This window comes from Amblyomma americanum, chromosome 2 (genome assembly GCF_052857255.1).
Source record: "Amblyomma americanum isolate KBUSLIRL-KWMA chromosome 2, ASM5285725v1, whole genome shotgun sequence".
Taxonomy (NCBI): domain Eukaryota; kingdom Metazoa; phylum Arthropoda; class Arachnida; order Ixodida; family Ixodidae; genus Amblyomma; species Amblyomma americanum.
This window is the reverse complement of record NC_135498.1, coordinates 167,607,744-167,679,832: the sequence shown is the minus strand read 5'-3', so window position 1 is coordinate 167,679,832 and position 72,089 is coordinate 167,607,744. Positions and strand designations below refer to the sequence as shown.

Genomic DNA, 72,089 nt, shown 5'->3' with positions numbered 1-72,089 from the left:
TCCTGTGAGCCCACTGCATCTTTTTTGCAGTCCATACAACGTGCAGTTTTGTTTACCTTGAATGCAACATAGCCAGGTAAATAGTACAGTGCTGTCGTTTCTGGTGCTGGCACACTGTAGACATGATCGTTGGGCAGATTTCATAAGTCCTTGAACGGTATGGATGTCAGTCGTTTCCACACCTCTTCTTTAACCATGTTTTTTTGAGTAAGCACCTCACGACGCTTTGCACCAAGGCTTGTAAATGCACTTAGCAAAACGCGATCATCCCTCCTTCACAGTTACCTTTGACAGTCAACTTCACTGGAATGTACACAGAAAACAGGCGGAACAGTTGGCCGAAGTTCGTTACTGTCGGGTGATTCTCATCACCCCCAAAACGACCACACAAGCCCAAAGAACCTCTGAAAAAAAAGATGTCAACACTGCCCAGAGCGAACACCGGAAATAGTTCAATTACCTCAATTGGATCTTGGTTTAAGCTTGCTGTAATGACATAGCTGACACCACGGCTGTGCAAGGTCCCAATCAAGGACAAAACCGACATTAACGCGACACGCAAAGACTCCATGGTCTGGTAGGATGCAAAAAGCTTCAAATTTGGGATCGATTCTGAATCATTCATCAGTTTCAGGTAGTATTTCAAGGCCTGCAAGCATAAAAAGCACCATGGCGAAGCGGTTCATGAGACAACTTGCAATATTACACTTGCAGTGCATAAAAAGAAAATAGAAGCATTTTTCACACCTTACTCCACACACAAAGGTTTAGAAAGCTTGCCTTAATCTTGGGAAAGTCACGTCTGATTGCAGCTGCAGGAATTTCAGCGTTCAAGATGTCAAAAATGTCATTCAGAAATTTCGTAAATGGCTCTGTTCCAGCACTGTCCCTGAAGCCAGGGACTTTTAGTTGCCTGCATACCTTAAGGGCAATAGCGACACTTCGGCTGAAAAGCTGAAAAGAAGGCAAACCATGAAATAATAACTCAATGAAACAACTGAATTTAAAACTCATGAATCAAGCTGAAAACAATGGAACAGCTTTCACTGTTCCATTGTTTTCAGCTTGAACCTACCTTCAGCTACCAACAGCTATGGGCCGTCCACCAGGTCCTCGGGGCGCTCGAAAAGCAGGGACCCAGCGTGCCGGCAACGGCGAGCGGAGACCCGCGCCGAGTAATGGCAACCTCGTAGACGACGTAGGCCCTCGTCGGGGCGCGCGAACGCCCAACTGCAGGCACAAATAAAGTTTGCTCCAATCCAATCCAATCACTGTAAGAGTTGTCGAGCCTGATAACTTCGCAAAAGTAAGCAACTCCAGAAAAATACTTTGGGCAGAGCTTTCGATGGAAAGTCAGTGACATGGAACTAACGTTATATTTGCCACGTTGGTCAAGAGAGATAGACAAGTGATAGGAAAATTTGTAAATGATCTACATGCAGGTGGACTATTTAAAAGTGAAAAAGTTTTCCTTTGCAAGAAATTAGGCTGGATGCAAGGAACATAAAAAACGCTGCTCAAAACTGAGTACCTGAGTGGCTCGACGAACGTTCATCTTCTGAAGTGCCTGTGGGTTCACGTGGTACGCAGTCAGTTTTGGAACTACATTTACATGCACTTTTTTTTCAGCACCAAACAGCCGCACATAGCGCTCATAATTTACTTTGTAGCCTTCTATCTGAAATTAAATAATTGCATAGCACCTTAGAAAACAACGTACAGCAACACAGTACAGTTTTAAGAAAACATCGAGATGCTGAGCGGAAAGCCTTGTTGTGAATGACGTACCTGACCATATACGTGTTTCATCAGATGATTCCTAATGCGCTTCATTATGTGAAGAACATCACATATCAAGTGACGTGATGCATTTGGAAGGAAAGGATGCTCCATATTCCAGTTGGCACCCGTCATTTTGCCACTTACTCCAAGATGTGTCCGCATGTATTTGTTGCTTCCCGCACCATACTGAAATGGCTGTAAAACTGAGTTCAACACTATCTTCGCCAAAATGCATCCTGGCGCGGCGCCTTTCGTTGCATATGTTGCTATTGGTTTAATCCAGGGCTGAAACACAGGGTTAAACATCACCACCAATGCATGCTCTGCTACCACGTTGGAGTCTTCATTGCAAATGTCCCCATAGTTGACGAAGCCATCAAATTTGCAAGAAGCTGTGTTGAGCTCTATCGTTTCCCTTAACTTTATTTCGTCGATGATAGTTGAATCATACGTATGATGCTCCGGCTTTCCGTTCGTGTGCAGCTTAATGCTTTAAAATGCAAATTTATTCATACCATACTTGCATGGCAGACTCCTGAGCAGCTGTACGAGGGCGATTAGTGCTGGGCACGGGTAGAGTACCCCCCCCCCCCCCCCCTTGTATTTACCTTCATATCAGAGAGCGCATCCTATAACATTTCGGGCTTGTTAGCCTCAGGAGCAGGCACACCATGAGCCACTCGGTTGTGTACCTGTGTCCACGAGGCGACTTAGCTGCTTGCTGCATTACAGCGGCACGAATGGCCATCTTCTCTGGCCCAGGCAAATCTTTACAATGTCGTCTATGGCTGTCGTGAAAGCGTTTTTAGCTTAGCACTCAGCCGACTTACTTCTGCTTTTTAGCACTCTCTTGCAGCAGTGGCACGAATCAGACGCTTCCTAAACACACTGGCTGCTAGAGGCACTATCTTTCTGGGCTGTTTTGATGCAGCCTTTCTCAACATTTTTGTCTTGCTAACACGCATGGCACACGTACTCCTCTCTCAGCATGTGTTAGAACTGTACAATCCTTTCGGTACACAGTGCCAGTTTGAACAGTTTTCGGAACCACTCACAGCACTGTGGCTACACCCAAGGCAGAATTTCATGTTGTGCACAATTTGCGCTATCGCTTCCATCTCTTTTAGCGAGCGCATCTGCACATCGACAAGCGATCTTTGTAGTAGTTTTCCATTCCCTGAAATATTGTATGTAAGATCCTTCCTTACCACAACGCTTTTGAGGATGGAGAACACACCTGTTTTCATTCCTGCTTCGTAGAAAACTGCTTGCCGACGATCACCAGGTTCCTCCACCACAACTGAAAATTGCCAGTTTTGAGGCAGTCGCCACACCATTCTTGATGAAGTTTGCAATGTCAGTGCTATCCAAATGACCCGGCAGGTCTTGTGATTCTTCGTGAGTGAACTGACAAGCCAGCTCTGCACTCCTAGCAGTTCCACCTCTCTTCTTCGATGATCGCCGCCATTTGGTTGCAGAAGACAGGTAACTGGGCAAATCCGTCTTTTTCACGTCAATACTGCGCATGCGCCTATCCCCTAGCGGCGGTGTCACGAAACATATTGGAAGTGTAAACAAACCGGCTTCCTGCGCAGAGTCAGCGCTGGCGGGGTGCGTTCCTGCAGCCGTCGGGCGTTCAGCGCGACGCATTTGGCGATGCCTACGACATGTGTTGCATACGGCTGCAATGCCCAATATGTAAAGGGAAGCAAACTCGGATTTTTTCGCTTTCCGAACGCTTCCCGGGACCGCCTTCGACGCGAAGCGTGGATAAAAGCAGTTCGCCGGCTCGACGATCATGGCCGCCCTTGGGCACCGTCAAGCGCTTCAAGACTGTGTGGGAATCACTTTGAGACAGGTACGGACGCGGTACTGTTGTTAAATGCTTGTGCAGTCTATCACGAATGTTTTGTTCATGGACAGGGAGGCCTCGGATGTCACCGCGGCACCCAGACTTCGTTCCGATGCTTTTTTCTTTCTCATGCAAGAAGGCAAAACGGGCAAGCGCTGTGAGCCGCTTTCAACGCGCGATGGAGCGGACAAAGAAGCTACGAGAGCAAGGTGCGTTTCGTGTGTTCGCATCATATTCATGAAGAGCTGTGCGTGGTATCGCCCGCATGGCTTTATGTGCGTCTCTCGCCCTCGTCTTTATGGACGCGCATGCTTGTTTAACCTATGTAGCGGTGTGCTGTAGGAAAATACAGTGAAATGATAGCAGAGCTCCTTTGTTGCGAGTACGCTTGTGCTTTTATAGCTCATATAGCTATTCGGCAGCACTTGAGCACACGGATTGCTTGTGAAAACTGTTGCCACTTGCATGAAAACTTCGCACCGCTAGCTGAGCCGGCCACAGCTCGGGCACACCTGCACATATCGCAAGCATGACAGCCAATGCACCTATTCGTGCAGCCCGTTGTGCTTGCCTGTCCTTTTGTTTTCATGGCTTGCGCACCCATGCCTCGGCAAGCGCGGCGGCCACGCATTGAGCCGTGCAATCGATTAGGCGTTGAGCAGAATCGTTACGTTATAAACCTGTACAGATATGTCACGCATATCCGCGTAATGCAGTCAAGATAGCATTAAAAAAACTGTTAGGATAATGCTGTGGGCATTTTTCGTTTATCGTTACCGTGGTCTCACTCAAAGCTTATTTTTTCAGTTTTTAAGTACTAAGATTGTAACATTAAAGCTGTCGTGGGCAGTTTACTACTGCGTAAAAATGTCCCAAATATTGCATGACGCATTGTGTGCCGACTGTCTACCACGCTCAGTTGATTAGACTTGTGCATGGGCTTTGTGCTGTCGCATTCACTACTTGGTATCACAGCACTAGTGCCGCGGTAGGATGCATCTGCTGCATGGGTTTCTCGGGGGTGCACGCTTCTTCCGTGACATCTTTATTCTTTCGCTGCTGTGTCCCCTCATAGCACCTTTATTATTATCGATCCAGGCCTTCATTTTTTTTAGGTAGCATGCCATTTGGCACTCTTGCTTCTGCAGTACGGGGCGGTGGAGGTAGGTTTAGTTGTATTAGCTTTACAGCTGTGTTAAGCTAAGTATTGTTCATGACTTGTTATTTCTCCTGATGACGACATGGACATCGATGGTGACAGTGAAGGAGACTAGCATAGTTTGTGCTCTGTAACCAAAGTGATATTGCCTGGTTGGAAGCTTTATTAACACGTTGGGCTTTTCTTTTTTTTAGGTACTCAGAGCCAACAGTCTTCTGATTATGCTGCAGCTGACGCTTCTTCAAACAGAGGTTAGTGGTTTCTAATTTGTAAAGGGTACAGTGGTGTGCTTTTTGCAGTTCATACAAGCTGCATTTGGTAAACTATTTCTTGCAGACCAAAATGAGTTTGATGCTGTGCATGGCCTGCTGCTTCTGCAGACGGCAGCAATAGAGACAAGCGACATCAATGACATACAGGCATCAGAAGAAAGGTGCCCTCAAAGTAGTGAAAAACTACTTCAAGAAAACCTAGCTCTTAAAAAGGAAGTACAAAAATGGAAAGTTAAATATAAAAACTGGAAAGGCGGACACTCTCTGTTGACAACATTGACCCAACTTCATTCAAGTTCTATACTGGGCTTGCAAATAGAGGACTGTTTGATGCCTTCTACAATCATGTTCTGAATAATGCAAACATAATGCAGTACTGGGACTGTGCAGAAAAAAAAGTGAAGGAAGTAGAAGTAAACATGGAGACAAACAACTGACAAAAAAGAGGAGCTTTTTATGATGCTATACCGACTGCGCACGGAAACATCTGCAAAAGAGATAGCCAGAAACTTCGGAGTTTCCGAGTCCACAGTGAGCAGGACATTTTGCACATGGGTGAACTTTCTAGACAAGGAACTGACTTCACTGAACAGCTTTCCCACACTGGAGCAGATAAAACAAAACATGCCAGAGGCATTCAGGCTGTTTCCTGAGACCAGGATTGTGCTGGATTGCTCTGAAGTCGGAATTCAGAAGCCGTCTCGCTTCAGTGCTCAAAAGCAGACGTTTTCTTTTTACAAGCACTACAACACATTCAAGGCACTAATAGGAGTTACGCCAGACGGCTATGTATCATTCATCCCTGACCTCTGGGGAGGTCACGTAAGCGACACAGAAATTGTTGTTACAAGCGGTTTGCTTGAACTCTTGCAGCCAGGAGATGGAGTGATGGCTGACAAGGGCTTTCACTTAGAAAGCAGTCTTCCTACAGGTGTAACACTTTACATGCCTCCCTTCAAAAGAGCACCTGTTTTCTGTTGAAGAGGTGAGAACAACAAGAAAGGTTGCGAGTGCCCGCATTCATGTAGAAAGAGTTATAAGGCGAATCTAGGAGTTTCATTTCTTTGGTAAGCCCAATCCGATAAACATGCTGGACATAGCAAGTAGTCTGTTTAGGGTTTGTGCATTGCTGTGTAACTTCCAGCCGCCTATTATGGAAGTGCGCCAATAACTGCTAGTTCCTTTAAGTCACGTTTGGCTCGTGGGCACCTCCACTATATATATAGGGCCCTTAAATCTATGGTAAAATATACTTTGTACCTGAAAATGCCTTTTAGGGAATGCTAGTTTCCCAGTGCGCAAAGCTGAAGACTGCAGAAAATATTTGATATGTTAATATGCTTATTGCAAAGGAAAGTTTTAGTTTGGTAAGTTATAAATCTCTCTTGAACACTTATTGTTTTTGACACAGATTAATTTGAGGATAAACTAAGCCATGGTTTAATGTTTCAAAGCAACACCTCGATGATGAGTGACACTGGTGGGGTCCTTTGAGGGCTGGCATTGCACGCACAGCTTGAGTGTTTTAATACGTAGTGTCCATTGATATAGACCCGCCATTTTTTACAAATTAGCCCGAAAAGTGCTCTGCTTGCTATTCATCCTTTGCAGGTCTTTTGTGGCAAGCGGTTTGTGACATCTTGCCTTGTGCAGTGGCTGCATAACTGAAAGTGTCTTTTTTTTTTCACTTTTGTAGTTCTTGAAATCCATGTAATGTGTCGGGAATCTGATTCTAAGAGGCCAGATTTGAAACAATGTGAGCTATTCAGCAATGTCTCAACCATGACACTGCTTGCTTTCTCTACAGAACTGCCCTGTTACTCTATGTTCCACAGCCATTTCTACCGTTGTATTATACCATTTTTGCTGTGTAATGCTCTACTACAATTTTTGTACCTATTTGTATTGAACAGGCTTTTTATTTTCGCCTTTTGCATGGTAGTAGCCACTCTCAAGAGTTTATCAAGCCTTCCCTTAATAATAGTAGACTCTATGAATTACACTGTGCATTATTTTTTTCCTTGTTAAGTGCTTTCGCTCGTCCCTGGAATAGTAATATCCACAACAGTGCACCTGACAAATGTTCCCTGTTAATATTGCTGGCATATGTAGTGTGAACTGTATTATGTGCTACACCTATAGGTGTTGCGTATTATGCTGTCATTCCTTGCGCATTTTCATTCTAACCTACAACGTAAGAGTATCTGTGGTAATTTCGCACGTAATGAACATTCTCTGTTAATATTGCATATTGTGTGTGCATTGCAGTATGTGCTGTACCTGCATTGTGTTGTATATTACGGGGTGGAATCAAAAAGTTATGCTACTCGCATATAAAGAAAACAACAGGGTTTTGAAAAGACATTTATTTCCCAACAGAATGTGCCCATACACTAATTCACAGTACCCATTTGCCTAAAAAAAGCTTGCAAAAAAAACGTGTTGCTGCTCATCAACCCACCGAGGTTTGAAATGTGTTCAAGTCATCGAACCTTGTTTTCTGGAAGCAATTATTCAGGTTCGAAAATAAAAAAAAATGACTGGTGGCCAGATCGGGGCTGTAAGGTGGGTGGCCGGGCTCTTGGAAAGCACACTTTCACGGGAGGGCCCTTGAAATTCTAATGGCGATTCGCTGCCACCACTGAGTTGATCCCGATCAAGTTGAGCATTCATTTAAAAGTGCCGAGGGACACTGGACGATCTACCATTGGCTCCAAGGGCATTGAAACGGCCCAGGTGATGGGTGTTGTTGCATTATATAAAGGACATTCACTGTCATATGCTCAGTGTTATACTGTTAATTTGTTTTGCAGAAAAGCTTTATCACATTCCAGTATTCAAGTTCAGAATTGTGATTGGGCGCCATGTTTAACTAACTGATGCAGACTAAGAGAGGAGCCAGAAGGCTTGATACTGAAACCATGCTTTGCTAGAGAGATGACCTCAACAAAGGGCATTAAGAGATTACTGTCAGATGTTTCCTCATCTTTCCATGTATGTTGCTATTCCTTGTGCACATTCACACCTGCATCAAGCTGTAGTCATAACAGTGCCTCTGAGAGATGTCAAGTGCTTGTTTAATACAACAAAAGTGTGGAATGGTTCAGTCGCTTTAACCCTTTCACACGCTATGTACACAATTCTGTACAAACACATTTTGCAAGTTTTTCTGGCCGTGTGCTGCACCTAGCATTGATATCCTCGTTTCGGGTGAATTGCGCTTCTTTCATGACTAAAATAAGGTGGTTTATTGTGCGAAAAAGAGAATGGAGTTAACATTTCACTCAACAGTGAGGGGGGTAACACATCGCCCACCATTGTTATGCACACTCATTATGCCCCGAGTAGAAGAATCAGTTTTTTTAGCACATTTTCAAATGTAATGTACATTTTTGAAGTAGAAATTGATTTCACGCTGCTTCAGGTGTTTTCCAGATAGGCCACGAAGTTCGGATGTCAAGATTTCGGTTAATTATGACACTTCACACAAAATAATGCACGTCCCTATAAAAAGTTAACTGCTAATATTTGGCACTGCAAAACCAACCAGCTGTCTTTCTTATCACCTGTAAATGCTATCTATGTGGAAAAATATGTTTTTTAGTGAAACAGAATGGCGTCTGAAAGGGTTATACTCCAATAAAGCAAGCAGTTAATCCATATTTAATTAAGTGCATTCACTTTGCAGTGCATGGTACAGATACTCGATAAAAATTTTTGCGCTGCCTGAAGAACTCATTAAATCCTGCGGCATCATATTTTATGGTTACTGTTGCTACTTCGTCTTTGTTGCAGTAGACAATGAAGTCGCACTCGGGAATATTCAAAATACCCATTGTGACGTTCATCTGAGTTTGATATATCAGCTTTGGCTTCTTTTTATTCAAGTCCTTAAATGAATTTTTCAATTGCAATGGGCAAGTACTCGAACAGTACCCATACAACATTCACAGTTAAATGTGACTACACCATCAGGTGATGCCCCAACTATAGGCACTTCCCTGAATATGGTGAGTCCCACATCTGCAATAGATGCAGTATGGCCACTTTTCTGAAGGTTAGATATATAGAAAGACTTGGCATCCGCTTCTTTGCGAAGACCCTTGTTCATGGCAGAGCTCTTGAATGTTGCTGACTGTAGGACTAGGTTGACAATCCCACGTAGGTTGTGAGGCCGTGGTTCTTTGTCCAAGCTTCGTGTACGCGTTAGGCATGCACGGGCTCTACTCGCAGTGACCATGCCTCGCCTGTAGACCATCCACTGTGATGAGAGGGACTGCAGTTTTGTTTTCTCCTCTATTTGAGCAATGTCCTCTCCTGTGTAGGCTTGCTTAAGGAAAGCCAGAAATTCGGGCCCTGTAAGTTGGCGGTGCTCTTTAATTAGGTCCGTGAGGGCTGGGACACCCTGGTGTGCTGCAGCAAAGAGGAACAAACAAGAGCTGATGCAAAATGTGCACTGTACAGCAACACAAAAATATGGATATTCTATGCATATAAGCAGAGCTCATGTACAGCCATTCTTAAATGTAAAGACCCTCAGGCGTTTTCTTTTAAGTCATGTAATCGGATGGTTAAAGCTTCGCAAGAACTCCAAAGTATTGGAGGTGCAAGGACACAAGTCTTCTCGGCTTCAGGAGATTTGAACCCTTGGCAATACACGACGAGCCATACAGAGTGGCTCACAAGCAATTCCCTTGGACCGCTTCCTTCTGACAAAGGCTTCCCATATGGCATTGCTAGCAAAATGATGCGCTACTACAGATAACGTTGCCTGCTGCTTGCTGACCCAGTAGTTTTTAAAATTTTGCATGAACAAGTAATGAGGCTAACATCTGCAGCAGGCTACACACTTCAGTTGCTTACTCAATGCTATGTGTGATACTGCAACCAGACCTTGCTCTCACTGAAAAGCAAAAGGCAGAAAAGTGCATGTCTGCCATGCTATCGATTCCTGGAATCTAGACAGCTGCATTTACCATGTTCACCTCACTTTTGGGAGGTGGAGATTGAGGTAGTGCTGCATAAAATAATGTACGGAAATCTCTCTCACATGGCTAATATATCGCAAGAAGTTTAATGAGCAGACAAAGGAAGGGAAACAAGGGGCTCTTCATGGTAGCTATATGAAAGAAGCCATCAGTCACTGAAGCGAAGGAACGCATACCAAAATTTTTCTATGTATATTTTAATTTCTGTTGTCACAAGAAGTTATACTGAAGTGGCATGATATCTGTGTATAACTGTGCATAGAATAAAAGTCTCAACTTCTCTGGTTGTCACATTTTTGCTTCCATGGCGTGCACACACGTGCCTGAATTGCTGGGCTACCAGTCACCACATATGAATATAAACGTACAGCCGCGGTCAAAAATACGCGGCCCACGGCTCCGGCGCAAGGAGCGGCTGCGGGGCCGCACCGCGGCGCTGCTACCTACGTCGGGCGCTCAGTGCGAGGGTGTAGAGAGTGACGACAAAGCTTCGCCCTCACTCTTCCCTGAGCACGCCACACGGCTGATGAATGTTAAGTGCAGCGTTCAACTGTTTCGCGGCTGACGGTCCGTACGAAAGAGAGCTCTGCAATGCGTGCTGCGTGTGACTTTCATCGCCAACTCGGATATCTCGTATTCCCTGTGCACAGACTGGCTACGGCAGGCGCGCGTTCTGCAGTTCGACTAAGCGCGTCTGCCTGCGACGCGTCCGAGTTCGGTTCGCATTCCATACTTACGCGCGTCTCGCGTTCGTGTACGCCGCACTCCAGCGCCCGGTGCTTGGTCGGGTTAACTTTAATTAGTAGCTGGAGCTCGCTCCTTTAAAATTTTTAATTCAAAGCTAGAAAAAATCTAAGCACGTTCCTGTTGCAACGAAATTACGAGTAACACACCACCAGAAACAAAACAGGCCTTCACCGAGTTCACAGACCGGGGTCCTGACGCGACAATAACTTGTTCTGCGCTATTTCTTGAGCACCGTAATGCCCTTGCACGAAGGCTCACCACGCATGGTCGCGCGGGACATACGAGAGCGAAGCAGAATCGAGGCGGCAACGGCGAACCGCGCGCACTCCCCTTCAGTAGAACGCCTCACTTGACATTTATCAGCCGTGTTGCGTTCCCAGGAGAGAGTGAGGGTGAAGCTTTGTCGTCACTGTGCACCCTCGCAGCCAGCGACCGACGTAGCCCGACGGAGGTAGCAGCGCCGCGGTGCGGCCCCGCAGCCGCTCCTTGCACCGGAGCCGTGGGCCGCGTATTTTTGACCGCGGCTGTACCTGATGTGACCTCTGCAGTGGGCTGCTCGTTTTCATTTGCTTCGAGGGAAACGGAAGGCTGAAACAAATATCACCATAAATAAGAAACCCTGCTTTCTTAAAAGAAAAAAACAAACTAATAAGTAATGTAAATAATGGATGTTCCACTCTGCCAACCATTAAAATGAATTTCACTGCTGATTCAATCAACTGCAGCAGACTGTTAAAAGCTGGTCATGAAATAATTCACCACATGACACGTTGCAGCTTTAAGTGATGATCTGCACGAATATTTGCAAAACCATAGGAAATAAAACCTGTTCAGTTGCTTCTTTGCCGTATTGGATCCACAGTGCACGAGGAAAAGCATTTTACAGCTTCTTCTGAAGCAGCCAGCATCAGATGGCATTCCATTGGGGCAAGGGTCGTATGACCTCTTGCGCTTGAAGCCTTGCCTTCCATTAGGATCGGTTGTCTTGAAAATGATGTCAGTGAGGGGCTTGGCCACTTCCACCTTTTTGGCTAGAAGAAAATGGCGTGATCAGCACATTTTTGTTGCACTCTAGTGACTTCTATGACTGATTACCTGAAGACAGCACAATCCAAGCACAGGGCAAATCTGTACATGTCGGCTCTGGCTCAGCAGCAGCACCAACTACAGCCAGGAGCAAACCTACTACGTGCTGGCAAGTACCGCTTAAGCTGCAAATATATTAAGGAGCACATTAGTATTGAAAATACTGCTTCAGCACAAATATAATTTATAGCCTACATCAAGCACTGTTTATGGATACCATTCCTGACCGCACAAGTATACTAACGCATGATATAGAAAAAGTTAGCGCAAAACTTAGACGAAGACAGAGAAGAAACACACGAGACGACAACTTATACGTTTGGTTTATAAGGTGCAAGTGTACATGTGAGGGCCTTAATGTGCTGTTTGAGGTATCCACGAAACCGCAGACACTAGCATGAGTGACAGAAAATTTATTTTAAGGTTGAACACTATAGTCGATGAATGTAACAAGATTCTGCAAACGTGTGGCCTTCGAGCATTTTTGCTCTGTAGTGAACTCCAAATGCCTCGCGACATGTTCAGATCTCTACCAGAAACCGTATTTTGCGACATGCATACAAACCACACACTGTGTAAACATAACTAGCCACATAAATTATTTAGCCACAGCTATGAATCAAACGAAAATGCAGTAGATGCAGCTGCCACTTGTGGCGGTCAGCTGGAGTGGCCTGTCAGCTACTGTAATGTCGGGAAGTTCACCTATGAACCCTTGTAGTAACCACAGCGTTTGCTTGGCATCGAGGTCAAAGCTCTTGAAAATGATCAACACGTGGTGAACAGTACAGCTCCAGTGTACTGAACACTGGCATGAACTTGAAACCTTTGATATTTGAGCTGATGACCCAATTTCCCGCATTAACTGCTATAACCTTCTTCCCTTTCCATTTTAGTTCTCCCTCTGTCATCAATGAAGAAGACTTTTTTTTTCATAGTTTACTCTCGCCCCTTCTGGTTCCTCGTTCGGCAATGTGGAAAAAAAAGGTTTTTTCGTGGTTCATGCATCATCCATCGTGCCTATCGGTGTCTCAACTCTGTTTTTTGTTTGTGCGCCCTGCTTTCCTGCTGTGAAGCCATCGCTTACCTACGCTCACTCGCCTTGATGGCTTTGGCGTCCGGTCGCTGATCTTAAGATCGCGGTTTCGATGCAGACCACGACAGCCGCATTTCAGTGGAGGCGAAATACAAAAGCACTAGTGTGCTGTGTATGTCAGTGCACGTGAAGTAATTCCAGGTCACATATATTAATACGGAGCCCTCCACTGCAGCGTACCGCACAGCCCTTGTGTCAGACGTTTAAGTCCACGTACCAATATCGTGGCGTGCGCTCATCGCTGGCAACTGTTTTTACAGAAACAAGCAAAGGTGCACTGAGGCGGTAGCCGAGCTGTATACTGCGCCTCACGTTTCCATTTCGTTACCAAAAATGGGTTTAGGTCTGTATCCCAGTAGGGCAAAAACTGCATGAATCGGGCATATTTAAGTTATCTCCAAAAGTTTTGCAGCGCGCACATCCGTACGGACGGGCGGACTGTTGAACGGAAGAGAAATAGCGGACACTCGAGGTAAAAAAGTGGCCATTTCATCTGTTCCTACATTAAAACACTGCAAACTGGAATCGCACAACAGCAAGCACATACGAGGCTGCACATTCAGTATCGCGACGACTGTATGAAGATCGGCCTCCATGCAACTAGGCTCGGCACGATTTGATAAAGCTAAACAGCACTACCGCCAACAAATGCGAAATGATGCAAATAATGCAGATTGCAAGTTAAGCAGAAGCAAATTCCTAGTCGGCAATGACCACACGATACCAAGAAAATTCACTTACCCGGCCGGACAATGGCAGTGAGCCTCGGTGATGTCCCCAGTCGTTTTCTCTGCTACGGCTTGCACGATGTAGTACCCACCTTTCATGGATGGCAGGCGTATACAGCGGAAAACGCCACCCTCAGTGACCGGGGATATTTCATTGAGCATTAAATTTCGAATGTAGCCTTCATCATTGAAGCAGCGGCCCTTGCTCAGCTGGAGATCGCATCGCATGCCGGATGATTGGAGATATTGAATAATTTGCTCTTCAGTGGGCACAGAAGCCTCGGACTTCGCACCCAGCCATCAGTCAACCCTAGAAATCCTCCAGGTACCAGGTGCTGCTTAGGACACGCCATCATCGACTGATTCCAACAAAACGCGCTCCGGAGCGGCACTCAGTCCGGCCGGGATGGGCGCGCAGTACCCTGCCAGTGAGTTTTCAGCGTTGTACGCGAGGTGGCAGCACAGGAAAATGAAAAAAGGCGGAAACAGCGTGGAAATGGCACCATTTTTCAGTGCCCACGACGAACCCCGTTCTACCTCCACAACCTCACCGTTGATGTTGTGCTTGAATCTTTTGACAATGTCTGACGGCTGGAAATGAACGTCGCACACTTTGCATGTTTTGCTGAGTAGCTTGTCAGCGCGGGGGATCGCTCTAGCCCACCTCACACGAAGCAGTGGCTCCAATGGTGGAGCAAAAAAGTGCCTCTTTTCTGTGTTGTTTCGGTACCCGCTCGTACAACCAGGCACGAAGCAGGTCGGCATGCTCGCTGAATTTCAATGCAGTTGAAGTTAAAAGGCAAAGCAGGTCAGTGAGTGCAGCTCTTGGTGGCGGAAAAACGGCTGGCCTGCAGCAGCAGGCCGTGGAAATCGACTTCTTGCAGCGTCCAAATCACTCGCTTCTCACTCCGTTGCGGTAAACGGCTGACTTTTAACGAAATTCACGAAGCAGTCGCACGTTCACAAACACGAAACCAAATTAAAAGGAAACTAAAGCAACACAAACACGAAAAAAAACTCGTGGCAACGGAAAAAACAGCCACCGACGGACACGAAGCAAGCCAAACGTTGGCGCAACCGGCGACCGCAGCGCCCTCACACTCCGTAGGGGGAAGGCGCGCCCGGCTGCAACGGGGGAGTTTCGAAACTCAAGTATATCTATAAACGTCGACGGCGGCGCCATCTGTTGGAGCGCGGCTGCGGTGGTGCTAGGCAACGGCGGCTCAAGGTCGTTCGTCGGCCACGGAATACGACTGAAGTGCGACCACGCGACGAGCCGAGCTGGCTGGCTGGCTGGCGTAGTGTTGCTTTCGCAACAAAATTTCGCCCGATTACCATTATTTCAATAATGGGAAAATTTTAGAAAAATTAGTTAAGGGCAGGATCTATCACTTTCTCGATAAAAGCAAGCTATCTTCAAGGAATCAATTTGGGTTCCAACATAATACGTCTACTACAGAGGCGTTAAATGAATTAAAGAAAGAGATCATTCAAGCCGTGTTAGATAGCCTGAAAGCCTTAGTAATGTCCTTAAATATTAAAAATGATTTCAACTCAATCAAACCCTTTCTAGTAGTAAATAAAATGAAGCAATATATATGTCCAACGAATCTCATCAAAACAGCGGACTCCATTCTTAAGAATAGGAGAATAATATATGATGATTCATATATCCAAGTAGCAAAGGATATTAAGAGTGGCTCAGCTCCGGAGTCACCCTTAAGCCCACTTTTTTGGAATATCTTGGTCTCAGATATCTTCAACATAAAACCTCCAGTAGGTACGCACTTGCAAGCATTTGCAGATGACATAATCCTAGTAATAAACTTTAAATCTAGTGTAGAACCAGAAAATAAGGCTGGAAGCCTACTTACTTCTATTCATAATTGAGAGAAAGTGTTGGTCTAATTTTCAACCCTGACAAATCAAATTATCTATTAATAGGTATGGACTATGGCACCCATCCACCAATTCTTAAAATGAATAACCGAAGTCTCAAGGCAGTACCCGAATTTAAACTCCTTGGAGTGATTATCGACAAAAACTTTCATTCTTACCTCATCTCAAATGCATTAAGAAAAGGTCCAAACTCCAAGCACCAGTTTGACAAGATTCACTGGAAGCAATAGAGGAATGAAAGGAACCCAATTACAAAAAATTTACACACGGGCAATAGAAAGAATCATTGTTTATGCAGGCCAAGTCTGGTATAGTCCGAAAGTAACAACCAAAAATAAGTTAAAATGAATTTAAACAATTCCATTAATATTAATAACGAAGGCATATGAAGCCACAGCTAATATAGCTTTAAATATTCTGAAAACTTAAAATTGAAAGTGAAATAAAAATGTATAAAATAATAAAAGAGCACCAGTTTAAATACGAAGGTAAAAATTACACAGGGAGAGAAATAGCCTGCAAATATGATCTCTGGGAGTACCATCCAACTGAAAAACCTAGTTATAACTATACTGAGGAACATAATCCATTAGTGGACTTCGTAATATACACTGATGGTTCACAAACTGATACTGCAATAGGAGTAATTGGAATAATATATAACAGAACGGATAGCAATAGGAATATATGTATATTAGCAACAGGAATAATATATAATAGAACGGAAAACATCATCAACCAAAAACAATTTTCTCTACCCACTCACGCAAACAACTTCGAAGCAGAAGTAATAGCTATTAGAAAAGCAGTGGACTTCATGAATGAAAACATTAATCATAAATATCAACTCTTTACTGACAGTCTTTCTACACTTAGGGCATTAAAAATGGAAATAGGACTAATCCTTTCATTCACGAAATAAAACAAAAATTGAAAAATCAATACGGAGAAAATAACTCTGTCGTATGTAAAGGGCTTAGTGGAAATAAAGGGAATGAACGAGCAGATGAACTTCCAACACCAGCAGCAAGAAAAGAAGCAGTCATGATTCCAATCACCAAACAGTTTGTCAAAAAACAACTTCGAAGTCAGTTACTAAATGAATGGAACGAACTATGGAATAATGAGGGCAAAAACATGTATACATAGCAATGGGTAAAAAACGTACAACTTATTCCATCTTTTTTTCTCAGCGGGCCATTACATTTCTCAGGCTGTCTCAGGACATGGCCGCTTTCCTTATTATCTAGTAAGATTTGGACTTAGTAATAGAAGGCAATGAAAAGTTTGGGAAAGGTATAACAGATTACGACCATTATAGAGATAATTGTAAGTTAACTAAACCATTTAGGAATGAATTAGCTAAAAAACTAGGGCCTCACATTGTAAATATGAAATCTGAAATAATAAAAATGAAATCTACAATTCAAACATTGGCAGAAATGATGAAAGAAATCATCGACAACTCACATGACTAACATAGACTTGACCCCCGAACTAAACTATGCAGCCGATAGGCTCTATGCGCAGAGACTTCTAGGGGGTCAAGACCAACACATACAAACATTCATCAAAGTATGGACAATACTACAAGACTGCAGTAACAGTATTCTCAGTGCTTTAAAATGTGTTTGCTAAATGTTTGTTTAGATTTTCCAGTAGAAACTTGAATTTTGACCTGGACAAAACAAGTTTGATCTCAAGGAAAAGGCAACAAGGCAAGATCAGAGAAGAAATGCAAGGAAAGCCAAGAAGAAAGAAAAGTAAATAAACGCCGCTGATGGCTGGCGCGTCCCCTTGCCTGTGGTCGCTAGTGGTAGATACACTTCTCTTTCCTCTGTCCACTCCTCCATTTATCTCCCCTCTCCCAACCCCACTCATCTCTCTCTTCTACTCAGTAGAGGTACATCAGTAGAGCTGGAGAGGTTGTTCGCAACGTCACACTATATTCTGTCCAGTCCTATAGGTACAAAAGAAAACGTTTGACAGAAGTCTGTCTGGTTGGGAAAATTAATTTAGTACAAAGATGACTGACGCCAACCAGGTTAATTTTTGAAAAACACGACGTTTCGGGACCGGCTCGGTCCCTTCTTCACGGTGACTACGGGCGAGGCGCAGCCCATAGGTGCACGAGGACATTACAGAACCGAGATGCATTCGGGTTTAGGAACAGCCAGGAAATACTCAACGCTCGGAAAACAGAAAAAATGAAGAGGTGATTAGAGGCTTTGAGGGGAAGAGCAAAATGACTTTAGATAAGAGCATAGGAAAAGTTACAGTACGAAGAAATCTAGCACGGGTGTCCAGTCCGCAAGATCAGAGACTGTGAGGCGGATATCCACCACCTGTTGTGCGTTTGCCCGGCGCTGAAGCCAACGAGAATTCGGCACCTTGCGGCGGCGGGTCTCTCACTGGACAATCCGGATTCCTATATTGCCTAGACACAGGGCCCATATCATCGTTCACTACTTGATTTTATGAGATCAGCACACCTTTTCTCATTTATTTAAGCATCTTCCTCATCTCTCATTTCATCACCTTTATGCCCTGAGGCAATAAACATCGCTTGAAAAAAAAATTAGCATGGTAATAATTAACGGCTCAATGACTTTTATTACCAGGTCGATATGAAGGGGGATACCAATTAGCTATCTAAGCCACAGTATATGGAACGCAAGAGATTCTATGCAAGCTATACGTTACTACTGTACATCTACCTTGGCGCACGTTTGACTTTACCTAAACTTCGCACGTTTTCTCTGGAGGAACGAGCAGCGGTGAGCACTGCAGCGCAGGTAGGCCAGATGTTAGTCAGGGGCCGGATGTTGGTGTTTATTTTTTCCCCAAAGTTTCATTGCGCCAAAAGGCTTGGCGTAACTACCTTAGCACGTGTAACGTGGCCCACTTTCTCATTCTCAATTGTCTGGAAATTGTGTACGTATTGCCCTCGCCTACATCTCCATCTGTCCTGTTCGAAAGCACGACCGCTGGTGCGAGGACAATGCATTGTGTATTCAGCCACGAATTGCGAAGGTTCTTCATGCAAGACATGTTCCAGAAAACTGCCGCTTTCATCTTCTTTCACGCTCTGCTAAGCTCGCCTGAGGGAAGATTTTACCCGGAAATGCGCAGCGATCTTCAGGAGCACCAAGATGCCAGCAGAGTGAGGACCTTACCTTTGCCTATCTTCTCACGTAACGGGGGGGGGGCATTTGCAACTGTCTCCTTAGTAGGGCACGAGCTGACCCAGATGAGACGCATTATTTTAAAACCGCATCTTCGCAGTTGTCAGCTGAAACCACAACGTGACTGACTGAATTTATGTTTATTTATGAGAGGTGGCTCTAATGCCTAAAGGGAAAATGAGGATGGGAAGCTGAGAGGACTTCAGACGGCACAAGAGGCCCGACATCACGAAGATAAGCCACTGACGGACGATGACACGAGCTGATGCGGCCAAGCTGCGACAGCGGGGACCTTACAGGTGAAACGCAACTACAGCAACTGCAGTTCAATGTCAGTGCCATAGGGGGCCCGAGGTTCTAAAGCAAATAACGCAACGCTTATATGCACTGATCACGTGGGCGAGTGAAACTGCGTGGAAGCTAGCTAGCTTCTAAGTCCTTTCTAACTAGCTCGAGTCTAACTTAAGTTAGTTTTTCAGTTTATTTCGCATATTAGTCTGCCATAAGCTTGAATAATCTAACATGGCTTAGGCTATCTGTCACCGTTCTGTGTTATGTGACAAAAGTAGCAAATAGATTTATTTGGTGTAGTTGCGATCGTTTCAGTAAATGAAGTTCGGTTCGATATCCGAATTCTATGATATATATGTGATTCGATGAAACGATGTCCACGGTATACTTCGGGAATTTACTGGCGCCACAAAGCCACGGTCGGAACTGGCTTTTAACGCTCCACCACGAGAAAACTGCCAATCTGCGCTATTAACAGCTTTAGGTTTGCACCATTAACCTACGATTTTCACAGCGTGCTCCGGCCAATAAAGATAGCAGCGTCAGGGAAATGGCCTAAATATTGCCATTTTCGGACATTATACTATATAGCTGCGTAATAAAAATACGTGTAGAAAAGTGCTCATCATTTTTAAGTACCCTGAAATATATCATTTAAAATAGTACTACGGGACGCGGGGCTTGGCCTCGTACACATCCCTGTGTACTTCCATTACCCCGTATCTTAGTCGTCGACTCACTAACCTAATTACACGGTTAGCCTCAACACTCCTCCTTTCCGTTTCTCTAGCCTGCCTCTGGACCTCTGGGATTGTGCATATGGTCACATGCACACTCAGAAGCCTCTCTAAACCTACGCATCCCAACTTCTAACTGCTTCTCGAGATTCTGGCTCCTCCCCTTCAGCACATCGTTGAGACCAGCATGGATAACCACAAGGTGTTCGCCATCCATGCTGCCCCCCACCACCTCCTGGGCTTTGGCCATTGCATCTACCATGCACTTCCCTGACTGGGCCTCTACCTGCACCCGCCTGTCCGCCTTCACTGTCGTCAAAACGCCTCCCTCAACCCTCGCTACGTTCGAGTCACCGACTACCAGGACCCTCCTCCGCTCTAACCGTCCGCTTCCTGACTGCGACTGTTGCCCTCCGTATCGCACTACCTGTCTCTCCCGCCGCCGTACGCTACTGTCGCGAGTTTTTACCTCCCTCTCTTCCCCACTCAAAGCCTGCTGCGCTACAGCACTGTAGGATCGACGGGCCTCGCCCCCCACCTGACACTGCTCCGAAACGGGGTGCCCTGCCGGCCGCGACCTGAGCGCTTCTACCTGCTCTTCTAGCTGGGCCCGCTTTTCCCGCTCCTCCTTCAGCTCGCCCACAACTCGCCCCAACAGGTCGGCATTAGCCTCCTTCCTCTTAAGCTACTCGGCGACCTGCGTTTCTAACTTAATTCGTTCCCCTCGTTTCACCTTCAGGTCCCCATTGAGTTCCTTAATCCTAGCTGCCCATTCCCCTTCCAACGTCTGAACGGCCTCCTGAAAACGCTTACATATCTCGCACGCGAGGCTAGCCCCATCTGCCTCGGCTAAGTTCCTGAACTTGGTTTTGTCTAAATAGCACCAACGGTCGCACTCCTGGCGCTGCACTAACTCCCCGTCCCCGTCCACCTTGACTTTCCTAGCTTGTCGACCCATCGTCCTGGCCGACTACGCAACGTAAAAGCCCGCCAAGAATATTACACAAAACTTCGGCACTACGCAACGTAAAAGCCCGCCAAAATTCCTACAGAAAAAACCCTCGGCACTGCGCAACGTAAAAGCCCGCCAAAATTCCTACACAAAAACCTTCGGCACTACACAACGTAAAAGCCCACCAAAATTCCTACACAAAAACCTTCGGCACTACGCAACGTCAACGCCCGCCAAAAATCCTACACCAAAAACTTCCAGCAATACGCAACGTTAAAGCCTGCCAAAATTTCTACGAAAAAACCTTCGGCACACACACTTCCGCTAGCCTTTCTACCCTTAACTCGGTTTAAAACTACTGCCCGACAGCATGTACAAGCGCAAACACCTAGCTTCAGACGTATTCGCTGGAGCTCCGAAAAAAAAAAGCGTCCTCCTCCGACAGTGTCACGAGCGAAAAATACTCTCAGCAGCGCCACACGACGGGAAAAAATGTGTTGTTAGTCTGACCCAACTTCGGCGAAATTTTGCCTGAATTAGCTTTGATGTCATGCCACATGGCTCGCTCCGTCTCGCCACAGCTGCGTATGAGGAGCCGACGGCACTCTAGGAACTGCCGGAAATTGCGAGACCCGCCGTTTGCTATATAAAAGCGTGTGCTTACTTTCACACAAAACCATGAGCGAGCAACGCATCGGAACTAATGCTTCGACGACATGTCGTCGCCCTCACGCGGAATGTGATGATCTTTACGATACGGAAAGGCGTCAGATTGGATAACCACGCTGAGCAGAACTTTCGCTCGTTCTACTGTTTTCAGCCGCGTTAAGCCACAGCTACTTTTTTTAACAGGGGGGAAGGGGGAAGCGAATATCACCGTATATACATTTTCCCACATACGAACAGCCACACTCCTTGCACACGATCAATCAGATCCGCGATAGACAGGCTAACATGGCGGAAGCACCCGTTCCGCTAACTCTGGCCACTGACCCCTTGACGATGCCCAGTCCGAGTTGCGATAGCGCAAGGAGCCCGTGTGAGCATTTGTCGTCGATTCCTGTTTGGTGACGTCTCATCCGGTTGTCGCTTCCGATTTTGTGACATCACATGACATGACATGCTGCATTTTCATAGCTCGCTCTTTCTTCCTCTCCACTCTCGAAGATTTATGATTATCATCTTAGGCCCTGCAATGCTTCACGCATTAAAGCTCGAACTTTAGACCAATAGGTTAATTCGCCCGGCACAACTGAACGCAGCAGTGGCTTGGCATCAGTGTATCCGCCCTTCCGTACAGCGCGCCGTGATAAAATAGAAAAAAAAAAAGAATTTTTATCGTCTGCCCGAAAGAGCGACTGCATTCTTGCCCGCATCTCACAATAAAGCAACCGTGGATCACTTTCTCTCCTTACTACGACCCGATAGAAGCACATTCCTGATAGCGGCGATCAGCGTTATCATGTCGCGTGTTACGATGCAGAAAGCAGCTCTCGTCCATTTCTGATAGCGATCGAGGTGCGATAACCGCCCGCTGAGGTCATCTGTAAGTTGCGCGCTCACTCCAGCCGCGGTTGCCAGCAGCAGTCCGTGCTCGCCGTTGGAGACAGTGCATTCCAGCGACATCAGACAAGTGAAAAGAAGGAAACTCTCAAGTGTTTTTGATCCAAGTGGCGTTTGCGGAGCTCGTCGTTTAGAAGTGTGTCCAAACGTGCGAAGGCAGTCCAAGCTTCGATGTCAACGCTTTCACTTTCCGGTGCTGAGGACGTTGATGAGGTGAGTGGTGTGCGCCTGACTCGCTTTGCACCGCGATGTTTTTTGCTTTTCGTTGGTGAAATATTTTGTGCCGAGAAGAATGTTAGCCACTGAGCGGTTATGTTCGTATCGAGACGGACACTGCAGTACCGATTTGGCAGCCGCTGTAATGGCGGGCACGTGGAATAATGGGCGCTGTCATGCGGCAGCCTCACATTCCTGTATTGCGCCGTACATTCTGCGTTGACCGACCAGCTGAAGTTTGTGGGGTAGAACAGGGCGCATACGGTGGCTGTGTTGCTTCACGCTCGCGTTAATTTCGAGACGTTTGTCGTTTGTGGACAAAGTCAGGGAAAAAAATTGCCCCTAAAGGGCGACCCTCATGGAGCGAACTTGCGCTGCGGATTTTCAGCAGCGCGGCGGAACGCCGACGCACAGCCGCCGTGCAGCAGCACAAGCGGCGGAAAACGGGCGGCTGCCGCCTGGATTTAGAAGCGATGTGTTTCCACATTCTCAGTAAAATGCTGAAGCGAACCGCTGTACATCTATAACTAAGCGATTATTTATTCAATGACGACGAAGAGGGCAAATCATTCTTTGTGAACCCCTTGGGAACTAAAATAGTTACCGTATTTACGCGCATAATTTGCGCACTTTTTATTCAGATATTATTGCTCGTAGAAGGGGGTGCGCAAATTACGCGGGGATTTCGCGCGCGTGGCTTAAACTCCACAAACGTCATAACGCGCAATATAGGTATAGTGTATGTTGCTGCGTATAGCACCCGGACCCGCAGCCCACGCTGGCCGCCCCCCCGAAGAAAAGTGCTCTAAATGAAAAATCCGCCCCCCCCCCCCCCCCCCCCCTTGCGGGATGGCATGAAGGTGCATGCATGAAGCTGAATAAGACGCTAAAACAGCGTCATCGCTTGCGGCCCAGCAATTGTTCGGTAGTTCCGGATTCCGTAAGTTTGCTTTCGCAACTTCGTCCGGGATAGCAAGCGCGAAACAATAAATCAATTATCACACCACACAATTCTTTAACAGTACCGCGCGAGCGTCGAACAAACTGCTTGTCGGCGCCTCATCACGGCGCAGAGCTGCGAAGCCAGCGAGACTAGCCACGTGCGCACTATACTCCGTTTCATACTTAGCTGTCTACGCAGCCAAGGCTACGGTGCCTGTTTGCGATCCTCGTCCGCATTATAATATAGTGCGTCAAAAATAAAAATAGAAATGAATTGACAAGCAAAGTGAACAGTAGTTGATATTATAGTAGACCGATGGAAGTGTTTTATTTTGCAAATAGATTGATTTTTCTTTCATGTTTTCCAGAACCGAGTGACGCAGATTTTTCGTTTTCTCAGGCGCCGGCTGTATCAGGTTTTCGCAGCTGAGCCGGCAGGTCTGTTTGTGAAAATGGCGTCGCTGTCACCTGCTCGCTTGTTTTCTTCCCCCGCTTCGACTTCGAAAACATCTCCTGTTCGCCTCTTTTCCAAGGTGAAGTCTCCAAAGTTTTCTAAAGACTGCAAGGCGGTGATAGTTAATGTCTACGCAAGCATAAGGAAGCTCCACCCCGAGAAGACTGTGCGTGACGTTCTCGCAATTGTGGGCGAGATGACCGGAGTGAGCCCTCGGACAGTTGTGAGGTTTAAGAAAGAGGGTCTTTCTGGCGGAGTAAAATAATTGAAGCCACACTGAATTCTATCACCCCACAATTAATGATTCATTGTGTGCAGCATGCGAAAAAATCCGTGAACACCGAAAAACAGCGCCTCTCAGCACGTCCGTTGCCAACTCTCACTTCACTTTCGTTTCCCTGCGGAAAAAGTTAACAGCACGCTTCTTATTAAAGAAGTCATTTCATTTTGATAACAAAAAAGGCCACTTATATATGGCTCGCATTTAGACTTTCTATCTAGTGATTCTCCGAAAAAAGATTAAAAAAAGAACAAACCTAAGCTGAGGATCGAACCTGGGCCCCCTCACAAAATGAACAAACATGCCCGCGCTTCGTACCACTCAGCCACGACGCGAGGCGGAGTGACACATTTTGTTAGTTTTTTTTGACGGACTACTTCCGTACCTTTGGCTGTGTAGACAGCTATGTATGAAACGGAGTATAGTTTGCCGACACAACGAATGTCGTCTATGGCCAAACTTGTGCCCACGCAGTTATTCTCGCTGGCTTCGCCGCTCGGCGCAGTGATAAGGCGCTGACAAGCAGTTTGAAACTTGCCGTATAGTTGTGATATCCCATCGCAAGACTCGACCGAACAACGAAACACAAGCCGTCAGAGCCACCAAGAAAAGCGCAGCCGGCAGTCGTGTCGCATGCATCAACCAAACAACAGCGGTGTTAGCTCTTCTATCAGCTGCCGATCCTCCCCGGAAGCGCTGCTGGCCGCTCCGAGTGGCGATGCCGCTGGTGCCGCCGCGATTGTAACAACGGCCTCTGACACCACCATGAACGCCCAGTGCACAAAAGATCCAAAAAGCCTTCCGAACAAACGCGCGGAATAGCCGAATGCTACCGTGTAGAGCCATAGGGTAGAGCGCGCGTGCATGGTGGTGGTCTAGCGCAGCGCGGTGCGTAAAATATGCGAGTAAAAAATGTCTCTTTGTAAACCCGGGTGATAAGTTAATGGTCCGCAAATTATGCGCGTAAATACGGTATCTTATTCGACCCTCCCGCACTTCCTGACGTCAACCGACGCGTTGTTGCTAAGCCTGCAGCTTTGAGAATCCAGAAGAGTTCTGAAAATCTGGCGCGTTTCGTCGCTAAAACTTTGTGCTGCGGGTATCTTCAGACTGACCGAAAGCTTGGTTCTACTTTTCTTTGCCGTGAACGTGACGCACAGTGTAGTGGCGACGATGAGTTCGTGGTGAAGCGAGAGGCCGCTTCGGCAGGCGCGGCCTTGTTGTAGAGGCGGGCGGAAGTCAGACGTGGTCGCGCCCAGATTGGTCCGCACTGACAGCCCAATTTGGCCGTCTCCGGCCAGCGGCTGATCGCCCATATCATCGTTCACTACTTGATTTTATGAGATCAGCACACCTTTTCTCATTTATTTAAGCATCTTCCTCATTTCTCATTTCATCACCTTTATGCCCTGAGGCAATAAACATCGCTTGAAAAAAAATTAGCATGGTAATAATTAACGGCTCAATGACATTTATTACCAGGTCGATATGAAGGGGGATACTAATTAGCTATCTAAGCCACAGTATATGGAACGCAAGAGATTCCATGCAAGCTACGTTACTACTGTACATCTACCTTGGCGCACGTTTGACTTTACCTAAACTTCGCACGTTTTCTCTGGAGTAACGAGCAGCGGTGAGCACTGCAGCGCAGGTAGGCCAGATGTTAGTCAGGGGCCGGATGTTTGTGTTTATTTTTTCCCCAAAGTTTCATTGCGCCAAAAGACTTAGCGTAACTACCTTAGCACGTGTAACGTGGCCCACTTTCTAATTCTCAATTGTCTGGAAATTGCGTGTGTATTGCCCTCGCCTACATCTCCATCTGTCGTGTTCGAAAGCACGACCGCTGGTGCGAGGACAATGCATTGTCTATTCAGCCACGAATTGCGAAGGTTCTTCATGCAAGACATGTTCCAGAAAACTGCCGCTTTCATCTTCTTTCACGCTCTGCTAAGCTCGCCTGAGGGAAGGTTTTACCCGGAAATGCGCAGCGATCTTCAGGAGCAACAAGATGCCAGCAGAGTGAGGACCTTACCTTTGCCTATCTTCTCACGTAACGGGGGGGGGGAGGGGGGGGGCGTTTGCAACTGTCTCCTTAGTAGGGCACGAGCTGACCCAGATGAGACGCATTATTTTAAAACCGCATCTTCGCAGTTGTCAGCTGAAACCACAACGTGACTGACTGAATTTATGTTTATTTATGAGAGGTGGCTCTAAGGCCTAAAGGGAAAATGAGGATGGGAAGGTGAGAGGACTTCAGACGGCACAAGAGGCCCGACTTCACGAAGATAAGCCACTGACGGACGATGACACGAGCTGATGCGGCCAAGCTGCGACAGCGGGGACCTTTGCCTTTCGCTTTACGTTGGTCACCTGCCCATTGCGATTTTTTATGTGATGTCGAGGCCTTTGATCTATTGCGTGAAGGCCTCTGAAGGGGTAAATGGGCGGTACTTCTGTCGGGTGGCGGTGGATGCAGGGTAAAGGTTGTTGCACTTCTGCGTGGTCTTCTGGTGGGTAGAGTCTTCTGAAGGGTGACATGCACATGAGTTGAGGCCTTCAGGGAAGTTGGGGAGAGTGGAAGTGGGTAGATGGTGGGCTTCTCTCGTGAACTTCTGCTGGGTGGAGTTGGAGATGGCTGCAGGCCTTTTGGGAAGCGGAGGTGAATGGAAGATTTCTGAGGATGGATGGAGTAGAGAGTGGAGGTGGTTTTATGGCCGGCTCCTCTCATTGGCTTCTTCTAGGTGGAGGCTTCTGGATGGCGGCGGTGGGTGGACTGAAGCCTTTGATCTATTGCGTGAAGGCCTCTGGAGGGGTAAATGGGAGGTGCTTCTGTCGGGTGGCGGTGGATGCAGGGTAAAGGTCGGTGGGCGCTCCCTTCATAAACTTCTGAAGTGTGGAGGCATTCCAGAAGGAGGGGTTGGGTGGGTTTGTGGTCCTTCTGGGGAGTGCAGGTTTCACTCGTTTGCTGTCACACGCCGACGGCGGGATTTTACGGGACAAGCATAACACATAAAAAAGGGACAAACATGTAGCGCGCCAACAATGGGGTGAGACAAAGTAAAAAATGCCACGACCGTAAAAAAAAGTTTCAAGAATAGGCACAACTGCCTCACAAAAACCGTGATTAATATGTATGTGGTAGCAGCGTCCGCTTGCTTGAAGCACTAATCATGCAGTTGCTGAATAAGTTGCAGATCGCCGGGTGACGTTCGCGTTCTTTAGTTCATTGAGCGAGGGTTGCAGTAGGGAGGCATTGTGGGATTCTTGGAGCGTAATCTTAAGGTTCAAGTAGCGATGCGAGTGCGTCTATGTTGGCGGTAAACGATAAAGAGCAGGTGTGGCCCCTCGCGTTTCCTCAAAATGCTGATAAAAGTTAACAGTCGCCCATGTCTTTGAATGGCCTCCTGGTATGGGTAATGGTGCGTCTCTCATGTGTTCGTCAGAATGCGTTGCGTTACGCTTGTACACACTGCCTTCCTTTGCATCCCTATCCAGTGCTTGCGTATTATTTTGGAAGTTCTTGCGGTAAATTAAGGTCACGTACTCTGAAGACGGCGCCAAAAAAAAAAAGTCAAAGAATATACAACCGGACCGGCGCCATTTGGAATTATTGACCGCATACTCCTGCATAGTACACAATCGAGCCATATCACAAATGCAATGCACCTAGAAAACAGAAAAGGCCTTCTACGCACTATCAAAAGGCGCGATGTTGGAGTCACTGCTTATGGACTACAACGCATGTACAATAGAAGACACCACAACACAGGTAGCATAAAATGAAGGCGATCCCGATCAAAACGCACGACAGAATTTTTTGTCGCGCATCTGTCGCGCGACACAATTTTGTGTCGCAAGACAAGCTGTCTTGTCGTGCTTTGTGTCGTGCGACAAGCTTCGTGTCGTGGGTTCTTTCGCGCGAAAAAGTTGTTTGTAGTAGGTTCTGCCGCACGACAGACATCTTTCCTGCATTTTGTCGTGCGAAGAAGGTCCTTGGCGCAGCATTTGTCGCGTGACAGGTTTCTGTCGCAGGTACTGTCGCGCGACAGAGGGAGGCGTGCCGCGCGACAGAGATTGCGTGCCTCAGCAAAGTTGCCTGTCGTGGGTTCAGTCGCGCGACAGACTTCTATCGCGCCTCTTTTCACGCGACAAAAGTACCTGTCGTGCGGCCTGTCGCGCGACACAACAGCTTGTCGTGGGATATGCCGCGCGACAGATACCTGTCGTGGGATGAGTCGCGCGACAGATATCTGTCGTGTATTGTGCCGCGCGATAGATACCTATCGTGGGATGTGCGATACGACATATTCCTGGTGAGGGTAATTGTTTTACTGCAGAATTCTAGAAATACTGTCGTGCTGTCGTGTGACAGCGATAGGATCAAATTGACCAAAGATGCTTCAAAGCGCGTTTACTGTGGCCAGTCGCGAAGAGGATGCGAGGTGCTCTGGTCTGTTGGTGACGGGCACCGAGCGAACTGAAGTGCTCATTCACATTGGCGAATCGAGTTTTCAACTCGCTTCCCGCGACCTGGCTCTTTCACCGAACCAGAATTGGCTTAGAGGAGAGGCACTGCTCGAGCACTCACCTAATTCCCTTCTGTTCCCACATGACAATGTGACGAAAGTAGTGCATGCTGAAGAGTATAATGCGGCTTTGAAAGCCCAAAAAGCTGTAATGCACAAGCGACGAAGCCAGCGGTGCCTGCGTATCCGCACGCGCTTGCGGTGACGGCATGTAGCTGCAGCCACGACAGCGCCTGCACACCAATCGGTGTGCGCAAGTCGAATGGCGCTACTGAAAGTCAGTGTACTCTCGGCTTCTGTGACATGTTCAAGCCATGTAACATAATGTACCGCTACTACTACATGCGCAGAAAAGGCAAAGGACACTTCTATGCGTCGCGGAAAAGAATGTCGTTAATCGTCAATCAGGGAAAATTACTCGCCATAACCATCCGGCTACACAAAGGCAGCATGTGTGTACATGCACGCAGTTCTCTGTATAAATGTTCAAAGCAACCCCGATATTATTTTTCCGCGTTCCAGTTTTAAGAGCGTCAGCTCTTACTAGTTACGTTTGTCAAGGACACGTCTGTCTGCAGGGAAGGTCAAATTGGCCAAGACAGTTACCACACTCTATCATATAGCAACAACGGGCGCGTAGAGCCTCAGTTGTCACAGATACCTTCGATCCGTTTTACATATGCCAGTATAGCGGCTATCGAAGTGGAACCCCGGGGACCCCCATTTGCATCAAATTTGGGGGCCGCCCGTTTGACGCATAACGATCGAAGGGGTGTCATTTGACTTATCATGTTCCTGAGGATAAAATAAATATTTAGATGAAGCCCAAAATATGTGTGGGATTCGCACCGACGACCTTTTCGCACCCAAACCGTGCATTCCGGGGACTTCCAGACAGCCATAAGGCATAATCGTTTGTCGCAGAGGGTTCCGGATGCGGTCAAACAATTCGTCTTGTTGTAATGCACACGTTTATAAAATTCGTTAACTGATATATAAGGAGGAACATACCGGATATAGCGAAGGTGGCTGTAAATCGCAATAGTAGTGCAAAATCTTTGAAGTAGATGACGCTGCTTGTATCTTAGAACGACTGTTTCCGAAACGAAACGCCCTCAGATGTTTGTAATTTTGTCTTCTCCATGTTTGCTGAGCACCCCGATCTAGCACCCCGATCGAAACACTTGAAGCTCTCGTAGCTAACGCTCTTAAGTCAAACGCTGATGCAGCGTTGGCGGAGAATTTTTTTAGCGGCAGTGACGTGGTGCTTATTATAAAATAGCAAAAAAAATACTTTACGACGTCGTTCACTGCCTTCGCTGAAAATTTCATGACGGTGACACGAAAATGTCGCTAAATATAGACAGCAGCGTATGCAGGCGAAGGTGAAATGCGGCGGCCGGCGAGTTTGAACCGATTTGATTCTCGGTCGAAATGAGAATAAAGTCTTGGGACTGACGTCAACCGCGCGCTTTAAAGAGTTTCGCCTGCTTTGACACAGTCTAGCTCCTGTGCACCCGCGCTCGGTCCTCTAAACTACTCTGGTCCCAGTTTGACTGTGTGCTATGACAATCTGAGCGAAAAGGAGGATGTCTGGGGGTTTTGATGTGCACCACGGCCATACAGTTGAGCGACATGATAACGTACGGGCGCGGCATGCCAGCCTGAATACCGGCCGCCAGCGTCAGAAAAATGCGATATAACAGTCATTGTGACTCTTCTCAAAGAATTTATATGGGTGCATTACATAAAATCTGTTCATTTGTTTTGTCATGGGCTAGCTCATTGGTTCTTTATTTACTTATATTACGTCTAAGTTTAGTTTTTAAAGCAGTAGACGATTTCCTCTCTTGTCATTCATGACACGGCTATAGCCACTGACAGCTGTTGCTCTGGATGTATTTATTTGCAGTTGCCAGCGGCCAGCATCTATTGGGCCATGCGTGCTTCCTGCCTTTGGCTGTGTCATCCCTCCTGATCCATTCATGGTAGTTATTCTTTTTCAGTGATGCTTATCTTAGCTGCCTATTTAGAAAAATATTTTCACTATAGGCTTGCAGCTAGGTTTAGAATTGCATGAAACTCTACATGCACTTCACAGCAGTAAATCAGCTTATAATTACCGGAACTGTAGACTTGTACAAAATATAGTCACTGATGTAGCTCTTGACGCAGCTGCTGTGAACATAAACGTGCTTTGGCATTGCACACCTGTTGCCTGGTATGCATATGTGTCCTCGAAAAGGACCTATATGTTCATTTACCCCTTAAAAACATTGTGCTCTACAATGATGGTTTACCAGTATTTCTGATACAGAGACCAAATTGTCAGTCAGTAATGTTACATTGCACGATGACACCAATCCTTGTATGGCATAGCATCCTTGCAATGCACTGGGCAAGCTGCTGTCAGCTCAGATTTATTGCCGGTTTATTGCCATAGCATATGGTTATATTGCACAGTTTGTACCTCTACCTTCTTAAAGCTGTATACTTGGAAAATTTAAATTTAGTTGAAGGAAAATTCAAGGAAATGTAACAGTAACTGTCTCACATTTTGGTAGACACTTGAACCGTGATATAAGGGAGGGATATAGAAGGGAAGCAATGAAGAGCTGATGCCCACGTTAGATGCCCCTCTTTAGTTAAACATACCTCGCAATTAACACATTTGGCACAAAACAAACATGGGACTTGCACGCTCACAAGCACCCTCATGTCAGTAAAACAAAGTGCCAATGTTGCCGTACTTTAGAGCTTTGCTCTTAAAAGCGCAGCTGACTGCTGCTCAAAGTTTAGAGCAAAATATGTCTACTTTTCCTCGTGCAGTCTGCGGTGCTGGTGCCATTTGCAATGGTGATTGACATTGAGTTGCATGATGCGCAGTCCGTTCCTGGAGTTAGTGATTTTGCCTGTCGTGTGAATGTGCTGTCAAAATTAGTGCAGAACAATGGTTTTCTAGTTCATTTTAGGTAACTGTGTCCTGTGCCACATGCTACCACCCTTTTTCCTCAAATTTCCTAATCTCATTTAGCCATCTGATTGCCACCCATTCATGCATTCACCTACTCTTGGAATCCTCCCTGTGTTTTAGTGTGATATTGCTTATATCTTCTCTGCATTACACATGCATTGCACTTCCTCTTTTTTTGATTTAGTCAAGATATCTCTGTTCTTGTTTCTTGCATAAGCATAAGAGGCGACTCAAGTGCACCATCTCGGCTTGTGATGCAATGTGTAGGGTGCTTCGTTTTTGGGTAAAACCTGGTTTCTCCTTACTGTTGCACCAATAAAGATTCTTTTTTTTAATTGGTCTTGGGGGAAATGAAATGGCGCAGTATTCTTAAAGATCAGTTTCAACGCAATTCCTGTGCAAATGTGCCTGTAAGAAAGTGTGGTTTGAAGATGCACAAAGCCGAAGAACTGCTGGAGTGTAGTGGATGTCACATAATTCTTCTGACAGATTTTTTAAACAATTCTGGCTATTTTATTTCCCTTTTAATGTTTATTGTTTGTCGGTTATTTATAATTTTCGGATAAACTGAAAACTACATGTAATGACTGGTATTTCATTCCAATAATTATACCCATTATTATGAAGCTGTGTTGGAAGGTAGGTGTGCATTTAGTATGCGTGCTTTGAATTTCAGTGATTGTTTCTGCAATGCAAAATGGAGGACAGGTCTCTGCTGTGCGAGTTTTTTGCAATGGAGTGAAAGTAGCTGGAGCAGCATTTGCTACTGTTTCACCCAGGCAAAAGTTCTCCCACAGACCACTGAGCTTCTGAATACCTATGGCTTAAAGCTCGAAGCTCTGGTTGCCCTTTCCAAGGCTTTCTGCCTTAACGAGTGCAAGCCCAAGGGCTCAGAGCTAACAAGCATTTGAAACCATAGTGCTATACACAGTAGTGCTGGGGCCGTGCAGCAAGTCAGTGGGAATTAGGTCGCGATAAACATGGTTTACTGCAGAAAGCTAGTGTGAAAATATAGTTGCGCTCACAGAAACCGCTGTTTTTTTCTTAGTCGGTCATTGAAACAAAGCAATGCATGTAAAATTTGATATCTCACTGATCCCTCAATTTTTTCCAGCTAAAGACCAAGAGTTGCATGGAAGTTGTGCAAGCCACCAAGTTGCGTGTGATTTTTGCCAGGGACCTGGAGCAGGCTGGGAAATTAGTGGATGGCCAGTGGTATTCACTCAGTAAGGCAAGCTTTTTCTGTAAGTACAGCTTTTGACATTGCATTGCTTAGGAACGCATGCACTAATTTGACTACTCTATGCCAGCCTATGCTTCAAGAATAATGAAGTACATGAAAAAAATTGATTGCCGAAAAAAAATTTCCGCTTCTGTTATGTTTTTCCAGGAAAGTATTTGCCATTTAAAGGGCTGTGAAAACCTTAAAAATTATTATGTGCTTGTTGTGGCTTTTTTTAAAATTTCTTCCACATCTATGTTGGCCTGACCTTGTAGCTTGTCTGCATGAGATTGGCTGCTACCTACAGTTCGCTTTTTTGTTGCTCCTTTATTGCCTGTCACAATCTTTACATTGCGTGGCAGTGTCATGCAGTTTGGGAAGTAATCTGATCTTATTTCTGCATTGGCCTGAAGTGCAAGCTTTTGCATGTGGGGTAGGTTTCTGGTGTCCTTTTGTTTGCTGTAACTGCAGTTTGGCCATGAGGGTTAGAGGCTTAGTCCTTTTTTATTTTGATGCAGTGTCATATACTTCATGCATAAATTAATGAAGTAAGCACTATTTTTGTAATAAATGAACATTCATTATAGCTGTGGCCATTATAAGTGCACTTGACTCTAAAATGGCTGTCTTCCGGCATTCAGTATTACATCTTACCAGCCGGAAGGCACAAAACAGGAGAAGAAATAAGCACAAGATGAGGCTGCTCTAACAACTGAAATTTTATTGAACGAAAGTGGCAAAAGAAGATCTGCAAAGAGATTCAAGCACGCAAAACCCCAAAGCAGTGAGAGGGCAAAAAACAATCGAAAGGCACTCACATACTAGTAAACCACCTAAAAAACTAATTCCTTACAGTGAAGGTTCACCGACGGTTTAGCCAGGCACTTGTTTTAGCCTTACTGATGTAGTAAGCCTCAACTATATCAGGACAGATTTATCACTTCCTTAAACCACTGATGTGCCGCAGAAATCAGGCGTGCAAAGAGAAAGGTCGTCCTCCGATTGCATTCACGAGATTTGACGTGCAGTGTCAGGTGAAAATTCGCCTTCCTCTCTATACAGTGAAAGTGCCCTCAGCCAGGCGCACATTCAGATATCTGCTTGTCTGCCCGTAGTAGTTTCAGCTACGAGGCAGTGGAATGCAAAAAATCCCGTTTACTTTTGCAAGTGGTGAACATTTTTTATCTGCCACTGTGCATAGCGGACGATTACCCGTAGTTGTATCAAGCCACGACCGGCTTTATTACTTAGCGACCTGCTCACTACGCCGGCTCCTACGGCGGCGCGTGTCCGGGTAAATATCACGTGACTCTTCAGGAGGGACAGCGCGCCGCAACAGGTGGCGCCACAAGTTACCCTCATATCGGCAGCGCCCGCCGTACGCTTCTGCTAGCTTCAGTATGCTTGCGCTGGAATGTGGCCGGTAGGCCGAGTTAAACCGCATCGTTTTTTAAGAACGCACCGCAAAGACGTGTTAATATTCTTCAGATGCAATAATCGTGGACAGCTTTCTGTATGCAGTGGTTGTTACGAGCGCGAGCTGTCAGCAAACAGGCCTGCGTCTTTGGCTCATGAGCGCGCGAGAACAGCGCAGAAGCCGGCGTCTCGCGCTCGTAGCTTCCCCTGCATAGCCACAAAAAGCTGTACCCGACTAGAGGCTGCTAGTGATAATATTTTTTTCTTTTCAAAGCAGCAGTTTTGCAGTTAAAACAAGCTCAAAGAGCGGTTGTACTGGCGAGCGCGGCTCTGGTGCTACTCGAGCGGCGTTTTTTTTTTCTTCTTGCGCGCGCAGCTGCACAATTTCAACACGATTGCTTCTGCTCTGTACCTAGCAGCACTCCAGGGCGAAGTCGCGCTACTTTCCGCCGATTTATGATAAAAAGCGCGCCACGGACACTTCTCACTCACTTGTTTTCAGGAGCGTTAACCTGATTGTTAATCATTTCAAGACGCACTCTACATGAAAAATAAATAAAACGAGACTCGAAAAGCTCGTTTGCCAGACACAATAGCCGGTCGTGGCCAGACCTTTATTTGACGCCAGCCAGATCCTTAAACTTTCAGGACCTTCCAAACGAAAAATGATGAATACCAAACCAAAATCACGTGATTTTGGTTTGGCATTTATCATTTTTCGTTTGTCGTGCTGTTCTGTGAGATCAGACGCAAAGTTGGACAAAAATGGCTTCATAAACTTGTGGACAATCACCTTTAGCAAGGCCCTTCTGTGAGGCTCTGTGGTGTCCTTCGAGCACACAAACAGCGGATTTTTTGCAAGTGATGGCAGCACTAGGTCTGCAAACTTCTTAAGGAGCCTTGGCCCCCTAACAAGCACAGGATCCACACTTGATGCCGCACCTTCCAGGCGGCTGACGAACTCTACGAAAGCCAAGGTAGGGTACGACAGCCCTCCCCGGTCCATGCCTGCTATGATAGTAGGGTTGGGCGGGGTAAAACGAGACAATAATTTGCAAACTCATACTGTTTTTACACTTTTATTTCAAAAACCAGAAGAATTGTACAGGAGCCTTCCTTGGCATCTTATCTAAGTGGTCATCAGCAAAAGTCAGAAAGCTTGCAACATCACAACTATGAATATTCATCAATTATAAAAAAAAAGTCCCATTTGTCTCATTTTGCCCCGACCCACGGGGCAAAACGAGGCAGAAGGTGGGGCAAAACGAGACACTTTGTCGAAACCAAACAAAACCAGTTCTTGCACTCGGAGCACTTGAAGTACAATCCATGGGGCCCTGCGCATTCTTCGTGAGCCCACTCGTGACACATCATGCATTGGATGCACAAAGAACGAGGCGCCGTGTTGCTGCATAATTCTTTGCACACGAGGCACTCCCAGACACATTTGTTGCTTGTTAATCGCTTCGCAGAACGTTTTCCTTTCAGTGCGATATCCTGCGATTGAACACTGCCACTAACAGCCCTTTCGTTCGATTTCCCGCTTCGTTTTCTTGAGGCCATACCTGACTCCTTGGGAGGTTTTGCTGCAACTAACTTCGCCTTGTATGGCGATGAGGTCAAACCTATGCTTGTCTCCGACTTCCCTCTTTTTGCTTTTTCTATAGCAGGAACAGGAGAGAGAACTCGAAAGGTCGTGTCACTATGAGCGGGCTCATCATTGTCATCGGTAGAAGTAGGCGAGGAGCAGTTAGCGCGGGATTCTTGGCGTTGACCGCAAGTTTGATGTTCCGCTGTGCTTGCCAATGGCGCTTCATCGAACACAGGATCATCCAGCGGCGCACGAGAAAATGGCCAAACACCACGCTTCCGAAATCCATTGGTTATATTACTGATGTTTCCGGATCGTTCAAAGGCTTTGCTTACCAGCTCATCTACATTCTCCATCGTGATGCGACTCCCAATGTTGCTCAGCAGCCACTCCCGACATGCGTTGTTGTAGGCAGCTTTGAAGGCTTTGAAAAAGCTTACGTCAAGTGGCTGTAGCTTGTGTGTTTGATCCAAGCTGCTTCTTCCAAAGCACGTATCGACCATGCGTCTCCGGTCGTTCTGCTCGCCGTTGAATGGCATTCTTAGTCACAGAGAAGGCTTTCGGTGCAGCGCGAATGGAATGTTTTCGCTGGCGCACGCTTTCTAGAGCTTCTTAATATTGGAAGGAAGGCCTCAAACGTTGCTGGCACATACCCATTACGAGGGAGTGGCCAAGACACAGGCGTTTAATTGCTGGATACACGAAAGTTTGGACGCGAAAATGAGTGATAATAGTATGTAAGCTGATAGATTGGAAGACGCAAGGACAAGGATCCTGTTAACTTGGAGATCGAAAACGGGACAATGGCTTAATGTGCAGAATAGTATACAATGCCTGTAATGCTTCAATTTCGCACTGACTGAGAGCGGGAAAAAGAAATTAGAATGGGAGTCGCTGCGTTTCTTGAAGAAAATTGTGCACAGCAGAGCGCACACTTCTTTTGCTTCGTCCAAGAAATGAAGCGCCAATGGAAAGAACAACCGCGGAGGACACAGGCAAGCCCCGTTTATGAAACGGAATTAGCAAAAGACGCTTCCTCAAATGAGAGAAGCGGCGGCAGAACAGCAGGAAGTGATCTATTGTATCAGGTTCGGCACAAAAAGGACACAGTGGGGAAGCCGGCAGGCCAGATCTGTGAAGGTAGAAATTTAGAAGGGGAACCCGGCAACGCAAGCGCGTGAAAGAGACCTCTAGTCTGCGTGAGAGCCAGTCTTTGCTACTCCAAGGATGCAGAAGATCCTGATATTTGGGAGATGATGTAAGAGCCGAGCAGCAAATTCCTGAAATATTGTGTAGCTGCGAAACCTCACCGCAGCTGTATATGCACACGTTGGCAGGACAGCAACAATTGGGCCGCAGAGAAAGACTCTTGCTAAGGAATCTGCAACCTCATTTAAGTGAAAGCCCATGTGACCTGGTACCCAAAGCAACCTTACCAAATTTAGATGGAGCGGAATCAGGAACTTAAAGAGGCGTAATGCCCGAGACTCAGTGAGTGAGGATAATGAGGAGCAAATGGACAGAGAGTCTGTCATAACCACGACATGGGAAACTGTAGTTTCTCGCCTCGCTCCATGCAGCCCTCGTCGTCTTTCATTTGTACGTGCGGACCATTCTAGAAAACGAGACAAAAAAATGCGAGCTAAAGAATGCACTTTGCGCGAGCAGAGGCTGCAATTGCTTGCTGCGAGCGACGAACTGTCGCGTTTTGCCCCTTCCATAGGCTCCTACTCAATCAATTTTATATTTATGAAGATTACCACATAAGAGAACTGTAATTGTTTCCACAGCTATCCAAAAAGATGCAGTAACAACACACATACGTACCTTGTCGCTGTAGTTCACGGCTACGCTCCTGCTCATGTCCAAAGAAACGGGACGTCCGAATTTCGCACCTTTTTGGCGGGACAGCCACTCCACGAATGTCGCTCCAAAATTTTTTCCGGAAGTGGGCAACTCAAGATTCCCGCCGTTTTTAACATACATTTATTGGAAACTTAATCTTGGTTTAAGAAACCTACTTAATCTAAAAGGTTTTACGCTAGATGTCGCTAGACGAGACATGTCTCATTTTGCCCCATGTCTCATTTTACCCCGCTCTACCCTAGTAGATTGAGAGGCTGGTGCCCGCAAATTAATGAGACAGCCTTCACATGCAATGCAGTCTTGCTGTGCGCCCGCTTGATTTACAGGGCGGAACGCAGCAATACACCATCGCGGGCGATGATTTTCACGGCCTACGAAAGATAAAGGCTGTCAGATATAATTAAATTCTTAGCACGTATGCTGGAAGCAAGCAGAACAGCCGGAAACACAGTGCGCAGACGCGCACAAAAACAAAGCCAAGAAGCAGCGACTGCTACCGCTACGCCAGCCCGCACTCGGCGTGGGGGTAAGTTGTGGCGCCACGGAGAGCAGCGGCGGTCTAGCGAACTAACAAATCGGGGGCTACGGAGGCGGCGCCGGTGGACAGGTCGCCAAGTAATAAAGCCGGTCGTGTATCAAGCCTAGTTAGAACGAAGCAGCAAAGGGCTCCTACCTTACTTTTAGCGGTCAAGACAACAGCAACATCATACTTTGGTGCAACTTTCTTGGGACGGTGCGAAATGGCATGGAGGTAAGGTATAGAGCCCGTCTTTTTGTGCTGCTCAACTACGTCAGCATCATGTGAATGGTGTTCCGTTTCCTCGAGAGAGTAAAAACACACTCTGACAGGTGCGCGAGATGGGCAAGTGGGAACCCAGGTGCCATTGGCTTGGAAACCTGCTCCGGGAATGCATTCTAAACACTGTAATGGCATGACTTCCATAAAGCAGTCGTGATGCATGTGATTGCCAACCTGTCCTTCACCAGCCTCGAGTGGTTCAACTCGTAGCCAAGAGGCTTTCTGATCTTGGGCTTTGGCACCAACATATGTGGTCGTCCGCAAAGCGCAGGTCTAAGTCAAGAAGCTACAAACGGTTATGCTTAGTGAAATTCAGACCTAAAAGGTAGGCTTTGACCACATGCCTAAAGATTTCTAAAACGTCTTGTGCCAACTTATCTGAGCCCTCCTTGTGCAAAAAAATTAGGTAGCTATCAACATAACGAAATGCTACTATGCCGAGGTCTTCCAAACAGGGCTTTGATGCGGTATCGACTATGGACAGAAGAATGTCGCGGAGGAACAGTGCAACCTGGGACCCTCTGCATATGCCTGATTTCTGATGTAAATACCGCCTTGCCAATTCACAAAAGTGGAGTTCTGTGGAGTTGTAGTTTCTTGTGGACAGCAACCTGGGCAGGTGCTCTGCAGTGGGCATCGACATGGAGGGCCTGCACTATTCATTGTCACATGTGCAAACTGCATCAGGGTGAACAATGAACATGCTTTTACAGATGATTGCGTGATTTCGGTTGCTGGCTTCATGGGGCTGTTGTCCTTCTACTGCAAATCCGCATTTGTCAGTTGGCAGGGCGGTATTTACACGCAGGTCGTACCTTTGCTCAGCAACATTTTTTTGTCTAAAGTCGATAAGGCATTAGAGCCCTGTTTGGAAGACCTTGGCATAGTAGCATTTCGTTATGTTCATGACTATCTAATTTTTCTGGACACAGAAGGCTCAGATAAGTTGGCACAAGATGTTTTAGGAGTCTTTAAGGCATGCGGTCAAGGCCTGTCTTTTACATCAGAATTGTCTAAGCAGAACCGTTAGCAGTTTCTTAATGCAGACCTGCGCTTTGTGGACGAATATGTTTGTCGGGGCTACAGCTAAAGATCGGGGAAGGCTCTTTTTAGCTACGAGTCGGACCACTCGTTGCTGGGGAAGGATGGTGAAGAGGTGTATTTGTCGCTGGTTAAGGTCAGTAAAGATGGAAACACTTGATGGGTGCGCAATCGTGTGCATGACATCAGCTTTACATAAGTCATGCCATCACTGCTGAGGATGCATTCTTGTAGCAGGTTTCCAAGCAGCTGGTTTCCCACTTGCCCATCTCAACAACCTGTCATAGTATGTTTTCACTCGCTCGAGGGTAAGGAGCACATACTCCGATGATGCTGATACACCTTACCTCCGCAGTATTTCACAGTCTCAAGAAAGTCGCGGGAAAGCGTAATGCTGCTGTTGTCTTAACAGCGAACTGCAAGACAGGAGACCTTTGCGCCGCCATTAAAAAGGCTTGTTAAAACTGGGTACTTGTCCACAATGGACAGTGTGACAAAAAAAGGTTCACCACTTGCAAAAGTAATTGAGTTTATTGCGTTCCACTGCCTTATGGCTGCAACTAATATGGGCAGACAGGCAGATATCTGAATTTGGACCTGACTGAGCACTTTCACTCTATAGGGGGAAGGCAAATTCTAATCTGGCACTGCATGCTCAATCTTGTGAATGCAAATCTGAGGATGACCTAGCTGTCTCTTGGCACGCCTAATTTCCACGACACATCAGTGGTTTATGGAAGGGATAAATCTGTTGGTAGATAGTTGAGGCTTACTACATCGATAAGGCTAAGGACACGTGTGGCTAAGCCATCGGTAAACCTTCACCGTAAGAAATTTACTTTTTTAGATGATTCATTAGTATGCCAGTGACCTTTGATTGCCCTTCGCCCTTTCACTGCTTTGGGTTATTGTGCGCTTGTATCTCTTCGCGGGTCTTCTTTTGCGGCTTTCCTTCAATGATGCCGCCGCGGTGGCTCAGTGGTTAAGCCACTCGGCTGCTGTCCCAAAAGACGCAGGTTCGATCCTGGCCGCGCCAGTCAAATTTCAATGGAGGCGAAATTTTAGAGGCCCGTGTACTGTACGTTGTCAGTGCACGCTTAAAAAACCCAGGTGGTCGAAATTTCTGGAGCCCTCCACTACGGCGTCCCTCATAGCCTGAGTCGCTTTGGAACGTTAATCCCTCACAAATCAAATAATCAAAATCTTCAATTAAATTTGTTAGTCCCGCCTCTTGAGCTCATGTCTTGTGTGTTCTGGCTGGTTTTAAGGTGAGTCAGTACCAACTCGGCCAGTCATAAGCCTTGTTCAGTATTACAACATTTTGAATAAAGTGAGAAGTTTACTAGGCTATGTTGCCGGGGATCGTGTCCGCAGCAGTTGTGGGCAACTCAGAAGAGATAGCGTCATACGATTGGTTGTGTAATTGGCAGAGGATGATGTGAGGATGCTGCTCGAAAAGAAAATTTTATAATCGGAAAATTATTTACAGCCAAAAATGTCCAAAAAATGGCTGGGCTAGTGAAAAAGTGCCGCGAAATTTGAAAACGCTGAAAGTAGGTGGAGCTACAGCATAGTGCCAAGTTTGAAAAACTGGAAGTATGGACAAATCCAAAGCTTGGCGCCAAGTTTGAAAACTTGAAATGAGCAATCATGTGACCAGTGATAAGTGTCCTATACTTGACCAGGAGATAGGAAAAAGAATGATAAATTAGAGGCAATTAGGTAATTATTGAGAAGTGAAAGGCAATGAACGGGTGATTAGACTGTGCGGGTATTCAGTGAGTGGGTAGGAACGATCCATGGAGGAAAATTTTAAAACTCGAAATCATTGCTGGGATGAAATGAGGGTAAAATAAGAGTTAATTGATAACCAATCAAGTCAACGAGAAAACAACCATGGCGCCAAATTTGAAAGGCGACCAGTGTCGAGGAGGCGTCAACGCTTTCACCTTTTTTTTTTTGCGCAGGTAGCAGTGGTGATCTCTAATTTTTATTTTTTTCAGCCAAGACAAAAACTATTTTTCTTGGCTCATGGGCGATGTATCTAGGAACCTGCGGCCAGGACAACGCTGGACAGCATGCATCAGCAAGCTCGAAAAAAAAGCACGAAACAATAAATAAATATTGATCATTTTCATTTCAATTCTAATGGTTTTGTGCAAGAATTACTCTGGAATGCACAAAGCTTGTGTTAATTGACAGGCGACCATTAACAAGCTGTGCATTTTTGTGCATTGCCTACTCCAGAACACAAATCCTGTGTTAATTGACAGGTGACACAATAACGACTGTTACATAGTGTACGAGCAGTACACAAGACACACTAGAGAAGACAAGGCAAACTACAGAAGACAAGACAGACTACAAAAGAGAGGACAAACTACAGAAGACAAGACTATAAAAGACAAGACAGACTGCAGAAGACAGGACTACAAAAGACAAGACAGACTACACAAGACAGGACTACAAAAGACAAGACAGACTACAGAAGACAAGACAGACTACACAAGACATGCCCAAAATACGACAAGACTACAGAAATTTTCTGTCTTAGAATCCTGTAGTGCGTTTTGACTGGGATGGCACCCGTTGTACTGGGGATGATCAACGTTAGCTGGTCCACATTCTGTTTTTGCAATTGTTGCGTTTTCTTTCGATGTTCCTGCCTGCATGAAGACGTTTTTGTTTTGGGAAGATTACATCGGGTGCATTTTTGACGTGATAAATGTGTGGTACGGACTTGAGCATCTTGTCGGGCAGCGCGTTTGCGTTCAACATCATAAGAGCTTTCGTCTGCTTTTCGACCCCGTGCACGTTTATGGCTCCTGCCTGGCGCATGCGTGCAGCGCTTAGCCATGCCCAGACGCAGACTACTGCACCACGTCGCCGCTAGTACCTGTTTCATAACTGCGGCGTCTGAAACTGGGCAGGCGCACAGAATGTGGCGCCCACTAGTCATTGCAGGATATTTCAGATGCATGTCAAGAACCTGAGGGTGTGTTTTCTTGTACCGTAAGCTACACTGGCCGAGGTTGAGCAGTTTCGTGTGGCTCCTGGAGAGCCGTGCTACGCATGCGCGAGGAGCAGTGACGTCACACGGCGCACAGCTGGCGCGCCGGAGCCGCCGCATGCGCCTCGCCGGTCTGCGCATCCTCTTGAAGCTGCACCACGTGACGAACCACGTGACTGGTCACGTGACCAGCCATGGCAGCTCCTCTGCACCACGTGGCCAACCACGTGGTCACCCCCCCACACACTCACTGAATAAGAAACGTGCATGCGAGGCAAGCATATGCCGAAGAAACGATCACTCAAGACGTTTAGTTCTTTAAAGAAAAAAAAACAGTCGTCAGGGGATAAATTCGAGATCAATGCGGTAACCCGCATTGGAGTAATGCGGACGCATTGACGCCTCATCGGCACTCGTCGCCTGCATTTTCCCCTCTTTGCCTCTACTAGCTCATCTGTGCCCTATTTGCTTGAGATCCAAACTTTCAAATTTGGCGCCGCGTGTTGGCTCCTCCCCACACTGCCGGTCACTTGGTACCATAATTTCGTCGTTTCAAATTTGGCGCCACTTTTGCCCTGGCTACAGCCACTTTTTGCACATTTTTGGCTTTTATAAATTAGCTATTTATCCGATCGACACCTAATTTCTTGCGCCGTATCCTCATATCATCCTCCTTCGATTATAAGCACTAGACATTCTCTCTTTCTAGTTCCCCAGAATGGGTGGAGACACGTTTTGATGACACGTAACCGCCTGCATAGCCTAGTGAAGCGTTCGCTTTAATAAGCGCTTCGTGTCACTTGGTCCTGCGAGGTGTCTCTCCTGCATGCCCGAAGTTCAAGACGGGTTATGCCCTTGATGGCGCGAGGAACACTAAGACATGCGCTGCAACAACGGGAGACGGGGACAGGACGGGTACCTTTGTTGGCCACCCATTGACCACCGTACAGCCGCCGCCTAGTCCCCGTCGGGCGTCCCTCCGAGGCTAAGTGGCCACACAAACGCGGCATTCCTCGCGACCAAGAGACTGAATGACGTCACGGAAAGTTAAGCGAATTTCACAGGTCGATCTTTCTAGAAACAGCTTTGCGTGCAAGTATACTTTAAACATCTCTGCAAAATATCCACGCTTGAAACCATCCAGAAGTATACAAAAATATGCTGAGTGTCACCCTGCTAAGACACGAAGCGCGAGCTTCGTAATGAAGTTCGACTTCACACGAAATCAATTCCGAAACCTTTCCCCAACCGCCGCTATTCCACCACCTTTTGAAAGCCTTTCTCAGAGAGCAACCAACGCTACTGCAGTTTTCCCGCAACTAAATAAGCGCGCACATACGTCCTGCCTTTATCTCCGTTCACGATTTTACATATGTAGGCTCTGCGTTAAGGGTGAAATTCTAAACTGCCTTGGGCAATTGAAATGAGGTTAGTATTAATCTAGTCGCAAAGAGTAGAGCTGTGTGGTGATGCTACTTTTACTGGCTTTTACATTAGGCATTAAATTAGACATTTAATTGATTTTCCAAGTTACGAACCATCTTATTTTCCACGTTCTTTCCATACAATTTTTGCCAATGTATTTCACTGAGCCAAGAGTAAAAACAGCACCACCACATAAAGTGCATCTTGGGTGGTGCACTTCTATGAATATTTCTAATTGACTATAAATGTTTTTTTTTTGGCTAAGATAAAGAAGATCGCCGTAAAATCCACAAAACTCGTTATAACTCATGTTCTATTTGAGGTATACAAAATGCTATTGCATATGTGGAATATACATAAAAAGCGGTAAATACCGTGATTGCGACAGACATTAAAAAATAGTTTTAAGACTGGCAACGCCCTTTAAATTACAGATGCATTTTACAAGTACCCGTCCAGTTTTCGCCACTAACGCAACTCCTGACTGGTCATTTTTCTCGGTGTTTAAAGAAAGCATTCCCTTGAAATATGAAAATAAAAGAAACAGCACAAACCTGCGTTCTTGCAGTACCGCACTGTAGCGTTTCCAACCGTGTTTTGCATGAATGAAACACATGCAAATACCTTTGTAAGGTGAGTTGTGGACGGGCTGCACAATGGTACAAGAAAGAACAAAACAGGAGGCTGGTGTGACATTCCTTGTGTGTGCTACGAGGTACATTCCTTGTGTGTGCTACGAGGTACATTCCTTGCGTGTGCTACGAGGTACATTCCTTGTGTGTGCTACGAGGTTCCGCGTTCGACGGCGCGGCGTAGACGGAGACCCAGATGACAGCGGCATCATCAATTACCCAGCCATGCTCTTTGAGTGACGACCAGAACGAAGGGACCCGCCGCCGCCGCCGCCGCGGGGAAACAGGCTTTATCCTCCCCAATTGGCGTGGCGGTTCCAGGGGCGGCCCTCCCGAGCACATTCCAGGACAAGGGAACTGTCAGCGATCCAGAGCGCGCCTTACATTGAGGAGCGAGTGTCAGTTGATGGATGAAGAATGGAGGCCGGTGACCCGCGGGAACTGTCAGCGGGCCAGAGCGCGCCGTACCACAGCCGACGCTATGCGCTACCGCGAAGACAACCTTCTTTCCCTCGGACTCAACACGTGAGGGGAGCGAGACGATAAGTGCGGTGGTATGTTTGTGCGCCCAAGTGAAAGCCCTAGCCCCCCCCCCCTCCTTCCCCTCCGGCGTGGGCGTGCTCACCCTAGGGAGTGTGGAGAAGAGGATATAAAAATGGACAAGCAGTACGGAAGAAACGCTCAGGACGACATCGTTCGCCAAGAGGGCCTTCAGCGCCGAAGCCCGACGGCGTGCAGCTTCTGCCAGCAACCGCTCGAGCCCAACTCCGGAGCCACTCCATCGCCCCCATGAAGTCGTCGGCACGTAAGCTCGGACGCCCCAGCCTCTGATGTATAATTTTAATCATCTGTAATTATTGATTATATCTGTTTGTTTAAACTGAGCCATACGGTGTCTCTTTGCCTCTCCGTCCCGTGTGGACCTGCGCATTATGGGGGTCATCACACTGGTGTCAGAAGTGGGGTCTCTAAAGCAAATGTCCTCTGAATGCTGTGACATTCATGACTTCAAAATTGTAATCAAAAGGGAATCACGGGACTGATTGTGGGACTTTTACCCCCATTTGAGAGGCTTGAGGCACTGGAGGGCTTGAAAAAAAAATGTCTGTATCTGAGGGAGCTCCCACTCCACAGCCGTCGCTCGGAGCAAGCATGCTGGCATTAGGAAGCGTCATTCCGACGTTTACGGGAGATAAGACAGGGGTTCCAATCTGCGATTTCTTTTCCATGCTAGAAGAGATTGGGAAAATGGGGGGATGGTCAGATGCTCAAATGCTGGGAATGGCGAGGTGTAAGATGGCAGGAGCTGCTCATGATTTTGCATGGCGAGACGAAAAAGTAAAATCCACAAAATCATTTGCGGAATTTAAGAAGCTCGCGTTTGAGCATTTTGACACTGAACCACGCCACGTGCGAGTACAGAGGTTCCGTGACGCCGGACAGATGGTAGGGGAGGACGTGCGAACGTTTGCGTCGCGGCTTCAGCGCTTAGCGCGCGATACGTTAAGCAGGGAGGAGGAAGGAGACCAGCTTAAGAAGAAATACGCGGAGGATATACTTAAAGAGGAAATGACCGCTTTGTTCGTGGCTGGTCTGCAAGACCCCGTGCGCCGGTTCGTGCTCTCGCGCAAGCTGAGCAATTTCGACCAAGCCGTGGAGGCCGCATTGGATGAGGAACGAAATGAGGCGTTAACGACAGCCGCAGCGAGAGTACGCGTCATAGAGAGAGCGGTGCTCAACCCTGAGGTTGCTCTCTTGACAGAGCGATTAGATCGCTTAGAACAGCTGCTATCTCAGCAGGTAGAACGCCAGGTTGAAGCGCGCGCTCAACAGCGCTCATTCGCTGGAAACCGGAGACCGCCACAAAGCTACAGGCGCGGTATGCGAGATTTTGAAGAAATCGTATGCTTCGCTTGCCAGGGTCGCGGACACATCGCCAGGTTCAGCCAAAACGTGCGCCGTGGGGAGCCACAAAGAGAAGCAGGCGAGACATGCCCTAAGCAAGCCTACAGCGGGGCTCCAGATACCGAGACAAAAAACTAGTTAGTCCTCCCCAGCCTTAGGAGCGTGGGGAGGGAGCAGTAGATGATGAGGTGGTGGTAGTTTGTGTGGCCGACGAGGCATGCCCTGTTGTGCGTTGCAAGTTAAATGGTTGTTGTATGGAATTGTTGATAGATACGGGGTCAAAGGTGACATTGCTTAAGGAGAGCAGTTTTAACACGCTTCGAAGGAAGGGGGACCGCGAGGTGTTGGAAGCGTCTGGTGGTATGGCAACCAAATTTGTAGGCATAACGGGGGATCCTCTTGGCATAAGTGGACTCTACCGGTTACACTTCTCTCTCGGCGGAATTGCATTGGAGCACCCCTGATACGTATGCCCGGACACGGTGTCTCTGCCAAACGGAGTGTCAGGTATATTAGGGCAGGATTTTTTGAGAAAAGGGAAGGTAGTAGTCTCATTCTCTGAGGAAGAGGTTAATGCGGGCGGCTCAAAAGTTCCGTTTTTGAACAGGAGAGGGGCTGAGATTCGCATTACCGATATTGACACCCGTCAAACAGTGGGATCATTGGAGAAGGTATATTCGCGGGTTGCCGTCAGGCTGGTCGATGAGGCGGTCGTCCTTCCTTGGTCGGAGCACATTTTGTACGCGTTTGTGCCTTCAGATGTAGAGAGCGGCGCCGTGGGAGTGCTTGAGCCGGTCGACTCTCTCAGCAATGGCCTGAAGGCAGCCGCGTGCCTCGTGACAGTTAATGACGCCCACAGAGTGCCCCTACGGGTGGTTAACTGTAGCCAGCAGCCACTGAGCCTTCCCAAGAACAAAACATTGGCTTTCTTCACCTCTGCGATAGAGAAACGTGAGCCCACCGATACGGTACTCGCAACTGTAGAGCATGCTAGTCCTTCGGCTGCTCCAAAGGTGTCGTTCGATCTTTCTCACGTAAAATCCAGGGAGAGGGAGGCTCTGGCTGGTTTGCTGAACGACTACTCGGAAGTATTCGCCGCGTCCAACCTGGATTTGGGCTGCTGTGGCGTGATAAAGCACAGGATAGAAACCGGCACTTCATCGCCCGTTTACCAGCGTGCGTACAGGATTCCTTACTCCCAACGTGAGGAGATGGAGCGGCAGGTGCAGGACCTGATTGATCGAGGCATTGTCGAACACTCAAAGTCACCCTGGGGAGCACCAGCACTATTGGTGGAAAAGCCAGATGGCTCGTATCGATTGGTAGTGGACTACCGCAAACTAAATGCCGTAACTCGCATATATCCATACCCCATCCCCAATATACAGGAGACGCTTTCTCAGCTGGGCTCTGCCAGGTACTTCACGGTAGTGGACATGGCGGCGGGATTCTGGCAGATAGCAATGGATCCGGCAGATGCCGAGAAAACGGCATTCAACACGCCCTCAGGGCACTATGAATGGAAAAGAATGCCGATGGGTCTGGCCAACAGCCCTGCTGTCTGGCAGAGAACCGCTGATGTTATCCTGGCAGGTCTTCTGGGGAGGCTGTGCTTCGTGTATATGGATGACATTATCATATACAGTGACAGTTTTGAGAACCATTTGCGCGATATTGAGCAGGTTTTGGTGCGACTAAGAGGAGCGGGTCTCAAGCTGAAGCCCTCTAAGTGCCAATTCCTCAAAAACGAGGTGAAATACCTCGGGCACGTTGTTTCAGCTGACGGCGTGCGACCGGACCCTGAGAAACTAAGGTGTGTCTCGGATTTTCCATCCCCGACTAGCGTCCGCCAGGTCCGGCTTTTTCTCGGCCTGATCGGTTACTACCGAAGGCACATAGAGGAGTTCGCCAAGCTCGCTAAGCCGCTCACCGCCTTAACAGCCAAAAATGTCGCCTTTCGCTGGGACGAAAACGCGGAGAATGCTTTTGGGGCCCTGAAAAGGAAGCTAATGAGTGCACCGCTGTTGCGCCACCCGGATTTTAATTTGCCCTTCGTTATGGCCACACATGCGTCAAAGTTAGCAGTTGGTGCCGTGCTATCTGAGGTTATCGAGGGCAAAGAACATCCCGTTGCTTTTGCTAGCCGACAGCTGAGCCCCACAGAGCAAAAGTACGGAGCTACGGAAAGGGAGTGCCTCGCCGTTGTCTGGGCAGTAAAGCACTTCAGATGCTACCTTTACGGCCGCAAATTCAAGCTAGTCACAGACTGCCATCCTCTGAAATGGGTGATGAGTGTCAGGGACCCTAGCTCGCGACTCGCTAGATGGAATCTACACCTGCAGGAATACTGCTTTGAAGTTGAGCACAAGTCAGGAAAGACACATCTGAATGCTGATGCACTCAGCCGCACAGCTGCCGTGGCAGCTATAGATGAGTTTGTCCCCGTAGTCGACCCCGCCGAATTACGCACAGAGCAGTGCAAAGATCCTGACCTGAAGCGAATAATCGAAAGCTTAGAGGGCGCACCGTCTCACCCCGAACAGCTAGGTTATTTCATTGGCAAAGACGGCACCCTGTGTCGGCGCACGAGGCCAACCAGGAAAGGGAGACCAGAGAAAACCGCTTGGGAGAGAGTCGTCATACCTCGGTCGTGGACAGAAAGGGTTCTTCGCGCGTTTCACGATGCGCCATGCGCCGGTCATTTTGGCGTAGCGAAGACACGCAGGCGTGTGGAGCGTTTGTACTTTTGGAGTGGCATGCGACAGGATGTTAGAGACTACTGTGCGAAGTGTCATTCCTGTCTCGAAAGAAAAACACCCAAGGGACGAAGACCAGCTCCAATTCAGCCGTTCCCTGAGGTTTCGGCTCCCTTCGAGCGTACAGGTATGGACATAATGGGCCCATTGCCCACGACCACTTCCGGAAACAAGTACATTTTAGTATTTGTCGACCACCTTTCAAAATACGCGGAAGCGGTAGCACTCCCAGATCAGAAGGCAGACACGGTTGCAAGAGCATTTGTCGAACAGATCGTGCTCCGACATGGACCCCCGAGGCAACTCTTGACAGATCGGGGAACGAACTTCGTGTCGCAGCTAATGAAGAGAGTTTGCGAGCTGCTTAAGATCGCTAAGAAGCAGACAACACCGTACCATCCGGCTTGCAACGGCGCGGTGGAGCGACTGAACCAAACCGTGGCCGGGTTCCTGTCGCATTTTGTTTCGCGCGACCAGCGGGACTGGGACTTGTGGCTCCCGTATGCAATGTTTGCCTACAATTCCGCAGCACACGAGAGCACGGGCGAATCGCCATTCTTTCTTCTCTACGGCCGAGACCCGGACCAGCCTAGTGAAGTGCCAGAGGGCCCCCGTCGTGTCCCATACGCTTCACTGGACGACTATAAGGTGGAGCTAGAATCGCGCTTGCAAGTGGCGAGGGACATCGCAAAGGAGGCCTTAAAGAAAGCGGCGAAGCGCAGGAAGGAGGTGCACGATCGCAGTGCTAGAGACGCGCCGTTTGATGATAACCATCGAAGTCTTCCCCGCAGGGGGGCGCCTGCAGCTTGCAGGCGTCGCGACGGTGAGTGGCGTCACCGCGGGTTCCCGAGCATCCGCAGGGACATCCCCGCAAGGGGATGATGGTGAACTGTGCATCACCACGGACCCGAGCACCCGCGCCTCGCCGTGCGTGGCGTCGCCGTGTCCGGGGAAAAGGGGATCCTGGTGGTTGAGCCGATGCCGAGCGTTTGGACCCTTAAGGCCCCTCGGCGGAGGCAACACACCACTTTGGCCCCAGCTTCCTGTAGACGGCACCTCCGGCCTGACCCGACCGGGGGAAATCGGCAGTCGTCTTTTCCTTATCCTCCCCTCCATCTTTTACTTTCCTATCATCTTTCTTACAGCTCTCCTGTCTCCTCCTCCTTCCTTGGTTTTTTCCTTTTTCCTGGCGGCTAGGGTTAACCCTGTGTGGCGAACTATCCTGGGTTTCGTCATATTCGGTTATAGCAATGGTGTACAGCTGGCGTGGGCAGGACTTGTTTTCAAGTTCCTGTCCTGTCCCCTAGTTGGGCTCCATGGTGGGCGGCTGGCACCAAGGCCGAAGAACAAAATTTTTTATGGCTTCCTCCCTGCTTAATAATGATCGCCCTCTGAAAAGAGGACGGACCGATGTCACAACACAGTTTTTCAGCAAAAAGAAGACAACTTTTCCGAAGTACCACATCGTCCAGAGTAAAGAAACAGAAAAGCCAGCCAGACAAATATCCCCGTTCCTTGTTTCAAGAGTTCTTACAGAATCCCTGGGCCCTCAGTACAAAGTCACAAAGTTGGCTTGTGGTGACCTCCTCCTCGAACTGCTCGACATAACTCATATTTCAAAGCTTGCAAACATTGAAACTTTTGGCGATATTCCTGTCTCTGTTACACCGCACAGATCATTGAACACAGTACGTGGTGTCATCTCAGATAATGATTTCCTGCACCTAACAGAGGAAGAGATGCTTGAAGGACTGAACCCTCAGAATGTTACCAACGTCCACAGAATTACAATCCGCAAAGACAACAAAGAGATTCCGACAAAACACCTGGTCCTGACGTTTGCCTCATGCACCCTACCCGAGTCAATCGAGGTAGGCTATGCAAAAATCTCCGTTCGCCCTTATATCCCCAACCCTAGACGCTGTTTCAAATGCCAGAAGTTCGGTCACGGCTCCCAGAGCTGCCGCGGCCGCAACACCTGTGCTAAATGTGCCTCCAATGACCACCAATCAGACGGCTGCGACGCCGCGCCACGCTGTGCAAACTGCGAAGGCGAGCACGCTGCTTACTCAAGGTCTTGTCCTGCCTGGAAAAAAGAAAAGGAAATCATTACAATAAAGACAAAAGATAATATCACTTTTAAAGAGGCAAGGAAGCGTTATGCAATGTCGCAAGGCACTTTCTCCTTAACACCCCACACAAACTTCGCCGATGTGGTGCGCGGGCGCGGCGCATCACACCGGTCTCAGGCACCTGCCCAGTTCACACCTAGTGAGGCTGAGGCAGGGCCATCCGCGCCCCTGGCAGATGCAGCGAGAGCTGCTATGCCACCCCCAACAACGGGCCGGCCGTCCTCCAAGTCGGCAGCCCGCAAGGCTTCCCCCGTTCGGGAGAAGTCTACCACCCCCTGCCCGCGGGTTCCCCGCGGAACTCCAGCGCCTCCATGGAGGCGATGGATACAAGTCAAAGCTCGCCTCGGTCGCAACGGCGACGGGGCTCTCTTGACCGGAAAAAAGAAAAAAACCACGATAACAGGCCCTCAACAAGGAGGGACCTGAGGTCTCAAAACACTCTTTCTTAAAATAATCATGGCGTTCCTTATCCACTGGAACTGCCGTGGAATTTTAAATGACTACAGCGATGCAACAGATCTCCTACGCTCTATGTCTCCTGTAGCACTGTGCCTTCAGGAGACCAATTTGGGACCTTTACAAAAAAATATTTTTAAGAATTATAAAGTCTTTCGCCGTGACCGTGAGCAGGCAGATAGGCTCTCTGGAGGTGTTGCTGTCGTTGTTAAGAGCGGTGTTGCAACACGTGAAATCCAGCTGCAGACGAATTATGAAGCCATTGCAGTCACCGTCATTAGCTTTAAAACAATTACCTTATGTTCAGTATACCTTCAGCCACACCTCACAGTAACACTTCATGACCTAGAATCACTTTTTAATCAGCTACCAGAGCCATATCTGGTAGTTGGGGATTTTAATGCACACTCCCCTTTCTGGGGGAGTGAACAGACAGACACTAGGGGCCGTATATTAGAAGATTTTATTCTGTGCAATAATGTTTGCCTACTCAATACAGGCAAACCCACATATTGCTCTCCAGCCTCAGGAAAAATGAGTTGCATAGATTTATCTTTTAGCTCTTCTTCCGTTTTTACCGATTTTAAGTGGGATGTTCTCGATAACCCGTACGGAAGCGATCATCTTCCGGTAGTGATTAACTTTTCATCGCCACCATCAGTCATCCCTAGTAAACCACGCCGTTGGAAACTACACCTAGCCGACTGGCAACTATTTAGAGAAAAGGCTAGCCTGGAGAAATTATTTTCAAACAGTCTTAACGTTGACGAACAGAATGAAATTTTTACAAGCTGCATTATTGATGCTGCGTGCCAAGCTATTCCGCAATCGTCAGGAATAGTACGACAAAACAACAAGGTATGGTACACGCAGGAATGCCGGGAAGCAAAAAAGAAGCAAAATAAAGCTTGGGGAGTTTTTCGAATATACCCAACTCAAGATAACCTCATCAACTTTAAAAAGACGAGAGCAAAAGCTCGGTACATCCGCCGAAATGCCGAAAGAACATCATGGAGAAGCTACGTATCATGCATAAATAGTTCAGTTACGTCCAAAAAAATGTGGGAACAAGTCCACAAGTTTAACAGAAGCTTTTCTCCTTACACAATTCCTTTCTTAACAGCTCCAGGTACACAGACAAATATAGAGGAACAGGCAAACATCTTGGGAGAACATTTCTCAAACATTTCTAGTTCTTCACATTACACAGAAACATTTTTAAAGCATAAACATGCAGTGGAGAAACATAGACTTCCAACAACGGGCTGCACAAAAGAACCGTACAATGGTTTAATAACACTCCAAGAAATAAACGAAGTTCTCTCGGCCGGAAAAAAGACAGCACCTGGCCCTGACAATATACATTACGAAATGCTAGCACATCTTTCCCAGCCATCTGTGGAGGCGCTCTTGAAGTTTTTTAACCAAGTGTGGGTGCTCGGAAGATTGCCGAAAGCCTGGAAGAAAGCAGTTATTGTACCATTCCTGAAATCTGGAAAACAACCAACATCCCCTACTAGTTACAGGCCGATAGCCTTTACCAGCTGCCTTGCCAAATCATTCGAAAGTGTGCTGAATAAAAGATTAACTTTTCTGATTGAATCTCTTGAGCTTATTGACATCCATCAGTGCGGTTTTAAGAAAGCATGCTCAACAACAGACCACTTAACTCGCCTGGAAAATACTGTCCGAGAGGCTTTTATACACAGACAGCACTGTCTTGCCGTCTTTTTTGACCTCGAGAAAGCATACGACACCACCTGGAGGTTCGGCATCCTTCGTGACTTAGCAGATCTTGGCATCCGTGGCAGGATGTTGAACTGCCTGAAGGACTTCCTTTCCGACCGCTCATTTCAAGTGCGCCTAGGATCAACCGTGTCCAGGGGCTTCGTTCAAGAGAACGGGGTTCCTCAGGGGTGTATTTTGAGCACGACATTGTTTGTTATTAAAGTAAATTCCATAGCCAAAGTAATACCGAAGGCCATTATGTATTCCGTCTATGTTGACGATCTGCAAATAGCCTGCACATCCTCAAACCTGGCAACATGCGAGAGACAAATACAGCTGACAATGGATAAACTGGTGTCCTGGGCAGACGAGAACGGTTTCCGGTTTTCCACACAGAAAACCGTGGCCATTCTTTTCTCTATTAAGCGAGGCTTACAGGCTGACCCATTTATACACCTGAACAAAACACAGCTACCGGTGAAAAATGAGCACAAATTCCTAGGCGTAACCTTTGACAAAAAGCTCACTTTCCTGCCTCATATAAATGCACTGAAAAAGAAAGCCTCCCGATCCCTCAACATACTCAAAGTACTGTCACGAAAACATTGGGGTGCCGACAGGACATGCCTTCTAAAAATTTACCGCTCTGTAGTACGCTCTACCCTTGATTATGGATGTATAGTGTATGGGTCAGCGAGACCATCATACCTTAAACGACTAGATACAGTGCATAACTTGGGTTTGCGTCTCTCCACTGGTGCTTACAGGACATCACCCATTAACAGTCTTTATGTAGAAACCAACGAACCGTCACTCGAGGACCGAAGAACCATGCTCACGTGCTCGTACGTTTTAAAAATCCGTTCGCTTCCCAAACACCTATGTTACCCCATAGTCACAAAGTGCCCATCAAGAACACTTTTTAACAACAAACCACAAGCTATCAGGCCACTCCTCCTGCGTTTTGAAGAGATGTGTCAAAACCTCGGAGTACTGGACACATTACCTGCCATTGCTCGAAGACGAGCTCCACTGCCTCCATGGCACAATTTTCCGGCAATCTGTGATTTTACCCTTACGCAGTTCCAAAAAAAACAAACTCCAAAACAACATATAGTACAGGATTTCCTTGCACTCGAAGAAAAATACAGTAGTTTTACGGACTTTTACACTGACGGTTCAAAAACGAATGATTACGTAGGAAGCGCAGTGGTGCGAGGAAATTCAGAGACAGCAATGCGACTTCCACAGTGCGCATCCATCTTCAGCGCAGAATGTTACGCAGTATGTGTGGCAACAAAAAAAAATACTAAACGAGAACCTCAAAAACACTATTATTTACACAGACTCTTTAAGTGTACTTACAGCCCTCCACTCTAGAAACGCAACCACTCCCATACTTGGAGACATCATACACAACATTGTAACAGCAACAGCTCGAGGACAGAACATTAAACTCTGCTGGGTCCCGAGCCACGTCGGAATAAAAGGAAATGAGAGAGCAGATTTGTGTGCCGCTCAAGCTCGGGGCAAGGAAATAAAAAAAGTAGATATACCCTTTAATGACTGTATGAAATTAGTTCAACAGAAATTAAGACAAAAATGGCAGTCGCGTTGGAACAGCGAAGTGAATAATAAACTGCACTTTGTAAAACCAGTTTTGGGTGAATTTAAGTCATGTGTGCACCAGGAACGTTTTAAAGAAGTGGTTTTATGCCGTCTGCGAATTGGCCACACGCACCTCACGCACAACTTCCTGCTAACAAAACAAGATAAACCTGGTTGTGAGGAATGCGGAGAAGAACTTACTGTTAACCACATTTTATTCTCATGTGTGAAACTAGAAAAACTAAGAAAAAAGTACTTCACTCAATTTTATCATGAATACATTCCTTTTCACCCAACATTGCTCTTAGCTGATAATGCCATGGTTAACATACCCTCCGTTTTTAGCTTTTTAAAAGCAGCGAGCGTCCTCGAAAAACTGTAATTTTTGAACCACTGGTTCCCTTTATTACATGATACACCTCAGCCACTTTCTCATTCCTGAGAAGTAGGCTGAGGCCTTTTACTTGATTGGTTGGGAGCCTCAGGATCCTTGCTTAGCCAAGGATAGCCGCTAAGGCTGCCTGACCTTCTTTAAGGCTTTTACCATTAGCGATTTCCAAATTTCTTCTCTTCTTTTACTAGGCAGCACAATGTTTTTAGGTCATCTACGCCATCGGCATTTTTTGATATTCGTAAACATTCTAGAGAAAGCCAATTCTACACCTTGAGTTTGGCGCATGATGGCCTTAGCTGCCTATGTGCCATAAAACCCAACACACACACACACACCATCGAAGTCTTCATCTTCGGATGCGCTCTCAAAAAGCTCGCCCATTTCTGGAGGCAACGCGGCTGAAGCATTCTCTTCATACTCAGAACCGCTGGTCTGATTGTCGTCGTGCTCGGTTGGCGATGAAGCTAGCAGGCCAGCCTTCCGGAACCCTGCAGTTATGGTTGCCACTCTAACAGCACTCCAGGCCTCACGGACCCACTTCGCAACTTCGCTGTAAGAAGCGCGCCTCATGCGTCCAGTTGCGGTGTAGCTGTGCTCGCCTTCCGTCATCCACGCCTCCCAAATACGTCGCAAAACAGCTTTAAAGCTGCGGTTGACGGAAATATCCAAAGGCTGTAGAACCTTCGTCAAACCACCCTGTATTATTGTAGGGGTACAGTTCTTCGCCTTGATTTGCCTCAGTGTCAAGTCAGTAATGTGCGCCCGCATGCTATCCATAACCAGAAGGCCTTTCCGGGAGTGAAAAAATCCATCCGGGCGCTTCGAAAAGCACTTTTCGAGCCAAACTCCCATCATTTGCTCATCCATCCAGCCCTTCTGGTTAGTTGTGACAATAACACCAGGCGGAAAGCTTTCTTTTGGCATCGTTTTCCTTTTAAAAATTATCATCGGCGGCAGCTTTGTTCCGTCAGCGCAGCACGCAAGTACGACAGTGAAGTGAGACTTTTCGTGCCCAGTTGTTCGTACTGTGACAGTCTTATCACCTTTATGAGCGACACTTTTTGACATAGGGATGTCAAATGTTAGAGGCACTTCGTCCATGTTTACGATGTGGCTGTCGATGATGTTATTCTTTTCGACTTCCTTCTTCACAAATTCATGGAACTTCTCCACTTTCTCTCCGAAATCGTCTGGTAGTTGTTGAGACATTGTCGTTCGCGCTCTTATTGACAAGGCTTTGCGCTGCATAAATCTATAGCACCATGACGGCCCACCAACAAAATCAGCGGCACCGATTTCACTCGCCAAAGTGCGTGCTTTCAAGCGCAACTGCACGGTTGACAGAGCCCTACCTTGAGCCCGTTGTTCAAGAGCCCTTGTGTAACGAGGTGTTGGTGCTTGGCGCCACCACGGACCCTTAGCCCCCATACCGAAGCTGTCATCCGTACCGTGGCGATAGGTTGAAAGGTGGAGGGAAGAAACCTTGAACGGTGGCGGTCGAGGAAGTGGTCAATCCTCGGCCGATGGGCTCCTCGTCTGTCTACCAGGGGGGGAGTCCCGGGACCTTCCTCTGTGTATAAGGGTGAATCAGAGGCGACAAAGTATTTGGAACCCTTAGCCAGTACATGCCGTATGGAAAAATTTTCAAAAAAATCTGATCGGCTCCCAAAAAGGAGTCGCACCGATGCGAAACAATTGATGCCACAGAAACCAGAAACGTTTCCGAAGTTTTTCATGGTTCACTCAAACACTGATGAACCGGTAGCCAACCTGTCTGCATTTGTCATCGCCAACACCCTAAAAAGCTGTGTAGGCAAAAACTACAAAGCAAAAAAGCAGCGAACCGGAGATCTCCTTGTAGAAATAAACACAAAAGAACAGAGCGCGAAACTGATGTCTTTACAGAATCTTGGAGAAATGAGCGTACAGGTAACCCCGCACCACACCCTGAACCACTCAAAGGGCGTCATATCTGAATATGAACTCCTACAGAGTACGGATGCGGAAATGGAAGAAGAACTAGCTGAACAAGGAGTAATAGCAGCCCGACGAATAACCATCCGGAGAAATAATGCTGAAATCAAGACAAAACACATCGTCCTAACTTTCAATAGTACAACTCTCCCTGATTCCATCCACGCCGCATACCTCCATAGTAAAGTCCGCCCATACATACCAAATCCGAGACGATGTTTCAAGTGCCAGCGCTTTGGACACAGCATGTTGGCTTGCCGGGGCAAACCCACGTGTGTCACATGCGCAGAAGACGCACATACAGAAGAAAGATGCGAACGCACTCCAAAATGCATCAACTGCAATGGCGCACATGGCGCGTACTCCAGGTCGTGCCCAGTTTGGAAAACAGAAAAACAAATCATAAATTTGAAGACCACAGAAAACCTGTCCTACTTTGAAGCAAAAAAACGCGTCTCTTTCCAACAGAAAGGGACATACTCCGAAGCGGGGACCGCCGCCGCCTTCGGTTTCTGTCGGCACACAGGTCGATCCGAAGGACCTGGGGTCGACAACCAAGTCCCCACCACAGAAGTCAATGACAGAGTCCACAGGGCTGAAAATTTCGCGGGAAGACCACGCGATCCTCGCCGGAGGCCCTCAGGCCCTACTTTCAGCAGTGGCATCCTCGGCGATAGACACCCAGAACAGCTATGCTGAACTGGACCTGTCGCCCCACCCCTATAAGAAGGCAACTACTGGCCCAAAAGACTCTGCCGCTGGAGCAGGGCCTGGTTCAGCGGTGCCAGCAAAAAAGACGAATGCGAAGGCCACGGGCCATCGCAACCAAGAAGCATCCTCCACGTCCACCGTGGAGGAGATGGATGTCAGCGAAAGTCCGCGGACATCTAAAATACACGCATCCGCGGAATCTCCGCAGAAATCCGGCGCCACGAAAGTGGCGATGGATACAACTCCTAGTTCGCCACCGCTGCAGCGGCGGCGAGACTCCCTAGAGAAAAAAGGGAAACCACGAATCACTGCTCCTGAAAATAAGTGACTTTCCCCAATCCCCAACTTATCACAATGGCATATCTAATACAATGGAACTGTAGAGGTCTACACAGAAACTACACAGACATAACCGATATGCTCAAAACAATGGCACCTACAGCTGTGTGCCTGCAAGAAACGAACCTTGGGCCACAGCACACAAACATCTTAAAAAAATATAATATTTTCCGGAAAGACCGAGAACAAGCTAGCCGACTCTCAGGAGGCGTCGCTATCATTACGCAAAGCGATGTCCCTGCAAGAGAGGTATCATTAAAGACGAACTTAGAAGCGGTCGCAGTAAACATCATTAGCCATAAAACAATAACAATATGTTCTGTGTACATACCACCACACAACACAATTACTATGCATGACCTAGAAGAACTGGGACAGTTGCCTGAGCCATATGTCATAATTGGGGATTTTAACGCACACTCCTCATTCTGGGGAAGTGAGCATACTGATTCCAGGGGTCAGCTCATCGAGGATTTTATTCTTTCAAATAGCATATGTTTAATGAACACTGGAAAAGCAACGTACTGCTGCCCCAGCTCTGGAAAAATGACCTGCCTAGATTTAGCGTTTGCATCACCATCGGTTTTTAATGATTTTATTTGGGATGTTTTAGACGACCCTCGGGGAAGTGATCATTTACCTACAGTTTTAAAGCTAACATCAGCTACATCCATCATCCCTACGAAGCCACGGCGATGGAAAATTCACCTCGCCGATTGGGCACTTTTCAGAACGAAGGCCACACTAGAAAAAGAATATGCCGAAACCCTTACTATAGAAGAACTAAATGAAAAATTTGTCACATGCTTAATATCTGCAGCAATAGAAGCCATCCCACAAACGTCTGAAATTGCACGAAAAACACATAAAGTTTGGTGGTCAAACGAATGCTCATCGGCTAAAAAGCAGCAAAACAAGGCTTGGGGCAACCTTCGCAGATATCCCACTGCAGGAAACTTGCTCATCTTCAAAAGGGCTAGAGCCAAAGCACGATACATCAGACGCAACACAGAAAGGGCATCATGGCAACAGTACGTATCCTCCATAAACAGCTCAATAACATCCAAGAAAATGTGGGAGCAGGTGCGGAAATTCACTGGAAATTTTACTCCATTCACATTTCCAATGCTAACAACACCCGGTACTCAAACAACATTAGAAGAACAGGCCAACATATTGGGTGAGCATTTTTCCACAGTTTCAAGCTCATCCAACTATACACAAACATTTCAAAAGCACAAAACAATAGTAGAAAAACAAAAACTTCCCTTTGGAACATGCATACACGAAGACTACAATCAGGTTATTACAATGCAGGAACTAAACACAGTACTAACATCCGGTAAAATGACAGCACCAGGCCCAGACAATATACATTATGCCATGCTTGCTCACCTCTCTGAGACTGCCATAGAGGCTCTCCTAAAATTTTTCTATAAAATATGGATGAGTGGAGAAATCCCCCAAGCATGGAAAGAAGCAATCATAGTACCCTTCCTAAAACCTGGCAAGCCACCAACTACTCCCACCAGTTACAGGCCAATAGCACTCACTAGCTGTATAGCAAAATCATTCGAAAGCATTCTAAACATCACACTAACCTTCATACTTCAGTCCCGGCAACTTTTAGATATACACCAGTGCGGTTTTAAAAAGACATGTTCCACAACCGATCACATCGTTCGCTTTGAGAACACAGTTCGGGAAGCGTTCATCCACAACCAGCACTGTATCGGGGTCTTCTTCGACATGGAGAAGGCTTACGATACCACGTGGAGGTTCGGTATCCTCCGTGACCTAGCGGACCTAGGTATCCGCGGCAGGATGCTGAGCTGTTTGAATGACTTCCTAACCAACCGCACGTTCCGAGTCCGCCTAGGTGCAACCTTCTCCAACACTTTTACACAAGAAACTGGCGTACCCCAGGGGTGCATCCTCAGCACGACCTTATTCATCATCAAAATGAACTCAATAGGAAAAGTAATCCCAAAATCCATAATGTACTCTGTTTACGTAGACGACCTCCAAATAGCATGCACGTCATCCAGCATACCCACCTGTGAGCGACAGATACAAATAACAATAAATAAACTGGCTACCTGGGCAGATAGAAACGGATTTAGATTTTCCCCTCACAAAACAGTAGCGGTTCTGTTCTCTTTGAGACGAGGCCTACAGGCCAACCCCACAATATATCTAAACCAAACCCAATTACCTGTCAAACAAGAGCATAAATTTCTAGGGATAACTTTCGATAAAAAGCTCACTTTCTTGCCACATATAAACACCTTAAAGAAAAAAGCTTCCCAAGCCCTCAATGTGCTAAAACTACTGTCAAGAAAACGCTGGGGATCTGATAGGGCATGCCTATTACATATATATCGTTCTCTGGTTCGCTCAAAGTTAGACTATGGGTGCATAGTATATGGCTCAGCAAGACGGTCCTACATAAAACGACTAGATCCTATCCACAATCTTGGTTTAAGGTTGTCTTCTGGTGCTTACAGAACTTCACCAATAGCAAGTCTGTATGTGGAAACGAATGAACCTTCCTTAGAAGATCGAAGAACTGCACTAACTTGTAGATACATCTTCAAAATCCTTTCTCACCCCAAACATCTGTTACTCAATCGTCACGAAATGCCCATCCAGAATACTCTTCAACAACAAGCCTCACGAAATTAAGCCGTTGCTCTTGCGCTTCGAAGAAAAATGCCAAGCGCTAAACATACTAAATGAAATTAAAAATATTGCCCCAAGATGCGAAGCGCTACCACCGTGGTACACTCTTCCCACAGTGTGTGACGTCACACTAACACGCCTCAGGAAAACTTGTACACCACACGACCAGATAATACAAGAATATCTAGCACTACAAGAAAAATACAGAAATTACACTCCATTTTATACTGACGGGTCAAAAACTCATGCTCATGTAGGAAGCGCAGTAATACAAGGAAAAAATGAAAATGCAGTACGACTTCCCTCATGTGCTACAGTTTTCACCGCGGAGTGTTATGCTATTAGTGTTGCGGTGCAGAAAATAACAAATGAAAACATCAAAAACAGCATCATCTATACAGATTCACTGAGCGTCCTTACAGCATTAAACTCTAAAAATGCCACGGAGCCACTGATTGGAAGCATCATACATAATATAGTAAAGGTCACAACACAAAAACATGTTATAAAATTGTGCTGGGTTCCCAGTCACGTTGGCATTCAGGACAATGAGAGAGCCGACATGTGTGCTGCACAAACCAGAACCATGGAAATAAAACATGTGAATTTGCCTCCTAGGGATTACATGAAGTTAGTGCATAGCAGACTAAGAGACAAGTGGCAAGCTTCTTGGGAAAATGAAGGACACAACAAGCTGCATACCATAAAGCCCATTATAAAAGAATGGAAATCATGCCACCATAAAGAGCGTTTTATCGAAGTAATTTTATGTCGTTTACGCATAGGTCACACACACATCACTCATAACTTCTTATTAACAAAAAAAGACAAACCTGTGTGTGAAATGTGTGGTGAAGAGCTCACAGTAAATCACATTTTAATTTCTTGTTCGCATCTCGAAGAACTTAGACAAAGAGTTTTTACGGTATTTTACAATGAACACATTCCATTTCATCCCGCATTGCTTTTAGGCGAGCAAACACTCGTCGAATTTTCACTTGTTTGTAAGTTTCTAAAGAAAGCCAGTGTTTTAAATCTATTATAATGTAACCTCTGTACACTTGACATAGCATCATCTAACCTTGTGTTTGGCGCATGATAGCCATAGTTGCTTATGTGCCATAAAACCCCATACAACAACAACAACACTTGAGAAGCCGGTCTTCAAGTTCAGGCCACCGCGCCTTCTTCCCGCGGTCAGCCTTCTTTCCGCTCTTCATCGCCTGCAGTTTGGCGGACGACTGTCGCCACGTGCGAATCATCTTCTCGGTGACGTCGAAATGGCGGCCCGCAGCTCGATTTCCGTTTTCGGTAGCATACTCGACCGCAGATAATTTGAACTTTGCGGTGTAGCTCTTGCGCAACTTCGGTGGCACACTGCAGTAAGACCGAGCACGACAGGTGTAGGTAGTGGAAAACACACGCCGAAGTCACCAACACAGACGTAATACGTACACGGTTGCGAAGTTGCAAAGAATGACTAAAAAAGAACGCCGGCTTGGCTTGTCTTGACAATGTCGAGAAGCGCGACTGTCGCCATCTTTGGGAATTTCACATTACTTTTGCTTGCGCCTCCGAAACGACCGCGTGTTTGCGATTCTAGAAGTCGTCATCCCCGCCGTTTCATGATAAAGTTCACCTAAAAAAAGTTGCGCACGGCGGTCCCCGTATTGAAGTATTAACCGTGCTACTACCGCATCATTGGTAGTGATATTTTTTCGGTGAAAAAAGCTTGAGCATGAACCTGAGTAATTTCTGAACCCGCAAAAAAAACGAAAAATTCGCATATAAGACGCACCCTTGTATAGGACGCACCAGCAAGATTTTTGGAAAAAAACCGCGTCTTATACACCGGAAAATACGGTAGTTGGTGCATTCTTTTAAACCAACATGAGTCAAAAAGAATGAAGGACAAGAGGAAAGCCACACAATGAAGAGGGGCTAACAAATGAGCTTTATTGAAGAACAAGCCTCCCCAGCAAGACAAGCAGCACATACGTTGTGTGGCTTTCTCTCTTTTTCTTCGTCCTTTTTGACTGGTGTTCATCCTAAAAACAAGGGGGTGGCAGCAGTACAGGTATTGTAGTCTCATTGTCTTAGAGTAGAGAAAATTAATGGTCTGGACATTTTGTATGTTTTTTGCATTTTTATTGTTTTATAGTCCCAAGATGGTGTCCATTTATTTTTCTTTTATTTCTCTACGGAGAGCCATTGTTCTCTGGAGCAAAGCTTACCAGAGCTGAAAGTTACTTTCTTGTGATGGCACACAGCCTGCGTCACGGGAAGCAACTGAGAGCTTGGTGCAGCTTATTGAAGCCCACCTGCCTACTGGAACACTGTACCCAACATCAAAGTATTCTTTTTTTCCGGCAGTTTTAGGGTGCAGAAACACAGCATGTTAGACAGTTCTTTCGTGATGCGTGTATGGCATATATAAGAGAAATAACTGAGGAAAAGGTCTCCTGCCAGGAATGCAAGAGTGAACACACCTTAGAGGGCCTTATGAAGTCATCATTTTTCTCCTTCCTTGATGTTGAAGCCCAGCTGCGTGACATATTGCAGTCTGGCATTCTGCAAAATCAATGTGGAGCCATGTCCTATGAAGTGGAGGACATCACTCAGAGCGTGGAGTACAATAAGTTGCCTTTAGCTCCAGGTGATTTCACCACACTGAATACAGATGGTGTGCCCCTTTTCCAGAGCTCGAAAGCATCTATGTGGCCAATTTTTTTAATGATAAATGAATTGCCATATAAACAGCGCATTCAAAGTTTACTTCTTGCAGGCTTGTGGCTAGGACCAAAAAAGCCTGTCATGAACTCTTGTTTGCTTCCCCTTGTCAAGATGTTGAACAGCCTTTCAACTAACGGACTGACATGGCATGATGACACCGGGAACATGCACGTGACAAAAGCATATCCTAGCCCTTTTGCTGTTGACCCCGTTGCAAGATGTGAGATAACAAACACCATGCAATTCAATGGGGCTAATGGATGTGCATGGTGCGAGGATACAGGCATATTCGTTTCAAAGGGCAATGGGTTTTGCCGTGTTTATCCACAATCTGCCTCAGAAGGAAAGTTGAGAACTGCAGAATAATTCACTGTGCATGCCAACAAAGCCAGGACAAAGAAAACTCCTAGTTGTGCTACAAAGGTCCGTCTGTGCTTTCCCTGCTTGCCTTCTTCACTTTTGCGTCAAGCTTTCTAGTGGACTACATGCACGCAGTTTGCTTAGGCTTAGCGCGAATTACCATGTTCATGTGACTCAACTCTAGACTGTGCCAAAAGTTTCCATTCCGTCGTAACCTGGCTAGTGCTGACGGCTGTTTTCAGGCCTCACCCCAGTTTGGGAAATGTCGAGACTGCCAAGGTCTTTATATGGCATTACGGACTGGAAGGCTGCAGACTGGCGCAGTTGAGTACTTTTCTATTCACCGATTGTTCTAAAAGATTGCATTCCTGAAAGACGGTGCTGCCATTGGCTGAAGTTCATAGGTGTGATGCACTATCTCCTTGGACCATCTGTCTGTATACAACTGGTTTTGAAGCTAAAGAAAGAGATGGCCAAATTCCTTTTAGAGTATGAGGAACTCTATGGCATGGAATACATGAGCTACAACTCCTCCTTCTCATACACCTTGTAGAAAGTGTTGTGAACTGAGGTCCCCTGTGGGGGAATTCGCTTTTTCTATTTGATTCTATTAATGGAAAGCTGGGAAGACTGGTAAATTGCACTCAATATGCACACCTTCAGGTGATTCAGAACTTTTGCATGCTTCAAACACTGTGTAAGTTGTGGTTGTTAAATGCTATAAAAGAAAATAAGGACTGGAAACATTCCGTCTTTAAATCTTTGGTGAAAGGAAATGGTACTTGAAAGAATACTGTGAAAAAAGGAGTTGTTTTGCTTTTGGGTAAAGGCCAGTCTAGTGAAAGCGGTAGAGAGTTTCAGAAAACGTTGATTGGGTCCTTCATGTTTTGTACAGCAAGGCTAGTCAAATCTCGCCGAAACAATTCATATGTGTACGCCAATGGACTTTTTGACAGCATTGCCAAAATTGCTTGTTAAGGCAGCTCATGCAGAACAGCCAGTGAGAAAGTGTTTTCATCAATGTTTTCGACACAAAGTAGCAGTTGCTTGTGGGTCTCCCTCTGGACAACGTTTTGAATTTTGTAGAAATGGAATCCACTACTCAACATTGTTTTGTGAATGCAGCAACAATGATCAAGTGTATCTGCTTGGATGGTGCTAACTCTATGTTCCTGTGTCCACTGCATGAGAGATTTCTTGTTGAGGCTGTGTAATATCCCACACGGCCATTGACGTCCGACAGAAGTCCGACGGTTATCCAGCTTCGGGCTTTCGGATGTCCGTCGGAACACCCATTTCTTACCCAAAGTCAACCACCGGAAGTCCGTTGGAACATCCGATGCAACACCGCGGACCATATTTAGATCATCTGACGGACGTCCGAACGCGGACATTTCTCGGACCATAGCAGGGTACCATACATATCCAGGTTATTCAAGAGGTTTCTGCGTGCTTTTTGCCACAGGACCTCGGTAGGCCACTGTTATCATTAAGAACAAAACTAACTAGCAATATGTCCAACGAAAAATCATTTATTGCACGAGAGGGCTGCTTCCGAAACGACAAACACGACACACAATATACATATACGGCAAATTACAAAATCACAGCACAGTCAGGGTGATTTGTCCACGTATACAGTATTGTGCGTTTTTATCGCTGACACTTTCAAATATTTCCCCGCCTCAACCGCTGGCTCGTTTGCGGTGAAACTGCACACAGAGCTTGCGTATTATGGTAACTTTTGTATCGTAGCAAGTTTGACAATGGTACTTACTTAGTTCAGGCGCACATGATGCGAAAACGTAAGCGTCTACGAGAGATCGGCGAGCCAAAACCCGCAGGCGACGCTTATTCGCTGAGAACCGGCAGTGGCGCCATCTGTTTTCGGCAGCGGAAAGCGTAACGACTAGGCCGCCGATGCGAGCGTTGCAAGGAGCGCGGGCCCTTTGAATATGCCGTTCGGCATTTGCGCCACTGCCGCCCTTCAGCGAAAAAGCGTCGTCTGCGGGTATTGGTTGCCGATCTCTACGTAGACGATTATGTTTTCGCATCATGCACGGCTCAACTAAGTAAGTACCGTTGTCAAACTTTCTACGATATAAAAGTTACCATAATACGCAAGCTCTGTGTGCAGTTTCACCGCAAACGAGCCAGCGGTTGAAGCGGGGAAATTTTTGAGTGTCAGCGATAAAAACGCACAATACTGTATTTGTTGTTTACTTCAGCGCGGCTCGCGATCGGCTTTGGCAAGTTTTGGCTTTTAAGCCGGCCTTTTCTTTTGCAATCAGGTATAAAAATAGGAATAAAGTTTATAAGTAGCTTCTAAAGTGTTTAAAATTGTAGTTTAACGTTCGGAATCACTAGAAGGCATTTCTTCTTGGTTAAAAGCAATACTGGATTCAAGATTCAAGTCTAGCAAGAATCCGATAAGTATAAACAAACACGGTGGACCAAAGTTATTGTGTTCTAGAATACTCGGGCTCTATAACAAAATCAATCGCTCGCGTTGTTCGAGGTTTGCGTTTTGTTCATTGCGAAAATTAACCTTTCGGCACGAATTAAGGCTCGATGTGAGGCGCATGTGTCAACATTCGTGCATCTGGCTGGCGGTTTGGGTGGAGCTGTGTCTGCGTAGTCAGTCGCGCGCGTTGCACTAAGACCGGATCAAGCTGTCAAAAAATTGCTAAGCACTGCCTCCTTGGTTCGAGTAGGCCAGCAAGGACATGCCAGTGGAGGGGCCTGTGATGCGCAGGATGCAGCACTGCACCCACTCATATTCTCAGTGCAACGTCCTCACAGCGAGTTAGACCGCCGGGAAGGTTACGTCCACGCGATGGATTCAATGCACGAGCGGATCTCCACAGAGATTTTTTCTTTTTTTTTTGTAAAATGACCCGCTTATAGGTTGCTCGCTTAAGTGTACGGGACACCGCGTACCGAATACGAAGTTAGCGCGGCGTCTGTGTTTAAGAAGCTGTGCTAAATATTGCAGACAATGCCATGTGCTGCTCTTACAGCCTGCAACATGGATAAGTTTTTAGCACCAACGGTGTTGTAAAACACAATAAATAAGACTAGAGGTCGCGGAGCTAGTTCGAGCTCCTAATAAATGTCCTCAGTGGGCAGCTCTCTAGCCCTGCCCGCCTCCTACAGCAACCAGACACGAAATATACCGGTTTACTGCCGAATGGAAAAGTGATTTTTCCGTTCTGCCCGTTTTCAAAATCGGTCCTTAGGACGCCCCTCGTAAGCCCATGCACCAGAGATCCGTATTCGGATATCCGGATTCGGATGTCCGCTTTCGGATCTGCTTCGTTCTTCCTTCGGATGTCCGCTTTCGGACGTACGGACCTTAATCGGACGTCCGTCGGACATTGTTGGCCGTCTGGGATGTCAGTAGGCCTTATGTGGCAGCAATCGTAGAGCCACAACCAGGACAAACGAATGTTGGCTGCAGAGATAGTGAATTGCACACCCTCTGTGTTTTTGTTCCTTTTTAATATTGGTATTGTTAAATTGGGGATTTGTCCTCTTGACAATTGTGTATTACCTGTATGTGTATAACTGCATAATTTTGCACCTTTTCTATGAAAGCTGTATATGATTTATATATTATAGATGTTTCCTTTTTTTGCAATATATTCATGTGTAATTAGTTGAGCAAGGAAAGTCTATGAATTTGGCATTTATTTCTTTTCTGTATATTTGTGTTATAATATGGTTGTAATTGTTACCTTTGACATCTACATTTAAACGTGTAGCAGTGAACCATTAGCTGTTAATTTTTAACTCTTTCTGCACCATTGTGATTATATGGCAGCAACACTTATTTGCTTCCATGTGATGCATAGATCATTGTATTTGAACAGCACTGACCAGAGGCCAGAGGTGACTCTTACTGTGATTTTCTGCCACAGAATGGTGCCAACCCTTATATTCCCAATATTTCAAACAAACAGTGTTGATGGACTTCCCAAAAATTTTAATCTGTCATTATGTTCTGCTTGGCTAGAAGACAGTTCTACATAATGCAGCGACTAACACAAAGCTGTGGGCACAAATGATATATAGCTTTTAACTATATCGCCTGTTACATCTTGCATCTTTAAATGTTCGAGGACCTTTGGGTTTTTGTGATATGACTGGATTTTTATTTACTTTGCGCCTATAAACAAAATAACATTGAATTATACTTTAAAGCTAACAGAATTACATGCTCAAGGTCATATTTTTGGAAATCGCCTAACTAAATGTCACACTTCCATGGTGCTTTTTTATACATGATGCATGATCCCACCTCATCCTCTTCAAGAATCAGCAAGATATTGATAGTCTTTCCCAAGGGAAAATAACAGGCCTGTATCAGCCTACTTGAGTGCTAATAAAGTTTTTTATATATTAAGGCATTGCTCCTTGAATACCTAAGTTAAATATATATTCGGCTTAGTTTACCCATACTATGCTTCTGTAATTCGTCGCGTGTTTATAAACACAGCTTTTAACTAGGTAAATATAAATCTTGACACACTGATTTTGTTAGCAGCATTAACAGCGTTGATAAAGTTGAGTATAAATTTTGTTGACGCCTGTCGAATGCAGTCAGCAGCATCGAAAGTGTTGACAAGGTTAAGCATAAATTTTGTTGATACCCGTTGAATGCAGTCAACAGCATCAACTTTGTTGACAAGGCAAGTATAAATTGTGCTGACAGCCGTTGATTGCAGTCAATAGCACTGACAGTGTTTGCAAAGTTTAATATACATTTTATTGACTGCTGTTGACTCTAGTCAACAAGTATTCCGTTTTTGCTGACTAGTTGATTCCATAAGATGTCAATATTTGGTCAACGAAATGGCGATGCTTATTTTTGTAAGGGGTGACGTCTGTAGTTTACAGGGTGGTGATGCAGATTATAAAGGACAGACTGCAGGCTTGGGTGGAAAACGAGGGGGTGATAGGGCAGCTACAAAATGGGTTCCGGAAACAAAGGAGGTTGGATGGCAATCTGTTTTCATTGACGCAGTGTTTAGAGATTGCCGAATAGGAACACAGGCCCCTATGTCTGGCATTTCTGGATATCAGGGGAGCTTACGACAACGATATTCAAGAGGATTTGTGGAACATACTGGGCGCATTTGAAGTGGAAGATGGAGTAATTAATTTTTTAAAAGATATATAAAGGTAACAGAGTGGTTATAAAATGGGGAAAATCTATCAGGGCCTATAGATATGCAGCGGGGGCTTAGGCAAGGATGTCCTCTGTCTCCTTTGTTGTTCATGTTGTACCTACAAGGGTTAGAGACCAAATTAGGAGCGGACTGGCCCTCAACCTTCCTTTTTCCAAACAAGGCGAATGGATTAAACAGTCATTGCCGGGACTAATATACGCAGATGATATAGTGCTAATGGCTGAAAGCAAGGATCATTTGCAGAAGTTGATAGACATGTGCGGTACAGAGATAGATAGATTATGTTTCAAGTTTAGTAAGAAAAAATCGGCAGTCATGATATTTAATGATGAGGGGCGGCGAGCATCGAATACAGGACTTCACGCTAGAAGTAGTGGATAAGTACAAGTATCTTGGGGTGTGGATAAAAAGGGTGCGGAGTATTTTACAGAGCATGAAAATAAGTAATTAAAAAAAGCTAGTAAGTATGCAGCTGTCATAAGAAGACAGGGCACTGTGAAATCACAATAGGTATCAAGTGGTAAGAGGGATCTGGAAAGGGGCGATAGTTCCTAGTCTGACTTTCGGCAATGCGGTCCTGCGCATGAGACCAGATGTTCAAGCAAGGTTAGAAATCAAACAACGTGGCGTAGGGAGGCTAGCTTCGGGAGCACATGGCAATACTCCTAATCAGGGGGCACAGTGTGATATGCGATGGGCGTCGATCGAGAGCAGATAAGCTAGTAATAAGATAGCATTGGGGGAGCAATTAAGAAATATGGGGGCATACAGTTGGCTAGGAAATTTTCCAGGTACCTGTACGTGAGAAATGTGAATACAAAATGGAGAAAGCGAACTAGAAAATTGACAGGCAAATATCTGGGCAGTAGTTGGGGGTCAAGTCAGCAATTATTGGTTAAGCAAAAGGTTAAAGAAACAGAGAGAGCTCTGTGGAAAACGGATGCTGACGAAATCGCCACTGGGAACATACAGGATCTTTAAACAGGAAATTGCCAAAGAAAATATCTATGATAATTGTGTTGGAAGCTCTTCGTTGTTTGAGGCCAGGGCGGGAGTTTTGCGGACTAAGATACGAGTCAGATGCCATGAGAAAGACACGTTGTGCGGTGCGTGTGGAGAAGAGGAGGAAAGGGCCGAACACTTGATACTTATCTGTAAAGGGCTTCACCCTACAATGGAAAGCAGTGGGGCTGATTTATTCAAAGCATTGAAGTTTAAGGACAGTGAAGGGAAATAGCTTTTAAGCGGGCAGAAGTAACCAAGCGAAGGTTATCTGATTGGTGACTAAAATCAAGACAAGAGTAAAATTTTTACGAGTCATGCCTAGGTGACTTGATGAACTCGAATTTCATTGCCGACAGTGGCAACCTGATGTCAACTAGACTTTCCTTTCTCGAGAATGTAGAGAAAGAAAGATGGTCAGTTTTCCTAGAGTGCGCCAGATTAAAGAGTACTCTTCGTTTACGCAGTTTGCAAACAATCATGAAAACCGAAGGGGCTGCATTTCTGTTGTAATAAAACCTGCTCTTGACATGCGCCCAATTCTGTAATGTTGAGCTCGACGGCGTCAGCACGGCATTTGGGTAGTTCCGAGTGATGTTTGAATACAGCGGAGCCTTCAGCCACGGGCATTCCCGTACTGATGATTCATGACTGCGCACGAGAGTGTAGCCGCCATCGGCTCTCGTTCTGCCTCAGGTAGAATTTCACGAAACTACCACTACTCTGGAAGACTTAACCGGTCTGCCTACCTATCATCACCGCTACATCGCAGTGCCATGGTGGAGAAAGAGGTATTTTTTAATGTGACCAAGACGAGCATACAAATAAAGTGCACGGCTGCGCCGTAGGCCCCTGCAAGTGTGATGTGCTTGAACCGTGCATACGACGACTTATGGAGACGTTGTTCTTTGCATAATCAGGGGGTAGAAGAGCCTTATGTCAAAATACTGGAAGATATATATAGCAACTGCACAGCTACTATAGTCCTCCATAAAGTCAGCAATAAAATTCCAATAAGGAAGGGCGTCAGGCAAGGAGACACGATCTCGCCAATGCTGTTCACCGCATGTTTGCAGGAGGTATTTCGAGGCCTGAATTGGGAACAGTTGGGAATAAGAATAAATGGAGAATACCTAAATAATCTGGGATTTGCTGATGACATTGCCTTGCTGAGTCACTCAGGAGGTGAACTGCAAATCATGATCAACGAGTTAGACAGGCAGAGCAGATCGATGGGTCTAAAAATTAACATGCAGAAAACCAAGGTAATGTTCAACAGCCTAGCAAGGGAACAACAGTTCACAATTGGCAGCGAGAGCCTAGAAATTGTGCCGGAATACGTCTACTTAGGGCAGGTAGTGACAGCTGATCCGGACCATGAGA

The 72,089-nt window shown here is 46.5% G+C and overlaps 1 long non-coding RNA gene across 1 annotated transcript; it reads left to right on the top strand.

Moving 5' to 3' along the window:
- The first annotated feature begins 22,356 nt into the window (after positions 1 to 22,356).
- Positions 22,357 to 41,797, top strand: LOC144119253 (uncharacterized). Its single transcript, XR_013312312.1, has 4 exons — positions 22,357 to 22,550; positions 30,671 to 30,746; positions 32,847 to 32,976; positions 41,671 to 41,797. It is a non-coding gene; the product is annotated as an uncharacterized LOC144119253 (long non-coding RNA).
- The last annotated feature ends 30,292 nt before the right edge of the window (positions 41,798 to 72,089 follow it).